Genomic DNA, 72,089 nt, shown 5'->3' with positions numbered 1-72,089 from the left:
CAGCGTTTGAACAGTATGTTGTTTCCAACCAGATAATAATGCCGAATCTGTGTGTGTGTCTTTTCATGCCATTTACTTTTGATGTCTTTCCAAATCGGATCTTTATCTTGTTCATGAGCAATGTCCTTTAAAGATGTGGTGATGAAGTTTTCAAAGGCGACTTTCTGAATGTAAAGAATACTGAAATTTTTCTCGAGGTTGCCTTCTGTGTTACTTTTCACAAGCCCAGCTGGTGCGCGTGACAGTGCGTCCGCAACAATGTTCTCCTTGCCGGGAATGTAGACTATTGTGAAGTGGAATTCTTGCAGAAACAATGCCCAACGTTTTAACCTGTCATGATTTAATTTTGAAGACATAAGAAATTGTAATGCACGATGATCACTGTATACTTTTACGTGCTTACCAGAAAGAAAGAAACGGAATTTGTTAAATGCCCAAACGATAGTTAAAGCTTCTAATTCAGTAACGGAATAATTTTTTTCAGATTTGGTTAGCACTCGGCTAGCAAAAGCAATGGTTTTCTGAACAGTAGTGTCATTTTCTGTGGCTTCTTGAAATAAATGGGCACCAAGACCGACTTTAGAAGAATCCGTGCTAAGGCAGAAATCTTGTGACAGATCTGGATTAGCTAGTATTGGAGCGTTAAGTAGTGATTCTTTCAAAGAATTGAATTCCAACTGTGCTTGTTCGTCCCAGTTCCAAATAGTATTTTTTCCAGTGAGAGAACAAAGTTTTGGTGTAACAAGAATTTGCATATTCAGAAAACGACGGTAAAAATTTACGAGACCTTGAAAACTGCGGACTTGTTTTTTTGTGGATGGAACTGGAATGGCTCTGATTGCTTCTAACTTTTCAGGATCCGGTTGAATGCCTTCAGAAGAAATATGTCCCAAAAACCTCACCTTTGACCTACCGAATTCAGACTTTTCCAAGTTGACTATAAATCCAGATTCTGCAAAAATACGTAACAAACTGTTGAGGATGCGATTATGTTGTTCCCATGAGGCTTCTGCTATCAGAATATCGTCCACATATAAGGTGATGTGACGTTTTAAGAACTCAGGTAATATGGAATTTAGCCCGCGAATAAATGCTGCCGAAGAAATGTTCAAACCAATAGGAAGTTTCCGAAACTGATAACAAACGCCGAAACAAAGGAAAGCTGTGTATTTTCTACATTCTGGATGAAGTTCGATCTGATAAAAGCTGGATCTGAGATCAATGGAAGACAACACTTTTACACCATTATAATTTTGAAGAAGTTCTTCCAACGTTTGCGGCCTGTCTGTTTCAGGAATGATGATAGTATTGATTTGTCTCGAATCTAAGACAAGCCTGATCGATCCATTTTTCTTCTCAACAACATGTAATGGATTGTTGTATGAGCTTACTGCAGGCTCAATAATGCCGTCGTCAAGCATAGATTGTACTTCTGTTCTAACACGGTCCCTATAATGTGCTGGAATTACATATGGTCTAACACAAAATTTAGTATGCTCACGAACACGAAATTGGTATTGAAATCCCTTGATTGTTCCTGTTTTATGAGTAAAAACTGTGGAATGTGCTTGTAAAATCTCAAAAAGGTCCTGCCTATCAGTGTCATTACAATTCTCAATTGTTTGAATTTTATTCTGAATTAAGTCATTAATTTCAAATATGCCGTCGATATCATCCCTGTCAGTACTTGCAGAGTGATTGTTAGTGTCTAGTTCCGTCGAAAATTCCGAACTGTTGTCTAACAGGAGGTAAAGCTGATTAATTTCTTCGTCATGGTTTGAGAGCCAATCTTCAAATTTCAAAGCTACTGACTTACCTTCTTTTTCTAAACTTATTTCAGCATCGCGAAAACTTAAGATTGCTTTGTATTCATTCAAAAAGTCTACTCCCAGTATAATTTCCGTCGACAATAATGGAACAATAAAAAGGTTCATAGAGAAGCTGTGGCTTTGACAAAAGAATTCTAAATTGGTTTGTTGGCGTACATCTACACTTTTTCCAAAGATTGCACCTTGTAATTTAATCTTACGTAACGGAAGTGTGGGGCAATCGTTCGATTTGTTACATTTGCTAAAGGCTGTTTCACTAATTACTGAAATGGGACTGCCAGAGTCAAGTACTGGCGTAAATTTTACGTCATTTACTGTAATGTGAATCACAGGATATGCAATGTTGTTATGTTTTACGTCGTGTTCCTGGAGTAAGATGTCCCTAATCTCTACCATTTTTACGTAATTACTAGCTACGGCAGCTGCGTCGTTAGTTTCATACGTACGTTTTGTGGCTGCCAGCGGTATGAGTCATTGCCTATTGTCTCTTTGTTGGCGCGCGTCGTTATTGGGATTTGGAGACCTAACGTCTACAAATTCGCCTTGTTGAGAGGGCCCTGCTCTGTTTGAATCCCGCCAGTTCTGATGCAATTCAGGTCTGTCGTTACGATCATATCGTGTGTCGTCATGTCGGTAGATTCCATAGTTTCTTTCTTGTCGGTCACGTGGTGAAGAATTTCTCCCTGAATCGTAACTGCGCGTTGGACCGTTGCGTCTAAAGTTATTCTGTCTCCCCTGATAATATTTATTTTGGTTCCCATGTTGTCTGTTTCTCTGATTGTCTCTGTGATAGTCATTACTGCGGAGAGGTGATCTTTCCCTGTAATTATTACTACTCTGCCAACAGTTGTCATATGGGTGGTGTCTGTTTTGGTCACGATTTGTGTTGTGAGAATAGCCTTGTCGCGTCCAGTTATTATCGCGGAATTGTGACGGATGTGACCTGAAATTTTTGTGTTCCTGTTTCCGCATTCCGCGATTGTCAGTGTCAATTTCCAATTCTTGTAACAGTCCCTGAAAAGCTTCAATGTCGTCTTTGCAACGTCCTGCCAAAATAATGTGTCGTAAATGTTCAGGCAATTTGATTAAGCAAATGCGGATAAGTTCTGAGGGGCTGTATGGGTTGTCAGGTACTGATTCTTGTGCAACATGTCTTCAAAATATTTCATAAGACTGGAAAATTCAGATTGTTCGAAACGTTTCATCATTATGATGCTATGTTTTACTCGGTCTTGTGTGGCTTGAGACCAATATGCTGACAGGAAGGCATGGTAAAACTCTCCTTCACTGTGGCAATCGTGAATGACCGACCGCATTCTTACAGCTGGTTCATTCTCTAAGTAGCCACACATAAATTCTAATCTGTGCTCTAATGACCAGTTGGGAGGAAAACAATGAGAGAATTGATGAAGCCACGCTTGAGGATGAATGTCGTTGCCGGAATTCTTAAATGTTTTGAATTTACGTGTAGTAATGAACAGCTTATAGTCAAAATCATCATGTCGGCGAGTCGCATGTCGGTCATTATTACGTCGTTTCGGCGGTTCCATCTCAAAATTCGGTGTGCCTTGCCAATTTCTTTCATAATTTCCGAAGTGTCCTGTGTTATTATTTTGTGGTTGTTCCGTATTTCTAAGTCCCTCTTCCCGTATTGGAGCGCGAGTGGCCTCTGAAATACGTAATTCTTGTATTACCTGAGTCAGCTGATCTTGTACTTCCCGGATTTCTCTTTGGTGTTGCGTATTAATTTGATTCTGATTTTGTTTGAATTTCCTAATTTGTTCGCGCTCTTCTGTGTCATTAAAGACTACCGGTTTTGTGTCGTTCAGATTATCATCTACCTTCGTAGATAAGTTAGTGAACTGATCCGAAAGTTCGGCTACTTTCTCCGATAGTGAACACATTTCCTCAGTGTGTTTTTCTGAACCAAGTTTCAAAGTGTCCATTTGTGTTGAAATCGTATCTACTGTGTCCTTTAAGTTTTCTTGAGTTTTTGCAAGTTGCGTAACCGAATCGGTAGATGCAACTGAGTCAATTTTAGCTTGCAAGGTGTCGTGATTTTCATGAACAATAGTTTGCAGTTCTTTTATGGCTGCTTCGTGATTCTGTAATGCATTTTCATGACGCGAAAAAATAGGTTGGAAATGCTCACAAATTTGTGTTTTTACGTCATTACAGACTTTTTGACATTTCGATTCGATGTTATGTAACTCAGTAGTTAAATCTTCACGTGTTTGTTCAAGCGTCGAGTCTAACTTTTGAAGACTTTGTTCCATTGTGTCTAACTTTTGAAGATTTTGTTCCATTGTGTCTAACTTTTGAAGCTTTTGCTGTGTTTGTATCTGATTTTGTTCCATTGTGTCTAACTTTTGAAGATTTTGTCCCATTTGTTTCTGATTTTGTTCAAGCGTTGTGTCTAACTTTTGTAGCCTTTGTCCCATTTGTTGCATTAACTGTAATAACAATGCACTGGTGTCTGGAACATGTTCCTCAGTGCTTTTCGGCAGTGAAGTTGCACCGGCAACATTTACATTTTGACAAGCAGAAGATGTGTCTTGACTTATTTGAGAAAACGGTGAGAACCCAAAACCTGAGTCTACAGTATTTGCAATATTGTGCTCTGTCATTCCCGATTCCTGAGGCGAGCTGTTGCCGACCGATCGATCGATAATGCTTCCCTGTTCACTACCTGTTTCACTGTCTACACCATTATTTGACACCCGCTCCATTTCCCTATGCACAGTTACCAAATTACTACTTTGAATATTAGTTAATTCATTACATGGTGGCGCTAACACAATGCTTTCGTCTTCGCTGTCATTTCTCAATTTACTTTGGAGCCTAGTGTTACGTTTTTCACACGCCATTATTGTCACAATATTTCCAACGACAACACAGAAAAACACAATTTGAAGAGCAAAAATAGGGGAACACATTAACATAGCACTGAAAATAATATCAAGTTAATTGCAAGCGCAGCTGTGAAATACTTGCTGCAAATCTACATGCATGCCACAACTGTTTTACTGTACAACAATGAAAAACTACAACTACAAAGGAAATTCTCTCTATAATTACGCGCTAGTAATAAACAAAAGCTACACTAATTACACAAACTACAAGAAAAAAATCAGAAGATTCCAGTGAGGTATCCTCGGCTAAGGGTCGACATATGAAACGTCCCCTTTTGAAAAATTTACACAAGACTGTGCTTAACCTGACACACAATATTTTGTTAGCGCAACGCAATCTGACTTTCAGAATTTCCTACAAAAGAATGGCCCTGACTAAGATTAAACTATACCTTTCACAAATCACTTACCTCACAAAAATCTTCGCTACTCAAGCTACTGCAATACAGCGAGCGCCACTACTGCCAGCTAAATAAAAGATTCAAAGTACTGAAGGCACTAACTACTGATAGGCATAGTTAGCAAATGAAAGATTTTGATAGAGAACAACCAATGTATTTACCTCAATAGTCATAATATATATAGCAGTTCATGACAAATTTCAAAACTCCGCCATCTCTCTCCCCACATCCACCACTGCTGGCGGCTCACCTCCAACTGCGCAACGCTACGCGCTGTTCACAGCCAGCTGCCTAACACTACAATGGCGAGTATTACAACAATGCAAAGCAGCCACAGACTGCACACAGCACAGCCAGTGATTTTCATACAGACGTGGCGTTACCAATAAAAAAACCTAAACAGCCTACTTACAGATGTTACATTTTTGAGCAGTCAGGATGTTTCTGAGATATATAGTTATTCATAGTATTCCTCCATTTAATTTTTACATTTTATATTTCTCAAGACGTCTTATGAAAAAAATGAACGTCGGCTACAAGAACTACAAGAAGAAGTCCTAGAAAACTGTTCAAATGCTAGTTCTTGTGACTCGGAGAGCAAAGAAGAGACTGACAAAGTTTCTCAAAGAAGTGAAGAAAGTGATTCGGAGCAAGAGCGTATTTTGGATGATTCGGAAGAGCCAAAATCTGCGTTAGCGGCTCCTAGTTAGTCACCTGAGGTGCGTGGGATTTTTTAAACGTGGCACAAAATGGATGAAGGATTGTCCTAGGCAAAGTGTTCGTATTCGTTCTGAGAATATTAGTACTAATTCTCCAGGCGTAAAAGACCCTACAGCACATGCAAAAACAGGGAGTGAATGTTAGTCTTTTTATAACAAACAGTATATTGAATCCTATACTTACACATACAGATTAAAAAAAATGTCTCTGAGCGCTACCGGACTTAACTTCTGAGGTCATCAGTCCCCTACAACTTAGAACTATTTAAACCTAATTACCATAAGGACATCACACACATCCAAGCTCGAGGTAGGATTCGAACCTGCGACCATAGTGACTGTAGCGCCTAGAACCGCTCGGCCATCCCGGCCGGCACAGATTTTCAGGTAATCAAATAAGGAATATCAGGGGAAAATATCCAGGAAATAAAGAGCAGTACCTCATGATTCATGCAACTTTAGAGGATTTGAAGGCATTCATGGGACTTTTGTTTATAGCGGGCCTAAACCGCTCAAGTAGACAATTTGAAAGATTTGTGGCATACAAACGGTACGGGAGTTGCAATCTTTCGGGCATTTGTCACTCCAAAGGTTTTACGTTCTACAAAATTGTTTGAGATTCGATGATAAGAACACCCGGCACGAAAGGAAAAAGAATGACAATCTGGCTGCTATACGAGATATTTTTGATAATTTTGTTGAAAATATTCAACAACACTGAGAACCTTACCATTGATGAGATGCTGTTATCTTTCCGCGGGAGATGTCCCTTACGTGTATACATGCGAAACAAACCAGCCAACTACGGCATAAAAATATATGTTCTTCTCATCGGGAAAACAACCACCAGGACCTTACTAGCTTGGTAATAAAGCACATAATATTGTAAACCATTTAGTAGAGCCAATAACGAAAACAAATGAGATCCATCTCTTGAGAGAACATACATTGATTTCTGTCCGCACAGTCCGTAAAAACAAGACAAGTGTCTCTGAGATTTTCAAAAAAGGAACAGAAGTATATGGTTCTCTATTTGGGTTCCAGAATGACGTTACATTGGTGTCTTACGTACCTAAAAAAATAAGTTGCGCTGGTTATGTCAACTTTACACCATGATAAAAACATAGACCAATCGACAGGTGACGAAAGAATATCGGAAAGGATTACCTATTGCAATGCAAATAAAGTCGGTGTCGAAGTCGCAGATGAACTGAGTGCCACTTTCGATGTTGCTCGCAGTAGCAAATGTTGGCCTATGACAATTTTTATGGGATACTCAATATGGCTGCCATAAATGCCATCACAGTGTACAGAGAAAATAACAAAGGTGACAAAACGCGCATGTAGCGCCGAAATTTCATTTTGAATTTGATAAGTGACAGTCGTCCAATTAGACAAGCAAATGTACGTCTTCCAAGGGAAATACGAAGGGAACTGCTGATCAGCTAGGAGGAACTTCATCGCCAGATTTTTTAATGTTTTTTAAGACAGGTGTGGTGACTGTACTTAGAAAAAGACAGGAAAACGAAACATTGTTGTTCGAAGTGTGAGAAGCCAATTTGTATGGAGCACCTGATTTTTATGTGCAGAGTGTGTACTGATTTGTGGGTGTTCAAATGGTTCAAATGGCTCTGACCGCTATGGGACTCAACTGCTGAGGTCATTAGTCCCCTAGAACTTAGAACTAGTTAAACCTAACTAACACACATCCATGCCCGAGGCACGATTCGAACCTGCGACCGCAGCGGTCTCGCGGTTCCAGGCTGCAGCGCCTAGAACCGCACGGCCACTTCGGCCGGCGATTTGTAGGTGTAACGTTGGTACAGAGCTAATTGATCTTAGAAGACCTTTTATTTTCTTTTTCTGTTGTATAATTAGAAGGTAATACCATTATGTTAATTAATCAAAGACATTGTAATTTTGTTCTAATTTTTATGAAAAAATGGTAAGCTTCTGAAACTTGTACTTTTCTGAGAAAATATAGACACTTCCTTACTTCACCCAAAAAAAGGTTTTAAATCTTGAACATAGTATTTTACTTACTTATCTTGTTGAACAGACACCATTATTAATAAGGAATGGAAAAAAATATTCTTAACATACGATTATCATATAAAAAATTCATCAGAGTTTCGGGTATCTCATATCAACCTCACAGCTGGTGTAACTATTTCTCACCTCATTCACGCCGGGTTAAGGTTTTCGTGAATCTTTACATGTCACGATGGATAGCCAGGATGGCGAGATAGAATAGCCACTGCACGACGCCACATACTCTTGCATACGGTAATCGGACACTCAGCATAACTTCTTGGAGGCTGAAGCGTAAGCTGAGTCCCGCTCTACCGAGGGCTGTCATCGAGTGGGTGTTATGACGAGTTTGCTAAGAATCAGGAACCAGCAGATGCTATTCACCAGATGCCCCCGCACCCGGTTCTTAAAACTGGAAGACAGGAACCCAAGCGGCACCACAGCCAACACAAGCTTCTCGCACATTCAAATGCCGAGAACAAGTCGGGTTGTGTGCGTCGCGCAGAGATAGCTTTTTCAACGAGCAGTCTTCACGCCCCCAGATGACAATCCCCCGAACCCCCGGCGACCAAAGACGCAACTATCAGCAGCGGCCAGAAGGATACTTTTTTATTTTATTTATTTATTTATTGTTCCGTGGGACCAAATTAAGGAGAAGTCTCCATGGTCATGGAACGAGTCAATACATGAAATTACAACACGATAGTAGAAACAGATAAAATGAAATATAAGAAACATATTCAGGCGACAAGTCGTAAGTTTAAATAAAGAAAATCAACAATGTAACGCTGGAATTTGCTTCATTTTTCAGCTCTTCCAGGAGCTCCTCGGCAGAATAGAAGGAGTGAGCCATGAGGAAACTCTTCAGTTTAGACTTAAAATGGTTTGGGTTACTGCTAAGATTTTTGAGTTCTTGAGTTCTTTCTGCACAAGAGTCAAGGAAGTGCATTCCACATGCAGATTTGATTTCTGCCTAGTATTAGCTGAGTGAAAGCTGCTAACTCTTGGGAATAACCTAATATTGCTAACAAGAAACGGCATTAAGGAAAATATATACTGTGAGGGCAATGTCAGAATTCCCAGACTATTGAATAGGGGTCGACAAGAGGTTTTCGAACTTACACCACATATAGCTCGAACAGCCCGTTTTTGAGCCAAAATACCCTTTTCGAATCAGAAGAATTACCCCAATAAATAATACCATACGACATAAGCGTATGAAAGTATGCGAAGTAGACTACTTTTCGTGTTGAACTGTCACTTATTTCAGATACTGTTCTAATGGTAAATAAAGCAGCATTTAGTTTCTGAACAAGATTCTGAACATGGGCTTTCCACAACAGCTTACTATCTATCCGAACGCATAGGGACTTGAACTGTTCCGTATCGCTTATAATATGCCCATTCTGTATGATAAAAATATCGGTTCTTGTTGAATTGTGAGTTAGAAACTGTAAAAACTGAGTCTTACTGTGATTTAGCATCAAATTATTTTCCACAGGCCACGAACTTATTTCATGAACTACATTATTTGATACTGTTTCAATATTACACACAAGATCCTTCATTACCAAGCTGGTGTCATCAGCAAACAGAAATATTTTTGAATCACCTGTAATACTAGAAGGCATATCATTTACATAAATAAGAAACAGCAGTGGCCCCAGCACCGACCCTTGGGGAACGCCCCACTTAAAAGTGTCCCATTGGGACTGAACATCACTACCACTCTCAATATTGCGAAGAATTACCTTCTGCTTTCTGTTCTTAAAGTAAGAGGCCAACCAATTGTAAGCTACTCCCCTTACTCCATAATGGTCCAACTTCTGCAGTAATGTTTTGTGGTGAACACAGTCAAAAGCCTTCGTTAAATCTAAGAAAACACCTAGCGTTCGCAACCTTTTATTTAAGCCGTCCAAAACCTCACAGAGAAAAGAGAATATAGCATTTTCAGTTCTTAAACCATTTCTAAAACCGAACTGTACATTTGACAGCAAATTATGTGAATTTAAATGCTCCAGTAACCTTGAATATACAAACCTCGATAACTTTAGCAAACACCGATAGCATAGAAATAGGTCTATAATTGTCAACGTTATCCCTGTCTCCCTTTTTATAAAGTGGCTTCACTACCTAGTACTTTAAAAGGTCAGGAAACCGACCACTCCTAAAGGAAAAGTTACAGATATGGCTACGTACTGGGCTAACATACATAGAACAATACTTCAGTATTCTGCCAGATACCCCGTCATATCCACGAGAGTTCTTGGTAGACGACGCCACGGCGTTTACTGCAGCCGCTGTCAAACGCACTGTCTTAACGCGACGTGGATCGCAACATACCTACGTGAATCCCTGCGTCGAGTAGGAAGCCATCTGAGAGTATTCAGATCTACCTTCTCCTTGGCACGTGAGAGGCTTCGTGCAAGGGAATAAGTCCGCGGCAGGGTGTAGCTGAGGTCCATCAGGTCGCTGTGGTTTTAGACTCTACACAAAGACTTGGGTATAAGGTTAGGAAGGTAGAAGTAAAGAAACGAGCTTCTGGATTGGTGCCTAGGTCTGATCATATTGCTGCTTAGCGAGTTTGCATGAGCATGCTGAAGACCGTAGACACAGTCATGATTTCGACGAGCGTAGAACCTAGATGAGGCATACTAAATACTAGCACAATTTGTCACTTTGACTCTTATCACGAAAAGGAGGCAATTATTTATTGTTCAAATCGAACAATCGTCACGCTGTGTATGACAGTCTTAGGTGCAAGTAAGCCATGATAGACCCACTACCCACAGTCCAGAGCTACATACAGGCAAGAGTGCAAGTCCTTCTTAGTGTACAAGCTTAACTGAACAAATTCTCACACTCCGCTGCAGAGTGAAAATCTGTCTGGAAACATCCCCCAGGCTGTGGCTAAGCCATGTCTCTGCAATATCCTTTCTTTCAGGAGTGCTAGTTCTGCAAGGTCGCAGGAGAGCTTCTGTAAAGTTTGGAAGGTAGGAGACGAGATAGTGGCAGAAGTAAAGCTGTGAGGACCGGCCGTGAGTCGTGCTTCGGTGGCTCAGATGGTAGAGCACTTGCCCGCGAAAGGCAAAGTCCCGAGTTCGAGACTCGGTCGGGCACACAATTTTAATCGGCCAGGAGGTTTCGTATCAGCGCACACTCCGCTGCAGAGTGAAAATCTCATTCTGGAATCATCTAGCATACAGTTCAACAAAATTATTGTTTGCCAAACAGGTTGACACCACTACTAAATTTGAGCCATATATAAAGTGAAATATAATTACTGAGCTCATGAATTATCCATATGCCTGTCTATTTACAGGACCATCAGACAAGGGTGCAGTCAATCCAGGATTAGCTATGGGCATCAAAACATCTACGTGTTAAAAATACACTCCTGGAAATTGAAATAAGAACACTGTGAATTCATTGTCCCAGGAAGGGGAAACTTTATTGACACATTCCTGGGGTCAGATACATCACATGATCACACTGACAGAACCACAGGCACATAGACACAGGCAACAGAGCATGCACAATGTCGGCACTAGTACAGTGTATATCCACCTTTCGCAGCAATGCAGGCTGCTATTCTCCCATGGAGACGATCGTAGAGATGCTGGATGTAGTCCTGTGGAACGGCTTGCCATGCCATTTCCACCTGGCGCCTCAGTTGGACCAGCGTTCGTGCTGGACGTGCAGACCGCGTGAGACGACGCTTCATCCAGTCCCAAACATGCTCAATGGGGGACAGATCCGGAGATCTTGCTGGCCAGGGTAGTTGACTTACACCTTCTAGAGCACGTTGGGTGGCACGGGATACATGCGGACGTGCATTGTCCTGTTGGAACAGCAAGTTCCCTTGCCGCTCTAGGAATGGTAGAACGATGGGTTCGATGACGGTTTGGATGTACCGTGCACTATTCAGTGTCCCCTCGACGATCACCAGTGGTGTACGGCCAGTGTAGGAGATCGCTCCCCACACCATGATGCCGGGTGTTGGCCCTGTGTGCCTCGGTCGTATGCAGTCCTGATTGTGGCGCTCACCTGCACGGCGCCAAACACGCATACGACCATCATTGGCACCAAGGCAGAAGCGACTCTCATCGCTGAAGACGACACGTCTCCATTCGTCCCTCCATTCACGCCTGTCGCGACACCACTGGAGGCGGGCTGCACGATGTTGGGGCGTGAGCGGAAGACGGCCTAAAGGTGTGCGGGACCATAGCCCAGCTTCATGGAGACGGTTGCGAATGGTCCTCGCCGATACCCCAGGAGCAACACTAATTTGCTGGGAAGTGGCGGTGCGGTCCCCTACGGCACTGCGTAGGATCCTACGGTCTTGGCGTGCATCCGTGCGTCGCTGCGGTCCGGTCCCAGGTCGACGGGCACGTGCACCTTCCGCCGACCACTGGCGACAACATCGTCGTACTGTGGAGACCTCACGCCCCACGTGTTGAGCAATTCGGCGGTACGTCCACCCGGCCTCCCGCATGCCCACTATACGCCCTCGCTCAAAGTCCGTCAACTGCACATACGGTTCACGTCCACGCTGTCGCGGCATGCTACCAGTGTTAAAGACTGCGATGGAGCTCCGTATGCCACGGCAAACTGGCTGACACTGACGGCGGCGGTGCACAAATGCTGCGCAGCTAGCGCCATTCGACGGCCAACACCGCGGTTCCTGGTGTGTCCGCTGTGCCGTGCGTGTGATCATTGCTTGTACAGCCCTCTCGCAGTGTCCGGAGCAAGTATGGTGGGTCTGACACACCGGTGTCAATGTGTTCTTTTTTCCATTTCCAGGAGTGTATTTCGCTGTGCTGTGTCTTTTGTGAATTCCTTTGAGAAAATGAGTTCAGAGCTAGCATTCAATACAATAACATCTATGTAAATCTGCCATCATAATTTGTCTGATAAATATCTTGTGTCAAAGTCCACATCCTCTTGTCGATCCTAATAGGTCTTTCTGCAAACGTCTTTGATTATTACTTATGCATATGTACTGTTTCTGCCAGTCTGTGTCTGGTGTTCGTGTTTTAACGTTTACTATATTAAACGTTTTTGTGACCACTCTAAGGGCTCTGCATAATTGGCTGTTGGCAAAATTCTAAAAAGGATAGACTGCTAGTCGCTATATAGCGGAAATGCAGAGTCGCAGACAGGCACGACAAAAAGACAGGCCTTCTTCCGATTCAGACAACATACACACAAACGCAGCTTACACACACATGACCGCTGTAACTGGCTGCCAAGGCCACACTGAAATCATCAGCACATGATGAGAGAATTAAACACAGCGGTAGGGTTGAGGAGGACCCTGGGGTGTGGACAGGGAGGGATATCAGGCTATTGGTGGGACAGGTAAAGTGCTGCACATGCGAACGCACGGGGATGAGGTGTAGAGAGAGGAAGGCAACTAGGTGCAGGCAGGACTTTGTATGGAGGGCAGTGGAGGACAGAAGTAAAAGGACTGTGGGTGTGCTTGTGGAAATGGTTCATATGGCTCTGAGCACTATGGGACTTGACATCTGAGGTCATCAGTCCTCTACATCCTAGAACTACTTAAATCTAACTAACCTAAGGACATCACACACATCCATGCCCGAGGCAGGATTGAAACTGCGACCATTGCAGTCACGCGGTTCCGGATTGAAGGGCCTAGAACCGCTCGGCCACAGCGGCCGGCAGGTGTGCTTGTGGAATTGCATGCTGTCGTGCTGGAGTGGGATTAGGGAAAGGGGTAGTTGGGTGAAGGACAATGATTAACGAAGGTTAAGGCCAGAATGATCACAGGAATGTACGATATATTGCAGTTTGAGTTCCGACCTCCGCATTTCAGAAAAGCTAGTGATGGTAGGAAGGATCCAGATGGGACAGGCTGTGAAGCAGTTATTAAAATGAAGAAAATGTTGTTGGTCAGTGTGCTCAGCAACTCGGTGATCCAGCTGTTTCTTGGTTACAGTTTGTCAGTGGCCGTTCATGTGGCAGACAGCTTGTGGGTTGTCATGCACATGTAGAATGCAGCACAGTGGTTGCATCTTACCTGAACCAGGTGAGAGGTTTGGCATTCTGGGTGGAGGTCAACATCAAAGAATGTGGGTTGTTAGGTTGAGGAGGACCAGGTGAAGCAAATGGAGGAGAAGGTGTTGAGGTACTGGAGGAATGTGAATAGGGTGTCCCCACACTCAATCGAGATAGCAAGGATGTCATCAATCAATCTGAACCAGGTGAAAAGTTTGGCCTTCTGGGTGGTTAGGAAGGGTTCCTATAGATGGTCGATGAAGAGGTTGGCATAGGATGGTGCCAAGCAGGTGACCATTGCAATACCCCAGATTTGTTTGTAGGTTTCAGAGGTAGCGCTGCCTTTGATGGACAGGTGCTGCTTGTGACTGAAGTAGGTGGTGGCAGGAGGATGTATGGGTCAAGTCTTGCATCTAGGTCTATCACAGGGGTATGAGCCATCAGACAAGGGATTGGGAGCAGGGGTTGTGTAGGGATGGGTGAGAATACTGTGTACGTTTTCTGTGCAGTGGAATACTACTGTGTGAGGGCTATGAAGGATAGCGTGTAGGATGTTTTTAATTTTAAGGTACAATGAGAGGTACTCGAAACCCTGGCGGAAAATGTGACTCAGTTGATCAAGTCCTGGACGATCCTGAATCATAAGGAGAATGTGCCTCTGAGGCAAGACGGTGGGCCTTTTGGAGGCACTGGGACACTGGAGAGATACGGCCCAGGAGATCTGTTTCTGTACATGGTTGGTCTGTGAAGGCCTCACTGAGGCCTTTGCTTTATTTCGAGAAATATTGCTTGCCACTAAAGATGCGATTGCCATGGGTGGGCAGGTTGTATGGAAGGGACCCAGTTATCATGTGGGTGGCATGTCTCGAAGTGTAAGTGTTTCTGGTGGTTGGTTGGTTCGATACACAAGGAGGCACTTTTGTAGCCACCTTTGAGGTGGAGGTCAACATCAAAGAAGGTGGGTTGTTAGGTTGAGGAGGACCAGGTGAAGCAAATGGAGGAGAAGGTGTTGAGGTACTGGAGGAATGTGAATAGGGTGTCCCCACACTTAATCGAGATAGCAAGGATCTCATCAATCAATCTGAACCAGGTGAAAAGTTTGGCCTTCTGGGTGGTTAGGAAGGGTTCCTATAGATGGTCGATGAAGAGGTTGGCATAGGATGGTGCCAAGCAGGTGACCATTCCAATAACCCAGATTTGTTTGTAGGTGATCCCTTCAAAGGAGGAGTAATTGTGGGTGAGGATGTTGATGGTCATGGTAACCAGGAAGGAGGTTCTAGGTTTGTAATCTGTTGAGCATTGTGATAGGTAGTGTTCAGTAGCACCTAGGCCATGGGCCTAGAGATGTTAGTGCAAAGGGAGGTGGCATCATCAGTGATGAGCAGTGTGCCATGTGGTAATAGAACAGGGAGGCGGTGGAGAAAATAGTTGGTATCCTTTATATAGGATGGTACATTTTGTGTAATAAGCTGAAGGTGCTGGTCTACAAGAACAGAGATTCTCTCAGTAGGGGCACAGTAAGTGGCCACAATGGGGCGTCCTGGGTGGTTGGTTTGGTGGAGTTTAGGAAGCATGTAGAAGGTAAGAGTGTGGGAAGTGTTAGGGGTCAGGAGAGAGAGAGAGAGAGGGAGAGACTCTACAGATAAATTCTGAGAGGAGCCTAAGAATTTGAAGAGAGACAGGAGATCCTCGTGGATTTGTGAAATGGGGCCATTGTGGCAGGGTTTGAAGATGGACGAATCTGACAGCTGGCAGAGTCCTTCTCCCAGGTAACACTTGCGGTTCAAATCAACAGTGGTGGAGCCTTTGTCAGCAGGTAGGATTATAAGGTCAGGATCAGATTTTAGGTGGTGGATTGCGGTTCTTTCTGCGGAGGTAAGGTTCGCTTGCATGCTGATGGATTATGGGGATGATGGTAAGGTTAACAAAGGGTGATTTGGGGGCAGTGGAGGTGTATCATGGTTGGACGGAGGAGTGAACTGAGTCAGGAAGCGTTCAATATGTCTTTGGTTGAGTCTGAGTGGTAGGGTTGGTGGCGAAAAAGTGTTTCCACTGTAGTGATTGGGAGACTGTTGTCTTAAAATTGTGATCTGTTGTGTAAATGGAGATGATGTTTTAACTACTGATGACGCCTTTGGCACAATTGTTTTAATAATCTCCATTGCAGGATGTAATTTTAGGTATTTTACTTCTTATGAAGGTATATTTAGATATACCGAAACCGTGGTCAAGGATTTTAATAAATCTTTATCCTGCAACTGTTTTGGCTGTCATCATTTACCGTGAAGAATTTCAACAGTTGCTGTTTCAGCCATGTTAAAATCTTGTGATATGTAGAAGGTTAATTTGAATACAGACGCAGTACTGAGTTTATTACTAAATTATTTACAAAACATGTTGCCTCCATAAGGATTTCAAAGTCTACCAGCTAGCCTGGTATTTGTAAAATATAAGTGATAGGAGAAGCTGGTCATCACAAAACGTAAATGTAATTGAACCCAGTGGTGTTGTGTCTGTTATTGTTCAACTTAGTTATAAACCCAAACAGTCTCCACCAAGGGACATCAAGATTAATGTGCTACTGAGAAGCATCAATCATCAATCACGTAAGCAGTGTTACAAGAATCTGAAAATCTGCTCGTTTCAGTCTAGATATCTCCAACAGCTTCACTGCTCTCAAAACTGTAGAAAAAAGTGTGCAGACAACCCAGCAGGGTGTTAAAACGACCAAGAAAATCATATTCTTAAGGAATAGCTGTGGGAGAGGGATGTCTGAACTAATTCAGGTAGTTAATACCAGGTAACCAGTACATTAAAGCCAGGGTCAGGACTCGGTGACGTCACCTATATTTTAGGTTTCCAGGAGAAAGATCGTGGTAAAGAAGATCATGTAGTGAATATTAGGCATGCTGGGAACAGTTTGGGCTGCAACCACAACTACGCAGTTGCTGATGACGTCAGACACATTACTGAGAATGCCCGTCTCATAGATTGTGTCACTCTTTGACCGATGTTAGAATACCTGGATGACGCATCTCGCACCCAAGCAATGTTCAACAGATTGGAGTGATCACTTATAGGTTATGATTGATGCATCACCCCTCACATTCGCACCACACGTGGCACGGTCGTCACGAAAACAAGCCAAATGGCCTATTGAGACTGCACCAAATAAATTTCCGTTGCGAAGGAAGACACACTTGATCTGCTTTGAGGTTTCAGTGAACAGTCGCCATTCCGTTGCGTTATATGCTGAAATGCGCAACTAAACAATGTACGTTATGGCAACATAAAAATCCCTCTTCACTTCGAAAGTGTTGCAGAAACTCACTTTATCTTCACTGAAAGAAGGCTAGCTTAGCTTCTTTTTCAATAAAGTTTTTTTTACACAGTTCTGAAGCATTTTGGGATAGCTACGAATCTCGCACCCAATCATTCTATTAATGACGCTCAGATCAGGTACGAACGGATTCATTTTCATTATCAAAGTCTTCGTCGTCGGGGTGATTTCGATCTTCACCACAGACGTATTTCTCTATTTCCAGGGAAGGTAATTTTTTGAATACTGACACTGAGAATTCAGCTGAATGAGACACTGGGCGTAATAGCGGATGGTGAACTAGGATGCTCTGTTATACACATGTTTTCCTTGTTGTTCGCTGAATATTCAATATACAAAAGGAACAATCATTTCTCTGTGAACTGTCGGCCGGAGAGGCCGTGCGGTTCTAAGCGCTACTGTCTGGAACCGAGCGACCGCTACGGTCGCTGGTTCGAATCTTGCCTCGAGCATGGATGTGTGTGATGTCCTTAGGTTGGTTAGGTTTAAGTAGTTCTAAGTTCTAGGCGACTGATGACCTCAGAAGTTAAGTCGCATAGTGCTCAGAGCTATTTGAACCGTTTCTCTGTGACCTCGCGAAATCATGGGTATACGAAATGGAAGTTTGTCACACGTTCCCTCCGTCCATATTCGTAACTTGTCGACGCACTGCTTGCACACCATGCGAGGGGCCCATGATTTGCCTTGATCACAAATTCTCACTTTGAAATGGGCTTGCATGAGAAGCCGTGGAAAGAAATGCGTACGAAGTATAAGATGTCAAAAAAAGAACACGAGAAACAAGAATGTCCATACAGGAAGGACCCGCATTGAATTACGAGAGGCGTTTAATAAGTAATGCAACATTTTTTTTCGACCAATTTGGGTTGGAAAATGCAGAATGTGTCGGACATCGTGGGATATTCCCGACAGTTTCATGAATGTCAGATACGTGGCTGTGCTATAAGTATCCTTCAAGGTGGCGCCCGTAGTGGAGGTATGTTCCAAGCCGAGAGGTGTTATGGAGTTTCTTTTGGCGAAAAAACTAGAGCCTCGCAGATATTCACAGACGCTTGCAGAATGTCTGCGGACACCTGGCAGTGAACAAAAGAACGGGTAGTCGTTGGGCGAAGCGTCTGTTATCATCGCAACAAGGTCGCACGAAGCTGTAACTCCTGCAATGTTGGTACGTGCGAACACTCTCATTCGAGGTGATCGACGGATCACGATCAAACACCTCCACGCTCGGCCGGACGTCTCTGTTGGTAGTGCTGATACAGTCGTCCACCAGATGGCGTACGCAAAGGTGCGTACGAAGCCACCTAACACATGACTTCCATCTGTTTGGCCCAATGAACGATGCGCTCCTGGGAAGCGGTACGTGAATGATGGGGAGGCTATTGAGACAGCAAGACAATGCCTCCGACGTCGACCACAAGAGTGGTACCATGAGGACATAAAGCCCCCCCCCCCCCCAAAAAAAAGGTGGTACTGAACTGAACTCGTGTTGAGAAATGGGGTTTTATAGCCGGAATAATGGTAAATAATATCATGTATTGGAATCGTGAATAAAGTCAATCTGCTTTCAGGAAAAAATGTGTTTATTGAACGCCCATCGTACCAGTTGGCAAACAGGCCAGTAAGATTGAAGTACAGGACTCCTGGATGAAAACTACCTGTAGTTACACAGCCACAAAAAATGGCTCTGAGCACTATGGGACTCAACTGCTGAGGTCATTAGTCCCCTAGAACTTAGAACTAGTTAAACCTAACTAACCTAAGGACATCACAAACATCCATGCCCGAGGCAGGATTCGAACCTGCGACCGTAGCGGTCTTGCGGTTCCAGACTGCAGCGCCTTTAACCGCACGGCCACTTCGGCCGGCCCCACAGCCACAATACAGAGAAATGATGACTTTAGTTTTTATCAATAATTAACACAAGGTTAGTTATGAAAGATACTGAACACAGAAAACTTTTATTAGCTGTGCGATATTGCCGTGAGGTATGTCGACTATGTCTTCAGTGAGTGCGTATCTGTAACGCAATGAAATATAACGGTCGAATCCTCCTATTAAATGCAAGGTAGGCTGAAGGCTGCTCACGACGTACAAAATTAATAAGGTTTTCGTTACTCGCTCCGCAGATCGCAGAGCATTCCGCCTAACGCTCTCGGAACAGCTCCAGCTCCAGGGAGGACACCATGAGAGCGAGTGTTAACTGTAGTTGACGCCACGCTTCCTGACAAAGTGCGCAGAGGAAAACAGGACGTCTGAAAAATGCGTGGAATGACCCCAAGGACTTTCCTGCCGTAGGTGTATCGATATCACAGAAGATTTCTTTGTCTTGGCTCACTTCGTCTGGTGAAATGATAAGATCACGGTGATAGAAGTTTATAGTCATACATGCTGTCACCTTTCGAGCTTAGCAGGTTCCTCTTTCGTGAATTACGAATGCTTATTCGTAAAAGCTTACCTGGACGACGTGTCCGCAATTTGAGATAGTGACTTCGAGTTAGAGAACATTCAAAAGGTCGCCTGAAAATCGTGGCGCAAAAATAAACAAATAAGGATCAATTGTACTGCCACTTTGTGATGATCACTAGTCCGAACAGTTACCTGCATTGTAGTGTCACCGCCAGACACCACACTGGCTAGGTGGTAGCCTTTAAATCGGCCGCGGTCCGTTAGTATACGTCGGACCCGCGCGTCGCCACTGTCAGTGATTGCAGACCGAGGGCCGCCACACGGCAGGTCTAGTCTAGAGACTCCCTAGCACTTGCCGCAGTTGTACAGCCGACTTTGCTAGGGATGGTTCACTGTCTACATACGCTCTCATTTGCAGAGACGATAGTTTAGCATAGCCTTCAGCTACATCATTTGCTACGACCTAGCAAGGTGCCATATTCTTCAAGAATATATTCTGAACAGATAATATTGTGAATCATGTACAGTCAAGAGCGGCGTTCATCATTAATGGATTAAAGTTAAGTATCAAACTAATTGTCCGCTTTCTGAATTCTAATTCGTTGTCATGTTCCAGACCTCACGTCAGTATAGTCCTTCCCTCCTCACGCCAGCCTGCGTGAGCTAAAACGGGTGCATTTCGGCCTCCACTAGTAACACGGTGTTGGCTCTTCTGCCAACACAGCATGGATGAAAAAGTCGAGAATCTTACACATTTAGGACAAATTATACACCGACACACGCGCAATACTAATGAGCAACTGGACAGAGAGAAAAATGTTAACGCGTATTACAATCAGCCAAAACGATGTAAGAGAAAGGGAAGGAGTTCAAGGGTCGTTTTACATCAGTGTTTCTGTTTGCTCAAAACTGTTACATGTAACGGTCATATATCCCGTCCCGTGCTTGCGGTGCTAAATAGAAAGATATTGCCCACAGCAGCGTGGTACGTATAGAGGGGCTACACCTTTGGAATATCTTACCAGCTAGAGAGACACTGTAATGCCATGTCCTTCGGAGGTCTTTCAAAATGCTTACAGCCCGCGACGATTCCATTATAAAGACACTGTTTCAATTTATGAAGCACCAAAGCCTCTTGCGTCCAATAGAAGTGTAGCAATAAATATGGTTATTTGATTACGTAGCCAGTTAATTTTAGGGAAAAAGTTAAATAGTAGTGTAAATTTTGCGGAGTTGCACGACATATTTATTATTGTTGTTGTGGTCTTCAGTCCTGAGACTGGTTTGATGCAGCTCTCCATGCTACTCTATCCTGTGCAAGCTTCTTCATCTCCCAGTACCTACTGCAACCTACATCCTTCTGAATCTGCTTAGTGTATTCATCTCTTGGTCTCCCTCTACGATTTTTACCCTCCACGCTGCCCTCCAATGCTAAATTTGTGATCCCTTGATGCCTCAGAACATGTCCTACCAACCGATCCCTTCTTCTCGTCAAGTTGTGCCACAAACTTCTCTTCTCCCCAATTCTATTCAATACCTCCACATTAGTTATGTGATCTACCCATCTAATATTCAGCATTCTTCTGTAGCATCACATTTCGAAACCTTCTATTCTCCTCTTGTCTAAACTATTTATCGTCCATGTTTCACTTCCATACATGGCTACACTCCCTAGAAATACTTTCAGAAACGACTTCCTGACACAAATCTATACTCGATGTTAACAAATTTCTCTTCTTCAGAAACGCCTTCCTTGCCATTGCCAGTCTACATTTTATATCCTCTCTACTTCGACCATCATCAGTTATTTTGCTCCCCAAATAGCAAAACTCCTTTACTACTTTAAGTGTCTCATTTCCTAATTCCCTCAGCATCACCCGACTTAATTCGACTACATTCCATTATCCTCGTTTTGCTTTTGTTGATATTCATCTTATATCCTCCCTTCAAGACACTATCCATTCCGTTCAACTGCTCTTCTAAGTCCTTTACTGTCTCTGACAGAATTGCAATGTCATCGGCGAACCTCAAAGTTTTTATTTCTTCTCCATTGATTTTAATTCCTACTTCGCATTTTTTTTTTGTTTCCTTCTTTGCTTGCTCAGTATACAGATTGAATAACGTCGGGGAGAGGCTACAACCCTGTCTCACTCCCTTCCCAACCACTGCTTCCCTTTCATGCCTCTCGACTCTTATATTTATTAGGACTTAATAAATAGCTCCCCAGAGCACCCCAGAATTAGAAAATATGCTACAGTAACTGGTCGAACGTCTGGACAAATATACACCCTAAACAGCTGCCTACAATAAATTAGTACGACATACCATCCACCTCGGTCGACACAAAAAAGATGTTTAAAATACATTTCTTAGACATCCCACTTCGCATGCCTATCAAACGCCAAGTAACGGCTTCTGTGGCACAACGCATTACAGTGCCACCAGGTGTAGGAAAACCATTGGCTTGTAGTGACCAGGAGGGATGCGACAATTCATCCCGACAGTGACAAAACCTGTCCTGTACGACGGTAGTTGTCTTGGAACCTGGCATCGCCACTAGGAAACAAATATTGTACCACAGGGCGGACCTAATGAGCCAAAACGGTCATATAATTCTTAGCAGTGAAGTGACTTTTCAGTGTAACCATGGAGCCTATGGAACACCACGATGAGTCTGCCCAAATCACCACTGACCCGCCGCGATGTTTCACTCTCGGCAGCAAGCACTCTACGTCTCGAGAACTTAAATAAGAGTCTCTACCCGTTCTTTCCACCAACCTGTCGTCTTCTAATGTTGTGTCCCCATCGTAGAAGACAGCTTGTCGGTCGTGGGATCTTATTCGGCGGAGGTTGCTATGCTGTCATCTCGAACCTGTGATTGTGGTTTTTATGGGATGTCACTTGTCCAGGTTAGTCTCTCTATCTACAGAGCGTAAGATCTGTAGTACTAACAATAATAGTAGGCGACACTTCTCATTAATTTGAATATACAAAACACTTGACATACACTATGTGATGAAAAATATCCGGACATCTGGCTGAAAATGACTTACAATTTCGTGGTGACCCCCATTGGTAATGGTGGAATTCAGTATGGTCTTGGCCCAACCGTAGCCGTGGTGACAGCTTCCACTCTCGCAGGCATACATTCAGTCAGGTGCTGGAAGGTTTCTTGGGAAATGGCTGCCCATTCTTCACGGAGTGCTGCACTGAGGAGAGGTATCAATGTTGGTCGGTGAGGCCTAGCACGAAGTTGGCGTTCCAAAACATCCCAAAGGTGTTCTATAGGATTCAGGTCAGGACAATGTGCAGGCCAGTCCATTACAGGGATGTTATTGTCGTGTAACCAGTCCGCCACAGGCCGTGCATTATGAACAGGTGCTCGATTGTGTTGAAAGATGCAGTCGCCACCCCCGGATTGCTCTTCAACAGTGAGGAGCAAGAGGGTGCTTAAAACATCAATGTAGGCCTGTACTATGGTAACACCACGCAAAACAACAAGGGGTGTAAGCCCCCTCCATGAAAACACGACCACACCATAACACCACCACCTCCGAATTTAACTATTACCACTACACACGCTGGCTGATGAAGTTCGTCGAGCATTCGCCATACCCAGACCCTGCCATCGGATCGCCACATTGTGTACCGTGATTCGTCACTCCACACAACGTTTTTCCACTGTTCAGTCGTCCAATGTTTACGCTCCTTACACCAAGCGATGCGTTGTTTGGCATTTACCGGCATGATGTGTGACTTATGAGGAGCCAATCGACCATGAAATCCAAGTTTTATTACCTCCCGCTTAACTGTCATAGTACTTGCAGTGGATTCTGATGCAGTTTGGAATTCCTGTGTGATGGTCTGAATAGATGTTTGCCTATTACACATTATGAGCCTCTTCAACTGTCGGCGGTCTGTGTCAGTCGAGGTCGGCCTGTGCGCTTTTGTGCTGTACGTGTCCCTCACGTTTCCATTATCACATCGGAAACAGTGGGCCTAGGGATGTTTAGGAGTGTGGAAATCTCGCGTACAGACGTATGACGCAAGTGACACCCAGTCACCTGACCACGTTCGAAATCCGTGAGTTACGCGGAGCGCTCCATTCTTCTCTCTCACGATGTCTAAAGACTACTGAGGTCGCTGATATCGAGTACTTGGTAGTAGGGTGCACCACAATGCACCTAATGTGAAAAACGTATGTTTTTGAGGGTGTCCGGATACTTTCGATCACGTAGTGTAGCTTTTTTAATTGAACGGTAACTTTTCTATCCAACTTCCGAGATAGAGTACGACATGTCCGTCCCTCCAGAACGCCCGTGACAGAGTGAGTAGCGGAGGCAAAGTACTTCGTCTCCCAGGTGCGCCCAAGCGATCCGAACGTCTTCGGTTTTTATATGATTACTCTCTTGTTTCTCAAAACTAGTGAAATTTAATAAACAAGAACAGTAGAAAATGGTTCAAATGGCTCTGAGCACTATGGGACTTAACATCTGTGGTCATCAGTCCCCTAGAACTTAGATCTACTTAAACGTAACTAACCTAAGGACATCACACACATCCATGCCCGAGGCAGGATTCGAACCTGCGACCGTAGCAGTCGCGCGGTTCCGGACTGAGCGCCTAGAACCGCTAGACCACCGCGGCCGGCAAGAACAGTAGACTTGTAGGGTAACCGTGAGAGATTGTCATACTAGCAACTGAGTTCAATACAGTGAAAAGTATATAAATAATTAATAAGAGAAGGTAGGCTTTTGGCCCGCAGCACCCGAATGTGCCTAGCAATCAGAAGCAAGTTCAGTGCAATTGGCCGACACACCCACGGACTGGTACACACTGTACCATCTGCTGCTTGTACCTCACTCTACTTTTCTCCCGTATGTTACTTCGCGTGTATCAAGCTGCATCAAGGCGAGCTTCTAGCAAAATACACCAGAGCCAGAAATATCACAGTCGCCTCAAGACAAGTTTGGAGATTAATCACCCAACTTAGGTGACGTTTTTAAGAAAATTCTTTGGCTGAGACTGATATTTTTGTACCCCGCCTTGATGGCGGCCCGTGGATCTGCTCCTGTGATCTGCAAACCAGGCCGAATGAAGGAAGCGAGTAGGAGCAGGAGAGGTAAAGCACTTCGGTACGGCGTTTAAAATTAACGATGTTTACTGTAGGCAAAAACAAGTTACTAAATGGTTACATAACTTTGCGATGATGAACACGTAGGTGCGAAGCCGTATTCCCGTCGTAGTAGTACAAAGTCTCAGCAGCACGCGAACACTCACCGGAGTGGAAGCGATGTTTCCAGGCCGTCTGCACTTGATGAAATGGGCCTAAAGCAGAGGATCTCCCCAGCATTTCTAAACAACAGGTCCCTAAGATGAGTTTCAGTCAAGAGGAGTTCTATTTTCAGGAAGTATTATTTTGTTTTCAGGACATTTTAGCCTCAAAGGAGAGACTAAGCTGACGAAAGGTTTGGAATAATCGAGAGGACTAAGTCTTCGAAATTGGGCTTTATTGGTTTATTTGGGGGAGGGGACTTTCGTAATTGGGCTTTATTGAAAAGTATTTATTTCATGAGCTCTTGGCCTCGAACAGATTTTTAAGCTTTAACAGAATTTAATCGTATAGTTTTGCATAATAAACCAATCCTTTTAATTTCTAAGAGGGTCAGCGTCAGTAAGACGTTTACGTTCATTCAGAAAGTCGTTAATTTCATTTTGAGGCACAGCTTGGCACGAAGATTGTCTGTTTTGCCTCCGTTTAGGATGCCAAACCATTACAATAACAAAGACATCGTGCAACTTAACACGTGGAGTGGGTTTGTGAAGGCCTACAGAGCTAGATAATAACCTAGGCGCAGAAAGCCACTTTGGCGATCGAAAGGCTTCGCTAAGGACAGCATGGAGGTCCTTCAAAAGAAAACCTGGATGGTCGTTAAGCTGCTGCCGATCTCGCTATCACTCTTATTCCGATGCGTCGTCTGATGGTAACACGTTATCAACAGGCGAGATACTTCAAAAAGTTTCTGCCATTTTGTTTTCTCTTTTATCTTCTACGAACGAGCGGATTTCGGTGATCTTCGACTCAGTTCGTTGTCGTACGACTGATAGTACTATCTGAGGAGGAACGACCTATAAAACAGTACCCAAGGTGGGGTTCTTATCCTCTGCTCCGATACTTCGCGATACGTGCTGCTGAGTCCTTCAAAGACCGCTGCTGCTAAGTATCAGAAGTTTTGGAGAATTTGGGTAAGTAATTTTTTTGCCCTTTAGTATTTCATTATGTTGATGCTTCAGGATCAAGTCAGTTTTCGATTTTAAACGTTTTGCAGGAACAAATTACGTACCGTAATAGGTTCGTCGCAAGAAGCTCCTCCTGATACACTTGTCATCCGTTTCGATGGTTCTCTTTCATTCTTTTGCATGTAAATGAAAAACAAAAAAGCAAAAATTACCTGGCATGTGTCAGCTGGAACAACATCCATTCGGATGAACAATCTTCCAGCCAGTACGAAATGTCTCAGATACTAAATTAATTAGCCAAGCTACTGTCAAATGAGAAAAACTGTATCTATTTTTGTCCTGCTAAGTGAATTACTACAACCACACGGAACCTTGAATGGTGAAAATGCTTTTCTGAGGCACTCCTCCATGGAGTGACGTTCTTATCTTTTTCTGATGTTATCTCGTTCCTGACGTTATAGCGTAGCGTCTTAGATCACATGCTTAAAAAATGTAAAATTAATGCTCATAGTTTTCTTTTACTTTCGCGTGCATAGTCAGTGAATCAGACACAACTTGCATACCTTCGAAAGCCATCTGTTCTGTCCAATGTTTCATATTAAAACTGTTCAGAAAAACTGTTTCTCGCACTCTTCTCCTATTCTCATATTTTCTTTCAGAACGTTTTCAAAATTTGCCTTAGCCTCCCTATCTCTAAAAAGAAAGTTAATTTCAGAAAGAATGATAGAAATTTATAAAAAAAGTATTACATATGGGCTGTGGCGCAGTTTGTTTCCCGACGGCGGACAACGTCTGTTGATGAGGTGGGGTGAGCTCACACACATATTGACCTGAGTTAGCCTCTTGGGCTAGTTTATTATTGCAATGATATTGTCGCTATGAGCAAGATGTTATATTTAAGATATTCCGGATATTCGTTTTACTGACGTCGATCAAACGAATGACTCACTGTGGTACGTGTTATCATTTTTACGCAGAAACTTTACGGCGCTCATCATCACATAGTCTCATCACAAAATGGCGGACGCGTGACCTCAAAATATTATTGTCTAACTCATCACGTAATTTGTATAGTCCCTTTTCGATCTTTTTATTTTCATTCGTTGTGTATTAGGTGGGAAATATGCACTTTGCTTATTTTCATTTGCTTTCTGAATGGGAAAAAGATTAGCATTCTCTCAGTCGTATGGAATTTAAATTACTGTAAGTATATTGTTATACATTTGGTGTTCCTCTTTCGGATGCAACGACGAACAAATTTTGTGTTTCGAAACACGCTAAGGCGGTACATATAGTTACCAGTGCAAGAAGCACGATTCTTTTAAATCCTGTCCGATACTCTGGAATGTTTGCCCTTGGGCTCATTTATACTGCACGCTAATCTTGGAGGAAATTGTTGCCATTGAAAGCTGAATGGTAAGTTAGCTGAATTGATTGGAAGTAATGGTACGATTGCTTACAAGCGTTTTCCGTTTCCAGTTAATATTTCCTCTTCTAGGACATCTTTCTCTAACTTAGTTCACCATTGTATCAATGGATGAAAACATTTTTTGCCCATTAAAGCCCATTAAAAATATTCTATGTTAGCTGAACTGTTTGTTGTGTGCATTCCAGTCAACAATGACAAAAGTTTTCTCTAAATGGTTCAAATGGCTCTGAGCACTATGGGACTTAACATCTATGGTCATCAGTCCCCTAGAACTTAGAACTACTTAAACCGAACTAACCTAAGGACATCACACAACTCCCAGCCATCACGAGGCAGAGAAAATCCCTGACCCCGCCGGGAATCGAACCCGGGAAGCCGGGCGTGGGAAGCGAGAACGCTACCGCACGACCACGAGATGCGGGCTTTTTTCTAAATGGATAAATGCTTTAAACACAGGTTTAACCTTTCTTTTAAGATACGCCGTAGGGCCAGTACTGTCTTGGGTGTTCGTATATTTCTCCGGGATTCAAAGTTATCTTCCCTAAACTCGACTTCTACCACTTTTCCAGTATTCTGTAAATATATTTACGACGATAAGTGAAATATCCAGAGGAGGGAACGAAACGAGTTGAGAACGGATGCAATGTTTTTCAATGACTGCTATGTTTTTTAAATGATTACAATATCAGGTTAAATTTACAAATAACTTCGCAGTATGGGCCCACTTATCAGCACGACTTTGCACCCCGTCTGGCCTGGGGCATGCACTGATCCGGTTGGGAAGAGAATCATAAAGCAGTTGTATACACACTAGAGGCAAGATTGGCGACAACTGTTGAAACAGGTCTTTGATATCCTGGACCACTGTCTTAGGAAAGAGCTAGCGTCCGAAGAAAGTGAGCTGCGAAACAGTCTGCGAGTACCATGGGATCAGTGCAGAGGTTACCAACAACAAGGATGCCAGGAACCACCGTCGGTGGTGGAAGACCGCAAATGCAGCGGAGTTTAGTCAATGTATCGGACGATGGGATGTGGGACAGGATATTTCGGATGTTTTGATTCCAATACTCCTGGTTTCTTTTCTTTATTAAAAACTGCACTTTAACCGGGAGTCTCTCGAACGCAATTAAAATTATCCATTGAAGGGTGGCGCTTGTGTCGTTGAAGAGCCCTGCATTGTTCCCTGGCTACCACGGCAGCAGCCGTCGTTGGGATGAGCCGGAGGAGTCTGGCTCTGTTGAGTGTATCAGCACCGAAACATTTAGACACGAAACACAAGCTCGGAATGGTTCAAGGATGTAGAAGTGGACTGTGCCCTTCCAAAGGAAACATCCCGGTATTTGGCGGAAGCGCTATTGGGAAATCACGGAAAATGTAAATCTGGACGGTCCGACGCAGATTCGAAGCGACGTCCTCCGAAACGCGGGCGCAGTGTGCTAACCACTGCGCCACCTCGTCGGTTTGTCGTCCGAGATGGACCCACACATGTTCTATTGTGGACAGATCTGTCGATCTCTCTGACCACAGAATTAACACCCCGCAGACAGTTGATAAAGACATGTGCCGCCTGTGGTCGAGCACTGTGCTCTTGAAAAACGTCACCGCCGTACTATCACTACAGAGGAGACACATGAGTCACTACCAACTGTAGCCTGAAGTCATACGCGGTGTCTCACGCCAGGACTTGCGCAACTGAGCGTCCCAAAAGCAATGGAAGAATGGGATCCTGCTCAGGTCGCCGCCACACCCGCCAACGATGGTCATTCGGGGTAGTGAAGAAACACGATTCAACGCTGAACACAATTCATCAGCAATCCATGCTTCCCTGTCGCGGCGCCACACCAAACACAGCCGTCTGTGTCGTGGTGTTAACTACAGCCTACACATGGGGAGGTCATTGTGCGTTGGAGGGAGTCCATTACTTGTTCGCAGATGACAAGCGCAAATGTGGGTGGGTGGACAATACGGTGAACCCTCATTGTGGTGGCCACACGTGGTCTGCCAGAACCTTGAGGACGAGTATACCTGTCGTCACATTTCCATACTGTCCAACATCGGGCCATTGTCACATCGTAAAGCCCCATAAATCTGGATGTTGCATGATTCGACTAGCCAGGCAAAGGGGGACCCAAAATGATGCTTCTTTGAAACTCTGTCAGGTGCTGATAAGGCTGTCTCACACGCATACGAGGAATCTCCGTGTCCTTGACAGCGAACTCGCAACATCTGACGCTGTTCACACCCCCCCGCCCCCACCTACCTACGCTACCAGTCCCGGTAACAAACACTAAACAGGACCAAGATTAATGCACTCTGGTGGGCGTTCTACCTGTCGCAGGAATTGCAACTCCGATCACTTACATCGCCGCCAGTGATATGTGCTTATGCAAAGTTACAGTGGCATCGTATACTTCTTTCCTCGCGGTGCTTCTTCTTTTTTTTTTTTTTTTTTTTTGTCAGGCTGTGTAATTCATGTTAGAATTCTGCTAGCATTACTAACTAAAGTGATAGTTCAATTATAGCTCACATCTGTCAGCAATTTCCTTCTTTGTAATTGGATTTATTACATTTTTTAAACTCTGTGTGTATTTCTGCTGCCTCATACAACTTCAGCTGGAGGATCTGTGTGATGGGTGGATCTCCCGAGGAGTTTAGTAATGTCTAGGTGATGTCGTCTACTCCTGGGGTGTTTTTCGACTGATATCTTTCACTGCAATACAGATTCTTCTCGCAGTATCATTCTCGTAGCTCACCTTCATCTCCTTCCTCATTTTTGCCTGTAATGTTGCCTTTCTTTCCCTTCTACATATTAGTTCCTTATTTAAGCTTACCTTCATTACTTAGTAGCGGTTAACTGTCAGAGCTCGTGATATTCATACAGCTGAATCTCTTTTGTAGAAAGGGGCTCTTTAATTTTCCTATAGGCGACATTTGTCTATGATCCAGTTATGCATATTTCACAATCCTTGCTTTTCTCGTTTATCCATTGCTGCATTGCCATTTTGCATTTCCTGTCAGTCTCAATTCTAAACTTCTTTAGTTGCTGTTCCCTGCTTTAGTTTCCGCATCTTCACATTTTTTCCTTTCGGCAATTATTTTCAATATTTCATGCGTTATCCACGGGTTTGTGCTGTGATTTGTGGGTTTTGCCAATTTCATTCCCAGCTGCCTTCAGTGTTTCATCTCTCAGAACTATTGTGCTCATGACCACCGTTTCAGCCAATAGTTGCCTAACGCTGCCTTTGAAACCTCAACCTCCTCTGTTACTTTCAGCTTAGCCAGATACCGTCTCCTTAATTACCTGCAGTTTTACAGTTTGTTCAGTTTTAATACGCAGTTCATAACCATTTAGTTATGGTCAGAGTGCGCAGATGTATATGTAATATTTTGTAGATGTAATACTTTAGACCATTATGCAGATATAAATCAGAATTAAAAAAAAAATTAATTATATTATGTACTGGGTGATCAAAAAGTCAGTATAAATTTGAAAACTTAATAAACCACGGAATAATGTAGATAGAGAGGTGTAAATTGACACACATGCTTGGAATGACATGGGGTTTTATTAGAACAAAAAAAAAAGCACCTCATAATGCTAGACACGTGAAAGATCCACTTTCGTCATGCTTGGCCTCCCAGGTCCCCAGACCTCAGTCTGTGCAGTTATTGACTTTGGGGTTACCTGAAGTCGCAGTGTATCGTGATCGACCGACGTCTCTAGGGATGCTGAAGGACAACATCCGACGCCAGTGTCTCACCATAACTCCGGACATGCTTTACAGTGCTGTTCACAACATTATTCCTCGACTACAGCTATTGTTGAGGAATGATGGTGGACATATTGAGCATTTCCTGTAAAGAACATCATGTTTGCTTTGTCTTTCTTTGTTATGCTAATTATTGCTATTCTGATCAGATGAAGCGCCATCTGTCGGACATTTTTTGAATGTTTGTAGTTTTTTTTGGTTCTAATAAAACGCCATGTCATTCCAAGCATGTGTGTCAATTTGTACCTCTCTATCTACATTGTTCCGTGATTTAGTCAGTTTTCAAATTTATACTGAGTTTTTGATCACCCGGTATATTCCACTGTTATTGGGGAATTTGTAGACCATGCATCCCATGAAAATCACTGTATTTCTCTGACACTCTCATTTGTTCACAGAACAAGACAAAGATGTTCGGAAAGCTAGCCGTACTGTCTCTGTGCGTACCGGCTTGCACGACAGCGGAGATGGCGTGCGAGTGGTACCCTTCGGCGGACTACCAGGACGTGGGACAGCAGTGCTCCGGTATGGCGGTGACTGAGGTGCCGCGGTTGCTGCCCAGCGGCCTCCAGCTGCTGCTCCTCACCAACACGGCAGTCTCGTCTCTGGACAGCTCCAGCTTCCGGGGCCGCGTCCCGCCCAAGGTGACGACCCTGAAGGTGACCGGGGGCGCGCTGACCAGCGTCGGCGCGCACGCCTTCTGCGCCCTGCCGGCGCTCACCCTCCTCGACTTGTCACGCAACCAGTGAGTACTTTCGCCCGTGAGCACTTCCGTCACTGCACCGTTTGCTTGACTTTCCTGAATCCACTCCCAGTACTCCTCAAACGTGGTAAAAGCCTTCGGTTTCCAACCTGCCATATTTATTGAAATAGTTTTAAAAATTTTCTTTCTAACCTTACTTAACCTGAAAGTAACGAAGAGTTTAGGTCGTGACAGTTTTGTTCAGTAGCTAAACGTAATGCTGTTGAACACGTCCACGAACTCAGACGGCCATAGACACGGGTTCCCAGGTAGATGCCGTGTATCTTGACTTCCGCAAGGCGTTCGATACGGTTCCCCACAGTCGTTTAATGAACAAAGTAAGAGCATATGGACTATCAGACCAATTGTGTGATTGGATTGAAGAGTTCCTAGATAACAGAACGCAGCGTTCCTAGATAACAGAACGCAGCATGTCATTCTCAATGGAGAGAAGTCTTCCGAAGTAAGAGTGATTTCAGGTGTGCCGCAGGGGAGCGTCGCAGAACCGTTACTATTCACAATATACATAAATGACCTTCTGCAAAACATCGGAAGTTCACTGAGGCTTTTTGCAGATGATGCTGTGGTATATCGAGAGGTTGTAACAATGGAAAATTGTAACGAAATGAAGGAGGATCTGCAGCGAATTGACGCATGGTGCAGAGAATGGCAATTGAATCTCAATGTAGACAAGTGTAATGTGCTGCGAATACATAGAAAGATAGATCCCTTATCATTTAGCTACAAAATAGCAGGTCAGCAACTGGAAGCAGTTAAGTCCATAAATTATCTGTGAGTACGCATTAGGAGTGATTTAAAATGGAATGATCATATAAAGTTAATCGTCGTTAAAGCAGATGCTAGACTGAGATTCATTGGAAGAATCCTAAGGAAATGCAATCCGAAAAGAAAGGAAGTAGGTTACAGTACGCTTGTTCGCCCACTGCTTGAATACTGCTCAGCAGTGTGGGATCTATACCAGATAGGGTTGATAGAAGAGATAGAGAAGATCCAACGGAGAGCAGCGCGCTTCGTTACAGGATCATTTAGTAATCTCGAAATCTTTACGGAGATGATAGATAAACTCCAGTGGAAGACTCTGCAGGAGAGACGCTCAGTAGCTCGGTACGGGATTTTGTTGAAGTTTCGAGAACATACCTTCACCGAAGAGTCAAGCAGTATATTGCTCCCTCCTACGTATATCTCGCGAAGAGACCATGAGGATAAAATCAGAGAGATTAGAGCCCACACAGAAGCATACCGACAATCCTTCTTTCCACGAACAATACGAGACTGGAATAGAAGGGAGAACCGATAGAGGTACTCAAGGTACCCTCCGCTACACACCGTCAGGTGGCTTGCGGAGTGTGGATGTAGATGTAGATGTAATGAGGTGAGAAAGTAAAAAAAAGCACTCCGTCTTCAGGCCACAAGTGGCCCATCGGGACCATCCGACCGCCGTGTCATCCTCACGGATGAGGATGCGGATAGGAGGGGCGTGTGGTCAGCACACCGCTCTCCCGGTCGTTATGATGGTTTTCTTTGACCGGAGCCGCCACTATTCGGTCGAGTAGCTCCTCAGTTGGCATCACGAGGCTGAGTGCACCACGAAAAATGGCAACAGCACATGGCGACAGCACATGGCGACCCGGATGGTCACCCATCCAAGTGCCGACCACTCGCGACAGCGCTTAACTTCGGTGATATGACGGGAACCGGTGTATCCACTGCGGCAAGGCCGTTGCCTGAGAAAGTAATTACATTAAATACCCGACATTAGTGATACAAATAATTGTGCACAACGATACTGTAATACGTGCAGCCAAGGTTTTACAGATATTCACTACTGCAGTATCTGTAGCCGACAGAACCGATGTCACCAAAATTGTTGCTAGTGCGTTGACGCACTTAGGTCCTTGCAGAGTAACGGCTGATTTAAAAATGAGGGAACTAATTTATTCTGCTTATTTCCGATCACTACTGACTTGGAGTAGAAATATTCTGAAAATTCGACCAGTACTGATTTTTAAGAAAACTTCTCTTAAGTTCGCTGAACTTTGATACTTTTCCACAGCATTTATCCATATCTTCTATCTTTTTACTCGAAATATATTTGTAAAGCGGTTGCAGCACAAAGACTTTAAACAGTCTTTACAAAAAACTTATAGCATTGACAACAATTTGGATGGAAATCAAACACATGGATTGGATTCGATAACTGACGACAAAATGTGCAATACTTCGCTTGAAATACAGTCACGATCAGCTTCTTCATCACACTTTGATTCGTTACTCAAATTGTAAAACAAAATCACTGTTCACTTATGGTGACAAATGCTACATTTCAGTAAATGAATCGAGTTTAAGAAGAAATTGAAAAATTTTAAGTTGTCCAGCTTCTTCTAGATGATTAAGTATTACACTCAAATGGATTACAAAGATCGTATGAAATGCCTTAATATTCTTCTAAATTTTAGATGTAACTAATCCGTACAATAATTTTTAGGACACAATATGTCACTTTTTAAGTTATGCTATAGTGTAGTGCATAAACGAGGTAAAAGCCCTTGTACTGTCCAGACTTTCCTCTCAGTGCAATTTACTCGCGAATGCATGCCAGTCTAACACTCAAAAGCTGTTGCATGTTGTATTTGCTATAAACTGCATTAATAATTAACTTTTAGTAAAAGCAATAAACGTTTGGGCTTACTTACACTAAAACAAACATAGAAAAGTTGGCAAGAAACATATTACTTTGAAGAATCTGCTACTTCCATAGATATAGAATAGCCTGATATTTATGTCGATATGAAGACTTTAACATTTATCATAGCAGAATAATTTCCTACATGCTCATGAGAATTTAGGTATTCACACAACATACTTTGTAACTTCTCATGCAGGTAACAGAAGTCCTCTGTCCTTGAATGTCAATAAAAAGACAAATTCAAGAAACAGTGCGTTATGGAATAGATTTTTATTTTTATAGAAACAAAGAACATACGGAAATTACATGGTGAGGTTAAGTGACAGTTCACGTCTAACAGATTCTTAGTGATAACGAAAAATATCATTAAGCAGTAAATGTGTGGGGAGGAGACCATGAATTCAATCTTACCTTGTTTGCGTAATATTTTTGCTGCTTACTTTTGCTGAATTAGTGAGTGAGTTCGTTATTTACTGTATCTGCATTGTCTCTGGAGTTAATTTTACAAGAAGGCAAAGACAAAACCACTCAAAACGGACTAACATTCCGATAGTCAACCCAGGACAGTACGAAAGACTTTTGTGTTTACGCATCCCGAAGTGAGCTTCCTCTTCCTTTTGTAAATTTATTCACCGTTTAACACTGTCGTCCATTTAGAGTCGATAGGATTTCACACGTAGTCATGACACCTGAGAAGTTAAGTTGAGAACCTATATTACAGGGATGCAAATACCAAGGGAGGTAACTTAGCTTATAGTGGAAAGAAACTCCGAGTTGCCACATACTGATATGTACAACCACCAAATTGATGCAAGAAGTCAGACTCGAAAACTACAGACCATCTTCGCTATCTTAATGAAATTGTTTTCTTTCCCAGATCGGACATTAAACTAAATTAGTCCAGTAAGTACGAAACTAAAGAAGTTACCTCTCCTCTCTACTTGTGTATTGAAATCAACAGAAATTTGATTTGAAAATCTAAAGAGTTACCAAATATAAAATCAATTTATATACCAAGAGGTGCTATTTTGTGTAGTAATGACATTCCTGAAAAATGCGATTTTTTACAATATTCAAGTTGTCTGTAAAACTGAATACACCTGGCAGCATGTAGTAATGCATTGTAGAGGGTGAATCACGAGGTTTTCCCCCTGTTGCTGGAGGTTGTGCTTAGGTTATTTGGAACAAAAAATGTAAATACAGTACTGCGATCAGATCCATAGTTAAGGAGCTACAACAGAGTTCCGAAACTTGCCACGGTGTACGGATCGCTACGCTTGTGTTCGCAGGACACACGATCAGTCAGGTAGACAAGTGCAGCGAGTGGTACGTTTTCATAACAACCACATTGTTGATACTGCAGTCATTGTTTACTGTTATTGTCTCCTGTGTACAGTAAACTTTGCGATCCCGTGCAAGTTTTCATCACAGGAGTGTGGAGAGACTGCGTACATTTTGGGCTTCTGTGATGGTAATACGAAAGCTGCTGTAGCCGAATATCGCCATCGGTATACTGCATATAATCGTAGGATTCCGAGTACCAAAACATTTAGTGGAACATATCGAACATTGCCAGAAGTTGGTACTCTTCCCAGTATTCGTATTTAGTCTGAAAGACATCGTGACGTTCAAGAAGAGGAAAACATTCTTAATTCGGTAGAGCGTAGTCCTCGTTCAAGTACAAGACGCCAAATAGCTACGCGACTGAACGTTTCACAATCTGAGCTATGTAGGATTCTTCATGAGAATTGACTGTATCCTTTTCATGTGCAGAAAGTTCACCATTTAGAGCCACATGATTGTGCCAAACGTTTGCACTTTCGTAACTGGTTAAATGGAAATCGGCAGGTCTGTCGCTTCCTAATGTTCAGTGATGATGGTTCAAATGGTTCAAATGGCTCTGAGTACTATGCGACTTAACTTCTGAGGTCATCAGTCGCCTAGAACTTAGAACTAATTAAACCTAACTAACATAAGGACATCACACACATCCATGCCCGAGGCAGGATTCGAACCTGCGACCGTAGCGGCCACGCGGTTCTAGACTGTAGCGCCTTTAACCGCTTGGCCACACTGGCCGGCTTCAGTGATGAAGCAACATTTACAAGAGATGGCATCGACAACATGCATAACATGCATGTGTGGGCAGACGAAAATCCCCGTGCCTCGGTAGAATCTCAGTTTCAACGCAGATACAGTGTCAATGTCTGGTGTGGTGTTGTTTGTGACCAGTTACTTGGACCGTTTATTCTCCCGGCAATTTTAAAAGGTCAGATGCACGGTAACTTTTTACAAGAAGACTTATCGCAACTTCTTGAAGATGTTCTTCTGGAAACAAGATGCGACATGTACGTTCAACATGACGGGACGCTTGCACACTTCCACCATGTAGTAACAGCCTATCTTAATCAGCAATTCCTACACCGATGGATAGGTCGCGGGGGCCCTGTCAACTGGCCTGCCAGATCCCCAGATCTGGGGGTGGATGGCAGACCTCGTCTACGAAGTGAAGGTGGAAACACGAGAAGAATTGATATAACCCATTTTCGATGCCGCAGCGTCAATAAGGAACGAGCATGTGAAATTACGAAATGCTGCTCGCGCGGCTCACTCCAGTGCGAGACTTTCCTTCAGATCCAGGGAGGAAATTTTCAACATTTGCTTTTAATCCACTCTGAATGCAAGATACTGCTACAAATTGTTTAAATTAATTATTATGTGCATTTTTATAGTAAAATCCTACAATAAAAGCTTCTTCTGTCATTTTCCTGAGTTTTTCAGTTACTGCAGCTCCTTAATTACGGATCTGATCCCATTACTTGATTTAAATTTTTTGTTCCAAATAACCTAAGGAATACCCTCCAGAAATCTGGGGAAAACCTCGTGACTCACCCTGTATACTATATCGGTGAAATATACACCTGAAGCCCACTATCAGTCAGAGATGACGTAGAGTAAGATTTCTTGTGGCACTTTTGATGTTTTCTCGTTAAATCTTGCCACCCAGAAACTAGCTGCTACTCGTATACACCGCATGCAAGACGTGTAGATGATGGTTCAGAACCAATGATTTTGGGACTGTTGTACGTTCGCAATCACGAGCAGTGAAGGAAGTCTTACCATTTTGTGAATCACTTACATTATTCAACATCTAATGAAATAAATGTACACATTATATACATGCACATAGCTGTCAGTTTGCGTGTATGTGGGTATGTTCGTGTGTGAATGGGAAAACCGAATGTAATGTCGTTTCCTTACATTCAATTCAAACAAATAATTAGTGATTCAAATAATTAATTAGTGATGTAAACACGTTCATTACCAAAACTCTTTTGCATCTAATGTGCAAAGTTTAATGCCAGATCTAAAAAAAATCAGTTGGTTTTTGAGCAAAGTATCTGGAGGTGGCATTTTGGACATCATACACATTTTCACATTATTTTGCCTCTTAGCAAATGTTGTAGCGATCGGGATAAATGGAAACCCGATAGCGCAATATCGGGCTAGTATGGTGGGTGAAGTAATAGCTACCAGGTAATTTGGTCGTGGGTTCGTCTTGCGCAGTGAGGTCTTGCTTTACGGTGTTGCAGAATAACGTCTTCTTTTTTTTTATAGCCACGTCAGTTCAGAGTAGAAACTCAAGTTTTTGAAGATTATCTCCATCGCCTTCGTCAGGAGCAACTGACTGTCAAAATGCCGCTGTGGTGTCCTTACGTAGCCCATAGGCCCATAGACAGCTTCTGATTGGTCGGTAATTACGTAATACTATCGCACGTGGTGCGAATGTCTGCGCTGGCGGCGTCACAGCCCCAGTAGTATCGTAAACATTGCGACGAATATCTCTGCCTCCTCTTTGCATCGCGAGCTGGCTTCCATGCACCACTAAGATTACATCCGCTGTCACGGTTGAAGTTCTTTTCGCACATTGTCATTCCTGCCACCTTTATAATTACTGAATCCCTGTATGTAGGAGCCTGGGACAAAGCTTTTGTTTCGTCGAACCGTATCTTGTAAATACTACCATAATTACTGATGTAAAATAGTTTGGGATTAACATGTGTGACTGAGAAACCATAAAAAAATGACACCACGACATTTACTGTAAGCATCTTAACCTCCCGTTGCTATTTTCTATAATTTTAACCAATTTTCTCTGAACTCCCACACCTCCGTTCTAAGACTGAAAGCGTTATTTTAATCTTTTAATCATTATTTCTGAGGATCTTTTTTATTTCAAAATATACTGATAAATGCACAGTATGGTATTTTAAGAAATACGCCCGTATCCCAACTAAAAAAATCCCGCGAAGCAACAGAGTAATTGTGATGGCACTATTATAAACCTGTGCTTCAATACAACTTCCTCTCGCACAACCATAGGAGAGGAATGCACTTTCGTTTAAAAACGCAATCCAAGAACTGCTGCCTGACTGTGTAGGACTCGGTGCCCAACATTCTGCCGTCCAGCCGCCCCTGCTTCCCTTGTGACCTGTCTCAAAGCGGTTTCGGGCGCCGCTTCGCACCGTAGCCTTCGTGCTGCTGGTAATCAGCCCAGCTACTAGTGGTACAATCACCCTTCACGGGTGTGCCGCCGGATGACGTTGTGCAAATCCCACAATATTTCCTCGGAGCAACTGTCCAACATCATCAGGTGGTCGCATATCGACGCCGCTGAAGATTGCGCAGGCGCGGGAACCACGCATGCGCAAAAATTTGCAGATAGATGGCGCCAGACTCAAACGCCCTCTGCCGGGAAACGCAGAGCGGCCGTTCTGCGCGTGCGCTAACGCTGTGTTTACTAACATGCTGCCAAAGTTATGACGAGTCTATTATCGTAAGCTCTTTGCTTTTTCGTCGTGATTTAACAGCAGCCAATGCAAGGTTCCAGGCTGTACTCAACTGAATTCCCGCATCCCTGTTGATAAGGTTATCAGCTGTACGGATATGTATTGCTTCCTTAATGACGCAGTCCCAGAAAGAGGAAGCTGGGGATAAAACTTCCGTCTTTTCGTAAATCATGTGATGTCCCGTGTTCAGACAGTGTTCTGCAATTGCCGACTTCTCCGGTTGGCGTAGGCGTGTATGACGCTGGTGTTCATCGCAGCGTTCTTGTACTGTGCGACATGTCTGACCTATATATGCCGCCCCACACTGACAAGGAATCTTGTACACACCACGTTTCCTAAGACCGAGATCATCCTTAACCGAACCTAACAGGTTCCTCAATTTTTCAGATGGACGGAAAATACACTTGATGTCATATCTTTCGAGGACTCTTCCGATTCTTGACGACATGGCACCAAAGTTCGGCAAGAAGGCCAAGGTGGTGGGTTTCTTCGTATCTTCATTCTGCTCCATAGATTGAACTCGCTTGGGCCTGAATGCATTACGTATCTGTTTCTCAGAATAACCGTTTTGACGGAAGACTGTCTTCAAATGTTGCATCTCACTCGGCAGGCTTTCAGAGTCAGATACCACACGCGCTCTATGATCTAGCGTACGTAATGCACTACCACATTGTGCTCGATGATGGCACCTTGTGGCCTGCAAATATAGATCTGTATCCGTTGGCTTGTGGTATACGCTGTGTCCCAAGGTTCCATCTGCTTTCCTTCGTACCAAAACATCAAGAAAAGGTAAAGTGCCATCTTTTTCCACTTCCGTAGTGAAGTTAATATTAGGATGGAGCGAACTGAAATGTTGAAGAAGCGTAGGTAGAGCATCCAGTCCGTGTGGTCACACCACAAACGCATCGTCAAAATACCGCAGAAAACAAGAGGGTTTGAGAGTGGCTGACTGTACTGCTTTATCTTCAAAGTCCTCCATAAAATAATTGGCCACCACAGGAGAAAATGGGCTCCCCATGGCGACACCGTCCACTTGTTCAAAATATTGGTCTTGAAATAAGAAGTATGTTGAAGTAAACACATGGAGAGGATCAGATTTCCTGTAAAACATGTCTGAGTGGCGGTTTTCGTCAGACCAAGCGTATGCCTGTAACTTACGGTACTGCGGTTGGCGTAATTTTGGGCTTAACGCCAAAACCCAACATCATCCCTCGATATGCTATGACTTTCGTTCGAGCTACAAAATGAAAGCTTTCATCACATCCACAATTGAAATGCTTTCAAACGACGTATGTAAATGACAATAGTAATGATTTCTTATTTGGTAATAATAATAATTATTGTAATATTACAGGTACGTTATTAATGTAATAATTTTAAAGCCATTCCAAAGAAGTCTCACCCTCTTCTCGATTCGCGCTCCTCTAACCTCGTGTTCACTTGAATCGTCTGTAGAATGAGAATATATAGGGGTATGTTACAGCTGACAGTAAGTAAGATAATACTAGTTTCTGTTCATACCAGGGAGTAGGTAAATAAGAAGAGTTGAAACCAATGTACAGTATTTCTTACAGTAATGAGGTCATGAGATTTGACAACAGGAAACTATAATAACAACAGTGTGGAATCTAGCTTATCTTTATCTGTAGCAGTCCTTGCTTTTCTGTCTTGCTATTAGATGTGGCCGACATTCTCGCAAACTGTATCGCAGTTGCAGCAGAGCTTCGAGCAGTGCAGGTCTATTTTTCAGTAGTTTCAGGAGTAGGCAAGACACCCACTTCTGTATTTTCATGCGATATAGGTCAGAGTAACGTTGGGCGCTGGTGACTGAAGCATAGTGGTTCCAACCAGCCGCCAGGCGATCCTTTAACATCGTCAAAACCCAGTACTCGGGATTCTCATTTTTACCCAGTCAGTGCTGTATCTTGTTGTATACTCGGAGAATATGCTGACAAGCAGTATCCTCAGTTTCTTGCAGGGAAGCGATGTTGGTAGTTGTTCTGTTGCCAGTCTGATGCATCTTCTGTATCTGAGGCGGCTCAGAGACTTTTTCGGTTACATGACCATGCAACTTGATGAGGAATCCTTCAGCACTCTCTACTATGGTCTCCCTTTCCACATTAGAATCCTTAAATGTTTGTGTCGTGGGTTGGCAGGAGAGCCAACACCGTGATTATTAGAGGAAGCCGAAAGGCACGCGTTTTAGCTCACGCAGGCTGGCGTGAGGTCTGTAACATGACAAGGAAATTAGAATTTAGAAAAACGATCGTAGCTGGTGGAATACTTAACTTTAATCCATAAATGGTGAACGTCGCTCTTGACTGTACATTATTCACAATATCAATAGTAACTGAACATGGCGCCTTGCTAGGTCGTAGCAAATGACGTAGCTGAAGGCTATGCTAACTATCGTCTCGGCAAATGAGAGCGTATTTTGTCAGTGAAGCATCGCTAGCAAAGTCGGTTGTACAACTGGGGCGAGTGCTAGGAAGTCTCTCTAGACCTGCCGTGTGGCGGCGCTCGGCCTGCAATCACTGCTAGGTCGTAGCAAGTCAGTGAACCATCGCTAGCAAAGTCGGCTGAACAACTGGGGCGAGTGTTACTGGAGTCTCTCTAGACTAGACCTGCCGTGTGGCGGTCTGCAATCACTGATAGTGGCGACACGCGGGTCCGACGTATACTAACGGACCGCGGCCGATTTAAAGGCTACCACCTAGCAAGTGTGGTATCTGGCGGTGACATCACAGTTTGCATGTCACCGCCTCTGACTGCATGCGAGAATAGGGTATTCTCGCGAACAGGGTGACGAATTCCCTGAGGAGAGTGAACCTGATGTGGGATTTTCCTTCTCCTTGGCTTCACCATTACTACAAGACTGATTGAGGCCTGTTAGAATGATGAGAAGGTCCTCGTTTCCCCCCAAAACTATGACGATTGAATGTGGTGGAGGCGGGTGGAGGTGGGGGTGTGAGCGGCTGAATATATGGCGGTGTTGATAATAAGGCTGTTAGCAGTTTCCGCTGCTTGCTTGGAAGCTATTCCTGATTTGGCCAATTTGTACATTAACACGTGTTCTTCGAATCAGAGAGGAATTTTTCCAGAGTGACACTGGGTACCATCGTTTCGTTAAAGATTATTTCTATATAGCCTCGTCCGGAGGATCTTCTCGCTCACTCGTTCTCCTTGGTGCTGGTGCTCAAGACAACTAACAAACACTACAACAGATCTTGAACTGTATGTTGACTGGATGAAAGGGATGTAGCTGTCTCAGATATCCGAAAATGACTGCTCACTGTGTTAAACAGTTCGTCGGGATAGGCATCCTCCATCGGGAGTGGGAGATCAATGCCATCTCACAAACATCTCACTACTCCACCACCGCAGGCATCAACTACCAACCATTCCAATAAGATCGTGACAGTACTGGAGGATGAAATTCGGCAACGGAAGCGCAACAAAACGCTGCGACGAACGTCCTGAGTTGACCTGTTTCCTCAGCTTTGAAATCGCTCGAAGTTCAACACGCACCACCCGCCGTACAGTTGGTCTGACGAAAAACGTCTCGCAGACCTTTTTTGTATGAAATTTAACGCTCCTTATTTTCATAAATAGTCAGCTTTGGCGAAAATTGCGGCGTTTTCTAGTTATAAGCGAAAAGTAAAAAAAAAGAAAATTTAAAAACTCCAAATCTTCTTTACATTTTTGACCAATTTCTGGGCCGAACTTTAGTGGGACTTTCAAAATTCAAATTCATCACCTACGAAAGAACATATAGAAAGCTTGCCAAAAAGACCTCTACGAAACTTGCCGCTATTTCACCTTTCTGGGCAACATTTGTGTGGACTATAGTGCATAGGATAGGAAGTATTAGAAAAACGCACTTTATTTAAAAACATACTAAAAACCATGCTCTAACGAGTCCACACGACCATCACTCGACCGTCTGGCTGGCGGTGTGTTGGTCTCCGTGTTCTGGGCGTTCACGCAGCAATCACTTTCTTAAACAAAAGTGTTTCCTCTGGAAAGATCGGAGGGGAGAAATTACTTTAAAGCGTAGTTTTTTCTTTGTGTTATGAGTGAATTTTTTTACGAGTCTACTCTAGGAGCCTTACACTCGCATCACACATTGTTAGTGCAGGGTACATTTTTGTTGCACTGCGGAATTGTTTTACTCAGGTTGTAGGCGTATTTGTCAATATACTGAGTTACTAATTTATCGGTGTATTTTGTTAAAAGTAATGCACTACTGAAATGGTTAAAAGTTTAAAGTCAGTTTTTTTTTCTTTTACATACACCTATTGAACGTGGGCATGGGTATTTTAAGAAAATCGGTACGATTGTGGTACGAGTGCTTACAGTAAATGTCTTGGTGCCATTTTCTTGTAGTATTTCATTCACACTCTGTAACGTCAAAGAGCCTTACCTCAGTAATTACGCTATAAGTTTTCGTTCGAAGACCGTACACTTAAAAACTGGTCTGGCTATCAGACAAACTCGCCGTGAGCTTTTAGGCAATCATCCCACTGATACACCAGCTTGAGGATACCCGTTTGGTAAAACACAGTGTCGTGCTACGTGAAGAAGTCCGTAACTGCCTGCTTCATATCCTTTTCCATGAGGAATCATCGATCCTTCAAAGAGGAGGGATGAGGACTATAGGGCCGGTGTTCGAGTGTCCCCAACTTGAGTTGGCATACCTTCTGCATAACAATATTTGCGATAGGGGGCGTGCCTTACCATGTCTTTTTGGCCCATGGGAGCGCTGCCTTATTATCTGTTCCAGGACGGCATGCGTTGAGGATGGAGACGGGTCTCATGAGTGACCATGGTATCCTAGAATAAAGGATCCTCTGTTTCCGAAACCAGCACTGATGCACTGCTCACCTGTACCTTGCCATCCAAGGTCACCTGGCCTCGCTCCACTGGTTTTCTCTGTCGTAGGTGATCCCAAATGAGTGTACAGCAGGCCTATTGATACTGTTGAACAACTGAAGCAGAGAATTGTACACCTTGCCAAAATTTGTCTAACGTTACTGAGGTCTTTGAAAGAATTCATACGTTACTGTAGAGACGGCTGCACTGCTGCATCCAAATGGTAGAGAAACACGTGGAGGGCCTCCTTAAACACCTAAGAGTGCAGAGTAACTTGTTACGTGTAATGTGCCTAGGATGTATTGCATTTCTTGTTATGGTAGGCCATGGGCTAATTTTGAACTCGATTGGATGGGCATTTAATGAACAAGTCCACGTTTCAAATACACGGGAATTCTGTTTTGGAGAGTTGAGGTTCAAACATGTGTCCGCTCATTGTGTTTCAAGTTTCTTATAGTTTCCCTCAATTACATGAGGCATGTGCTGAGATGGTTTCTTAAACATAGTCCCGGTCAATTTCCTGCTCCATCCCTTCCATGCCGCGTCCGTGTTCAGTCTCTAGATACCCCGATGTTGATGGCGTATTCAGCACTAATCGTTACTTATTTAGCATGAAAATCAAAGCGCAAACCGGCAAGCCAAAGAGATGAATTACACGATCAAATTACAGGCGTAGAAAAAAGCCCTGGGAAAATACCATTGAGAAAACGGGATAGTTCCGTATTATATGTTCTAAGACGTAGTTTAATTAGACCGCAGAAGTGACAGTTGCACTTAAGAACCGTAGGCAGAGACGTAAACGAAACTTGAAATACTGCCTGCAAGACACTTGGTGTAACAAATATGAGAGCTCGGGGCGGAACGGGATACTTGATCTTTAACAATTTCTTTAAAATAAGGGAACACAAGCAAACACTTCTTAAAGTGATAAAAAAACTCCTTGTAGTGTAACCTAATTTACCTTATTTTAAAATCACTTAAAACAATACGTTTTGCATTTTTTACAATTTTTCAAAGAAAGTTTTGCATATTTCCCGTTCCGCCCCACCCACGGGGCAGAATGGGGTAAGGGTACTTTTTGTTAAGTTATTGCATAAACGTTGAATTTGAATGACGAATATCGTATTAAACTATGTTAAAATGGTGTGTAACAGGCAATTCAGACTAAGGAATGTGTAATTTAAACAATTAAAAAGTCATTCTTCAAAATAAGAAAATATTTTAATGTCATTCTGAAAAATGTAAAGTGCTTAATAACCATCAAACCACTAACCACTAGCCCTTTCGACAATAGTCACAAATCAGTATTTCCTCTTCATCTTCACTGTCTATGCCAGCACATGAATTGTGTGCCCACTCTGGCATGCGTCACAGCCCTCATTAGAAACGGAGTAGAAGTCCCCACAGTAGAGACACGCAGCATCCTTTCTCTCTCTCTCTGATTCTCTCTTCTCCATCATCTTCTTCATTTTTCTTAAGGTCTCTGATGTCCTCTGCTTTGGTTTTTTTGGGTGTACAGTTTGATATTTTTGCCTAAAGTTGCATTGCACCTGACGTCTCTGTCCTGACATTGTTCATATTTGTGCACCCTCCGCCTTCCTGTAGGCCTACTTTACGTGCGACAGCATTCTGCAGTTCCTTCTTATAAGGATAATCTGTAAATACGACGGTTTTTCCTTTTCGTGTTGTAGTCCGCCGAGTATTTTGACAGATCAGTGGGATTGGAATGACAGCTTCGGGGAATATCTGGAAAGCTGAGTTGTTCGGCGAACATAGCTGGTTGGGAGAGTCTGGCATCCATGAACATCGAGGCTGGGTTTGCTTTCTACTTGCATCAAAATATGACGGGGCAGAACGGGACACCATCCCATTCTGCCCCGTCCCGTTCCGCCCCAAGAGTACTTTTGAGTTTAACAACTTTCATAGAGTGTAATAACTGACGTATTTAAACGTATTAAATATCTAAAGTATAACAAATGCCATGCAAGTTAAGGGAATGTGTCATTTTAGGGTATACAATTAACAGTTAACAGCTTACGTAGCGTTGAAATTCACCAAAAATTAGGACAACTCAAGCGGTAACGTGAAGGACAACAATTCACTTAGATCTCGCACTTCAAATTAAATCTGAATGGCTGCCCTCACTTCCCTTCCATTCGGAGAAATAGTTACATGCCCATACAATAGGTTGCAACACTGTCCAGTCTACAAAAGAGCAATTTCCCATTATGCCCCGCTATCCCGTTCTGCCCCAGTTCCCCTACTCAGAGGAGAGAGAAAGAGGTCAGAAATAACATAGAAGCTGCTGTTAATCCTCTATCTTCACCTCCTATTTGAACCTGTTCAATTATTCTTAGCAGATACATCGTTATGCAGGATTCAACTATGTCGATTTTGTTTTATTCGTCTTCCAAATGCTTTGAAACGTATCACCGCAAGGATCAACTAATTTTTCTCATGTTTCTTGTTTCAGGTTGAAATTGCTGGACAGTCTGAGCGTCAGTTGCAACAAATTTTTAAGAACTGTAGTCCTGGTGGATAATCCCAACCTCCAGCAGTTTCCGCGAATGGTCAGCTCTTCAGTGGAAGAACTGTACCTGGACAACTGTAACCTTGCGAGCATCGACGTTGGGATCGTCGAAGGGATGCCATCCCTCAAGGTTCTCTCTCTGATTGGTAATCGACGTCTCCACTGCCCGTCCGTGAAAACTCAGTTTAACGTGGTTCGGCCCGATCTCCGGGTCGACTGCGAAGATTCTGCTTCGGATCTCCCTTCCTCTATCTTTCTTGATGACCATAAAGCCACTCCAGAAGAATCGCTCAACGAATCAGATACCACTGGCGGTGAAGAAAGCACTTCAGAAACATCACACAATGAATCCAATGAACCAGATTCCGCAGTCGAGAACAAGGAAAACTATGACACTGCAAATGCTGCGTCCAGTATTCTACCATCATTTGCAACCATTGCTGTTATAGCTATCGTCATAATTATTTGAGTTTTATGATGCTTCACTATTGTTCCGGAAACAAAAATAATTCGAATCCCGCGGTTCCGACCCAGGTGCTCTGGAGGTTTCTCTAGATCATCAGGCTAATGCTGGACTGGATGTCCCCTGCTAACTATTCCCCACCCCACTCCAAAATTAATGTAGTACTTGACTAAAAACAGTAAATTTCTAGAACAGCCCGCAGAACTCTAAGGAGGAGGGAATGAAAGTAGAGAAAGAAAGCTATTGCACAATTAAATCATGGTTCTTCAGGATCTTTAAACTAGTTACAACTCGAAATTGTCATGATATTAGTAATTTTTGAAACCAGTTTAAGTACTAATCCGGTAAACTATACCAAGCTACTTTTTTAAATTTTCGTTTATTCTCATACAACAGTATTCGAACCTTTTCAGGTTCCGACATGTATCTCACATGTTATCATCCAAAGACGAGCCTGAAAAGCTTTATACATTGCTACCTTCATATTCAGTGCATAGTCACGGATTCTAGAAAACCTGTAAAGAATAAGCTTATTCGTGTAGGACCCGACGGAACTAACGTTTTAGAATTTAATCAGTTATGAAAATTTCTCTTTCTTATCGAGTGTATACGGAACAGACATTTTGGAAATATACCCATCACTCCTCGATGCCAATCAGAGAGAACGAGAACCATACTCTTACGAAAAATACAAAACAAGCAGATAACCAAAAAAAGAAAGAAAGAAATTAGCAGCAGCCTGTCTTTCGAGGACTCGGCAGAGATATGTCGCGAAGTATCGAAACAAAGTGACACTCATGGAGTCAAGGCAGCAGGCCTAAGTGTATGAAGTAGGTTGATAAAATGATACCAACGCATCGACACCTTTTTCGGCAGGCGTAAGTATCTTTTTTTTCATTTCTACGTACTAACATAGATCTGTTATTAATAAACGTTTAAAGGCAATTCTGAGTCAAGTCATCATACATTGTGAATTAAATAAAGCCATTTGTAGCAAACAATTTGCTTTGTACGCTTGGGCGCGTACCCGTACATACCCAGATGCGCTACAGGCTGTTTTCTCGACTTCACAATCTACTAACCTTGTCCTATCAGACTGCTAGTGAAAAGTCTGGACATTGAAGTAAAAACCGACAAGTATTTCACAGTTCGCTTCGTGTAGCTGGCCCTGTTAATTGCAACAGCAGTGCACGCCAAACTCTTGGTTTTTCTACAGACGAATAACCCTGTTCGATCATCCGCGGACGTCCGTAGCAGCACTCGCCGTCGGCCTAGCCATACACTGAAAATAGCAGCACAAAAAGCCGTGCGCATTACGAAAGACGTTCATTTTAGTGAGGGCATTTTTGCCTCTTATAAACACAAAACATCCGGAGAAGAAAGAAAACGTGCATGCTACGTTTTACTCTTAAAGATGTTTGATATGAGACAGTTTGATAAAATACAAAATCATGAGGTTGTGTTAGTAATAGATGAAAATGAAGAAATCAGATGTTTATTTAAAATTCTCGCTAAAAACATGAAGAATATAGTTCGCTTCTACAGTTGGTAAGACTTCCATGTCGCATCTAATTTCGCTCTCGCATCGTGGGCCGCTAGCATAGGCGCGACCACTGTACGCAGGAGGCGGTACTCAGCGTGGGCCCACACGAGTGCTTCTTGACCGAGCAAGCTGCCGAGTCAAGTATCAAGTGACTGCCTGCCGGCCGGTATACACCGATCAGCCGAGACATTATGACCACTGCCCACCGCGACGCTGCGGTCACGTGACGCGGTAACAAAAGAGTGTAAGCGGAGCAGACACGGACGGCGGATCACCCTAGCCAACATATGGGCTTCAAAAGGGGAAACCACTGAGATATCGACTTTGACTAAGTACAGAATATTATTACACAAAGTCTGTGAACGAGTATCTCGAAAACGGCGATGCTGGTCGAATGTTCACGTGCTACTGTCGTGAGCATCCACGGAAAGAGGTAGAAGGACAGCGAAACTACCAATAGGCGCTAAATAGCTGCATGTCGACGACTCTTCACAGAACGTGGGGTTCTGAGACTTGTGTGCTCTGTAAAGTAGGATAGATGTTGATCGGTGGCATTTCTGCCGAAAGAGCGTGTTGCTGGTGCACGCACAAGTGTTTCGGAGCACACAGTTCATCGTACAATATTGAACATGGAGCCAGAATGAGATTTTCACTCTGCAGCGATGTGTGCGCTGATATGGAACTTCCTGGCAGATTAAAACTGTGTGCCGGACCGAGACTCGAACTCGGGACCTTTGCCTTTCGCGGGCAAGTGCTCTACCATCTGAGCTACCGAAGCACGACTCACGCCCGGTACTCACAGCTTTACTTCTGCCAGTACCTCGTCTCCTACCTTCCAAACTTTACAGAAGCTCTCCTGCCAACCATGCAGAACTAGCACTCCTGAAAGAAAGGATATTGCGGAGACACGGCTTAGCCACGGCCTGGGGGATGTTTCCAGAATGAGATTTTCACTCTGCAGCGGAGTGTGCACTGATATGAAACTTCCTGGCAAATTAAAACTATGCCGGACTGAGACTCGAACTCGACACCTTTGCCTTTCGCGGGCAAGTGCTCTACCAACACGACTCACGCCCCGTCCTCACAGCTTTACTTCTACCAGTATATCAGCGCACACTCCGCTACAGAGTGAAAATCTCATTCTGAAAACATCCTCCAGGCTGTGGCTAAGCCATGTCTCCGCAATATCCTTTATTTGAGGAGTGCTAGTTGTGCATGGTTCGCAGGAGAGCTTCTGTAAAGTTTGGAAGGTAGGAGACGAGATACTGGCAGAAGTAAAGCTGTGAGGACGGGGCCTGAGTCGTGCTTGGGTAGCTCAGTTGGTAGAGCACTTGCCCGCGAAAGGTAAAGGTTCCGAGTTCGAGCCTCGGTCCGGCACACAGTTTTAATCTGCCAGGAAGTTTCATTGAACATGGAGCTCCGCAACATGTCACCCCTACGTGTTCCCATGTTGACCCAACGAAATCGTCAGTTGTGGTTGCAATAGGCCCGGGACCATCGGAGTTCCAACGTCGATCAATGGAAGCGTGTCGTCTTTTCGGGTGAACGACACTTCTGCTACACTAGGTCGATGCTCGTCGCCACAAACGCCGCCATCGAGGTGAATGGCAGCTCCAGACGTGCAGCGCGCCACGGACGCAGGCTGGTGGGAGCAGTATCGTGCTATAGGAGACATTCTCCTGCGCTTGCATGGGTCCTGTGGTAGTAATCTAAGACTAGCTGACAGCTGCGAACCACCTGCATTGCTTCATGGCTCATGCCTCCTCGACGGCGCTTTCATCTTTCAGCAGTATAATTGCCTGTGTCTCGGAGCCAGAACCGTTCTGCAGTCGTTTGACGAGCGTTAGAGTGAACTCACACTGATTTCTCGGCAACCAAATTCGCCTGGTGTAAATCCGTGAATCCTATGAAACCCATCTGGGTCGCTATCGGGCACCATCACCGCATACGCAAATCACCGGCCCGTTATTTACGCGAATCACATGGCCTGTGCGTAGACATCCCATATCTCCACAAAACTACCAAGAAACGTCGGATCCCTGATACGCAGAGTCAATGGTGTATTTCGTTATACAGATAAACAAAGAAACTATCAAGCAGGTGGTCATAATGTTTTCGCTCGTTTGTGTCGGGTGAAACTGTGGTGCACTATCCAGAGAACACGTTACGAATACTTTGAATTAATTACCAAATCTACATCCCTCCACTTTAACATCTCATACTCAGAGAAACTAATGTCGTCGGCGTCTCTCTGCTGACGCCTGACTTAACCTCTCATGTGTTGCCATTGTTTACACTGCCTGGCACTCGTAGATGACAAAAAAATTTCCTGCAGTTGCTGCTGGACCGGGTGACACACAGTGTCACGACGTGTAGGTAATTCCACGACGCATCTTATCATAGTCGGTACTTAGTGCCCAAATGTTTCCGTGACAAGATGAAGGAAGAAACAAATTTTGTAATGAAGGCTGAAACATGCGTAACCCACAATCTGGTCATTTTCCGCATATGAGTCTTACAAAAAGTAGTCAGCTTTTCTTAAACAGGTAATAGGAAACAAACAGAAAAATAGTGGAATTATGTGAATGCACTTAAAAATTGTCAAGGACTGGACGGGGTTTCGATCTAAACGTACATCACAGTCTATCACTGGGGTACTCGTGATCTTGATCGCCTTCGATGGACCCTCATTTTCGTTGTCTGCTGTTGTATTTCAGTTTCTTAGCATCTGAATTTGTGCCCTTACACTTGTCAATCACTTGTCTCTGTAAGACTGTCAAAAATTTATCACAAGGACGTTTATTTCTTGTTCAGTTAATACTACTTCTTTCTTTCAGTATCGAGAATCAATACATGATGTGGACTCACCGCTGAGCGACATACACCTCAGAATAATGGGACTCTGGTGTTACCCGAAACACGAGGAACACGAATTCTTTTTGTTTCCTCGCCGCCGATGATGTACGATGAAATGAGAAGATGACGCAAAAACTGGAAAATGACACAAGGAACTCAAGATCAATAACTTAATGAACTGAGAAACAAATACAGTACATATGACAAATAAAGTGTCTATAAATGTTGAAAATCTCAGAATTTATTTTGCAACCAATTTAAAAAAACACACTACGTATTTACGTTTTAATATAGGACAACTGCTACTGTTGATGTAAGAAAATTTGTAAGGAAATAACAAATTTTCGAACAAAGAAACACACTAAGTCACGTTGATTTGCAGAAGACGTTCTATCAGTCATAAACTGCATGACTGAGCGAAAGCCTATTAAATTCAAGACAAATGACGCAACATCATGTGAGCGCGCGTCAGTATTTTAGGTCTAGAAAAATGAGTGACGCTTTTCATCTCAAAACGATTCTCATACACACGAATTATTAGCATACAAATAAATACACTAAGCAAATGTGTATAACATGTTCATACAAATAAAAAAAGTCTGGGCAACAAAAAATGAAAAGGAACCCTTACGTTACAAGGTAATGTTGTAAAGCCGTTATTTATTTAACAGACATTGATAAAAACTAAAAGAAATCTTTCATTAGCCTTAAAAAATCTCTGTGAATAAACCCTCACGTGTTATACAGAAAGTCACGCATTTCGTTTTCTGCCAACTATAGAAACTACATTTTACGACCGTTGTGCAACAAGATAAGAACATCTTTTTCATTTGAGACCATACAAACCGGTTCCCAAAAGATGACGTGCCTAAAGAAAAGTATCCAGTTATTACTTGCTATCATTTCTATTAAGCAGCAAATCCCACACACTGATTTGGGAACTACAACAACAACCATATGGCAAGCTAAGTAAATACCTTATAAAGTCTTACAATGTGTATTTGAAGCAGTTTCTTTCCTATTTCCAATGTTTTTTATTCCAATCTGTGATCACAATATCAATTCTATTTTCATCGTTCAGGACGTAATTTACATGTGAGTTATCATGTTAATAAATCTTTAACAACTGGTGTTTGTAGTAAAGTTCATTAAGAGTAATTTAATTAAGTTTATTTTTACTTTTAACATAGTAACTCTGTTGTAACTATTTTAACCACAAGATAGAACAATCATTAACCGTGTAACCACTAGACCAGAATGTTTGAGTATACTTCTCGCTAAAGGTGGTGGGTAGATTTACAGTATCAGTGTTCAAGGAAGGCTGCACAACAATTCCGCGGACTCGGCCTGTATCTTGCTCAGGTGGCTAATAAATGAGGCAAAAAGCATTTGTGCATGTATATAGACATAGACATTTTTCCTTTCAGATGCAGTGACAGAGAGGGTAACTAACACTTATACGAAATGTCCTTTGCCATGTACTGTATATTGACTTAAGATGTACATATGAAGCTGTAGATGGCACAAACGAGGCTCATGACAATGGTAAAAAATTACGTTAATTTTAAGAATAAACGAAATCTTGCATCAAAAAGGTCACACCTGAAACAATGGTAGAAATATAAAAAGACATCGACTGTTTGATAGATCAGATTAGCTCTATGTGCAGTCTCTTCATGACAAAACAGAGCAATATATAAAGCAAAATAAAAAGAAAACAAAAGGATTTACAAACAGGACCAAAGTGTTAGGAACCAAGCAGGACAATAAAATTTACACATTTTTTCTATTTCAAGGAATAATCAGAGTACCGTGGATGTAAGATGGGATTCAGTGATTAATGTTTTGAACCATAACAGAATGCCACTGGACAGATACAAGCTATGAGTAATGAGGTAGAGTGCTGAAGTAGATGTTTATAAAGAAAAAGGAAAACAGTTCTATAGTAATCGAATCGAAGGAGAGATTTGCGAATGTGCAGGATTGATGAATTCATTAATATAAATCTAGACAAGATTTATGTTCATATTTAAATAAAAAATTAACAGTGAATAGTTCTTAAAAGTAAAATATGGGGTGGGGGAATACATTGTGTATAAAATTCTATAGCATAATGTCAAAAAATATCCTAAGAATTGGGTCCCTGAAATTAATGTAAATGTGGGAAGGCTGACGTTTAATAATGGAATAGGATTGTAGTCAACAACATGAAGGTAAGGAAATCAATGAAGAACCATTATTTAAAGCAGAACAAGAGGAAATCATTGAAAAGTACCATAATAAACCAAAAGCCAATAACAAAGAAGGAGAAGATTTTGTTTTACGCTAGATACATGTAAAATGTATCTGAATAAGTTCAGGCGTTCCAAACTGTTTTGGCATGTCAAAGGACCATTGGAGGTAATAAATATTTCAGACCTTAAATTCATTTTTCTTAGTTTATGAAAATCTAGAGAGAAGTTTGGATTTTGAAATTATATTGATCTAAAAACATGCAGAGCTACAATTGACAGCTGTAAAAACTTAATTTTATTAGCGACGCTGTTAACAGAAATTGTGTTTAGGACATCGGTAATGACAAACAATAAATGAATAATAAACATGAAAGTAGATATGCAGATATGATATAATATTAAAAATTGAACTAACATTTACATTATTGAAAGTTTTAAGATCACATATGTGAGTGTTTATTCAAACATACACACTCAAGTTATCAATTCTTTTAAATTGACTACAGGGTACTACGGTTAATGCTGTTTATGTTCTCATCAAAAAATAAATTGTAGAAAATCCATCCCTTTGATATTAAACTTATCAGCAGCGTATTCATAGATCTTCACACATGTAACATATTACCTACAATGTATGGTGACTTGGATTCTAGCTCAACACCTAGTCCATCAACAGTATGGAGAAACTAACATTTCTTACAATTATATAAGAAAGGAAAAATCTCATACCAGTCAAGAGCAGCATACTCTTAACTTTTTATGTAGAATAAATATTTTGAAATAATATAATTTCAACATGTTTATATTCATAGTAGCATTGAAGTATAAGTATACCTGTAAAATGTAGTTGGGGCTTGCACATATATCCGCACTTTGTTGTATGAAGAGGTAATTAGAATATGCTATAAATCTTTTCTGATAACGTCGCTATACCACGACACGAGAAATGCCTGTGTCACTGCCTTCCACACTATGAGTGCCCTCTATGACCTAGAAGTTCATTTAACCCAAAAAAGCTTTTTCAAGTCTATACTTTACACTTATTTACGAGCTAGAACCTATCTGGAAAGTTACCTATTCGAAATCGTAAAAGTCTTCATAATGTGTTTCAGAATCTTTCTTTTCCATAGTCATGTGGAGTGTCCATTGTTACACTTCTAATGTAATTTGTGGAGTACCCATTGCTCCACAAATTATATTATAAGTGTAACAGAGCCAAACACTCGGCGATGTAAGGAATCAGAAAAAGAAATGTCGGGTACGGCCTTACTGCCATACATTCCCAAAGGGACGGACAGAACCGGCCGTATATTGCGCTAACATCGCGTAAAGACGATTTTCAAACCGACAAGGAAGATCAAAGAGAGTCTTAGATCTGCAAAGGAGAAAAGGGACCCACTTGCAATGTCGATAATATACCGTAGACCATGCACATGCGGAAAAGTCTATGTCGGAATGACTGTACGATCAATCAACACCAGGACCAAACAACATAACCGACATTGCAGGTTGGGGCAGGTGGAGTAATCGGCCGTGGGAGCAGAGCACGCACTGATTGAGACCGACCACGTAATAAAATTCGCCGACACGGAAGTTCTGGCTGTAGAGAAGCATAGTCAAACGCGCTTGTTCAGAGAAGCTGTAGGAATACAAAATCACGAGAACAGTTTCAACAAGAAAGACGAAAGCCTTAAGGTAAACGGATCCTGGCTTCCCGCACTGCAGCGAACGTCCGTCGCAGGTAGCAAGAGGAGAACCGCACCGGAAATGACCGCGGAGAAGCCTTCGGATGTTGGCGCGCTAGGTACATATAGTCTGCTGCCACGAGCTCGGCTCCAGTTCATCACCGGGAATGGAGAGTGAAGCTTTGACAATGTCAGTCACTCGTGCTGGCGAAACGTCAGTAAAATCATTAGACGAACGTCGGCCGAAGAACCCGAGACAGAAGCCAATAGGCAGTTTGTCAACAAGTGGCCACGAAAGCCTTAACAATTTTGTAACGACTACTTTGCTGTGACACTGAGCTACACAAACGTTCACAGAATCTGGAAACTATTACATTTTCAGATACTTGGCTTACGCAGTTCAGGATGAACACCTGAGAAGATGTGAGACGCATATTGCTAATGTCAGAATTATTTCGAACACAAGTTGATGCGATCGTTATTTCTCGATGTGTCTCTCTAAATATGGATCTCTGTTCAGTAACAGCGAGATAGTTACTGGATCAGCCGGCCGAAGTGGCCGTGCGGTTAAAGGCGCTGCAGTCTGGAACCGCAAGACCGCTACGGTCGCAGGTTCGAATCCTGCCTCGGGCATGGATGTTTGTGATGTCCTTAGGTTAGTTAGGTTTAACTAGTTCTAAGTTCTAGGGGACTAATGACCTCAGCAGTTGAGTCCCATAGTGCTCAGAGCCATAGTTACTGGATCGTTTATTATTCTCCTTACTTTCACTTCTATTGTCGAATGTTGCAACAAGGGAAATAACTGTTTGTGTGCTTCCATACAGTACCTAGTTGTTATCAATTACGTCTTATCGTTCTGATTAGATAGATATATCGAGGGTAATGCAGCGTCAATCTGTGATATCGATCTTGGAAAATTTTTCACTTTCGTGAAACAAAGTGTGGTGCGTACCTCTTGCAACATTTTCTTTCTAGTAGAATCGAGTATCTCCTTCAGACACTCGTTGCATACCGACATCTTTTCTCCAGAAACCACTATGAACTGGATGGCAGACATCACTGAGGATGGTACCACATGTTAAAACTACTTCCCATCTCATCTCTTGTGGAGCGGGGGAAGAATGATTGCTGAAGCGCCGCTGTGAGCAGTCTGATGTTATCCCTATGGTCCTTACGGGGGTGATACGTAGTTGGCTGAAAACTATTTCTAGATTCTTCACTTAACACTCCTTCGAACTAGATTTTCACGAGATAATGTTGGCTTCCGTCATCAACAGTCTGTTGTTTCCATGACTCACTCTCTCGGCAGTCAAACAAGTCTGCGAGCACTGTTGGTGCCTTTCTACCTGTGTGTCCAATGTCATTTGTTAGTCGTATCTACTATGTGTCTCTCCCACTTAATCAGTATTCTAAGACGGGTAGCGCAAATGATCTGCTAACATTCTCGTTTGATGACTGACTGCATTTAAACAGTATCCCTCCAAAGAGCCAAAACCTGTTGCGGACTTTACCTCCGGTTGATCCCATGTGATCATCCCATTTCACATCCTTACGAGCTGTGACCCCTAGGTATTTCTATGAGTTGACTGATTGCAACTGTAATTCATTTACGCAAAGGTCTCACGATATTACTGTCCTGTGGTTTTTGAAAAGCACATTTTTACATTTATGAACGTTTAAATTAAGTTGCCATCATTGTACACGTTTCCCTGGCTACGCCTGACGTTACAAGTAAATGTAATGTATCTGTATTGTTCATTAGCGCAAGCAACTTATACTGCTGCTGTGAGGAAGTAATCATTGAATTTGATGGCCAGTACTTTGAAAGTGTCACAATTTCTGCCAGAACTATTTTCTGGAGACTTGATTTCATTTGAATCAGTATGTTTGAATAGTTTTTGCCTTATTTTCTGAATGTTTTACTTTGTTCAGCCAAGTCATGAGATTTACATTTTGTTTTACAAACGTATTGTTAATGGAACTTCCAATCTTGACTATAACTTCTCCTTTAATCATAGTAATTAACCGTCCCTTACCACTGCTTCTATTTGATCTTGCTTTTTTGTTTATTTATTTACTTCCTTCATCCAAGGTCAATTTCAAAATGATACAGGAGTTGTCATTATAAAAGAAAGATGACTAATCGCTCAAAATATACGTACATACAGAATACTTAGTATGGTTTATGGTGACAGAACAGGTGGTCGGCCGTGGCCTTGATGAAGGAACCATCCCTGCAATTGCCTGAAGTGATTCAGGGAAACTACGGAAAACCCAAATCAGTATGGTTGGATAGAGCATCTCCACCCTATAGAATACGAGGTCAATGTACTGCTGTACCGCCTCATTTGGTTGGTCCTTAATGTACCACAGTCTTTGATTTACACACAGTTTGTGTCAAATGACTTGAAATATGGAACAAGGTTTTGTTCTTCCCTGTCTCACACACTAAGGATAGTCAGTCACGACTCCTGGACCGTTGACACACAGCTATGCTCGTTGCACTAACTGCAGCCTCTTGGGAGTCAATGCCCTTGAACATTCGAGTATGTTTCACGGATATCTTCATGTTCTCCCCCCAGTCAACCTGAGAAACTTAGTCAGCGTCGTCTCATGATGAGTGACGTGTTTAGCTCAAGAGAGGGAGAAGACATTTCTGTAACGAACTTTACATCTTGATTTGTGATTTTCTTGTGAAAGCAGTAAACTGTGATTACTTATAGAAATGTGACGCGGTATTGTGTATACCCCTGTCATTACTTGCCATTGCTCTAAGCCCTATATTTATAGAAATGTGACGCGGTATTGTGTATACCCCTATCATTACTTGCCACTGCTCTAAGCCTTAAAAATAATTTCAAGTGTGTAGTATATATTGCTTATGATCATTGTTTTGGTTGCCTTCTGAAACAGTTGTTTCCAATAACAATTTACATGTCCTTCGGCATTTTATTATACTATAATATTCTCCGATAGGAAATGCTGTTTCCAGTTTATTGTTTGTTTTTCCTTTGTAAATGTGACCCCAAACTGGCTCCTGTTCCGTTATTTTGTGTTACATTATTAGTGAAATATTTATTAATGTTTTGCACGATATGTGTCACACACTGGTAGATTAGAGTTGTGACAGCAGATGCCCTCTTTTGTGGGAGGTTTAAATAAAGCTTCACCAGTGTCTCACGGCCTTACTGTCTTGGTGGATAGTAAACCTGTTCCATTTGACAACGATGTCATGCCAAAGACATCACAGGAGTGCACATTGAAGGTGTGGTGGTAGGACTTGATGTTCCATACCACCCTCCAGCGGTGGAAGATCAGGTCGCAGGCAAATATTAACCAAGTACGAACGACATTACAGATCAACATTGGTGGTGATGGTCTATACCCATTGAGTGGACAAGCCAACACTAACGCTTGTTTAGTAGCTGTAACAGTGCTATCGTTAGCCATGTTCAGAATTGGAGTCCTTAAGGATGTTGAGAGAAACTGGGTGTCAGTGCCAGTGCGGAAGAGGCGTTGTGCCAATGTTTCGTAAGCCAGCGACCGTGTCTCGTAGGGCGTCTACTTTGGCATAGAGACGCCTTGCCTTCTCTCTTGAGGGGACAGGCATGCAGGCCCCACCGAAGCACCTTATTCTGCAGTCACTGGAGGGTCTGCATCAATGAGGCACTAGTCGTAGCCCACGCAGTGGACCCGTAGGTGATGGAAGCATGGACATCCAACCAGTACAGCCGGCGCTTGGTGTCGAGGTGCAGTTCCCTGCTGGTGAATATTGGGTACACCGCTTTTATCAGCTTGAGTCCTTTTTGGGTTACATATTCAGCATGGCGATATAAGAGCAGTTTTTTATCCATCTGGACACCTAGGTAATTGATATCAGGGGACAACAGCACCTGGACGCCTGCAATAGTGATGTTATGGCGGAAGATGGGGCGCCGTTTAGTGGACTGCCGTGGTTTTGGTGGCATGGAGGGCAATCTTGGTGGGCGTCGGCCCACCGACATTAGCTTATTGATAATAGTACTCCTCCAGGCCCATCTATGACAACATATTCATTAATATGGAACACAAAATCTTTTCTACATCAGTAGCCAGCCCGCTCTAAGGCTAAATGAATTTAGCGCCAAACTAAACCATAGTTTATATGGTCCTGCAAGAAATCTTGTAACGTGTCATTGGATTTGTTAATTTTGAATGCGTCAAAGGATAACGTTCTGACTGTCTTCTCGAGCCCAAGGTGGTAAACAGACATTCCACATAGCTATTAATTCTGGTCCTATCTCAAAGTAATCAAAAATGATACTGCGAAATTTCAAGAATACATAAATTGATAGTAATGACTAGTTTGGGATTTAACCTAAAATGATAACACAATCTCTCCCTTTTCCATACTACATTTAATTTACTAAAGCTCTCAAGAATCAAGTTACAATCAATAAGCAAGTTTAATTACTGCTTCTCTCAATAAATCAATTAATATTTTAACACTTTGTATGTAATTAATGAAACTATATCTCTATATGTGAAAATGTTATCAACTGAAACAAGTAAATCTTTAGCAGTGAAAATTACACCTGCGACATAGCTGTACACTGAACTAAGTTGGGGGAGGATGACTTTACCTTATCTATTCTCATGTACTCATTGGAGGTTAGGTTAGAAACTAGCTCTTGAATTTCTCTATTGAAAGCGTATACATGTTGGAGTATAGAACTCGCGAAAAATTGGACTCACCATTTAATTTCGCCAAAAGCGCTTCACTCATTACCAAATGGCAACTGCTGCGACATTGTCTCCGTGCTGGATGCGAAATCACTAATTCCCTACTCTGGCCTTGACTGAAAGTAATCAGTCTCAAACGCTATGCGTCCTGTGGAACGTTCAAATTTCCCTGGTCGAAATTAATGGCAATTGCGCACTCGCTTTGGGTTGAAGCGATATGCGCAAAATTCAGCCAGAAAAGATTCCCCCAGGAATATTTAACTATCGCTTTACGTTTGTCGCCACGATACGTGAAGCGTATCACCCTCGCTTCGCAAACGTAGAGTCAAAGTCGCGCCTTTACCACACGCAGGTGTGTGGCCGGCCGCTAGACTTGAGCGCCCACTCTCCGTGTCTCTGTGTCTTAATTGAGTTCTCAAAGTGCTTTTATATGACGTCATCACCCTCACCTTGATTCTACTACGTCACACGTCTGGCTTCAGCCGACCGCTCCCACGTTAAAGGTAAATTCTTATTTTTCTTGACCGGGTCTCCACTCGTTAATGTACTCTGGCCACTTACTTGCGTCTAGGCCGGGTTTATTCTGATAGGTACTATACTGATTTTCCCTTATTTCTTTCTGCAGTGCACCGGGGCTTACTTAATTAACTTTAAAGAAAGAAAGCCTAGGTGCATTGCAGAAAGAAATAAGCGAAAATCAGTATAGTACCTATCAGAATAAACACGGCCTAGACGCAAGTAAGTGGCCAGAGTACATTAACGAGTGGAGACCCGGGCAAGAAAAATAATAATTTACCTTTAACGTGGGAGCGGTCGGCTGAAGCCAGACGCGTGACGTAGTAGAACCAAGGTGGGAGTGATGACGTCATGTAAAAGCACTTTGAGAACTCAATTAAGACACAGAGACAGAGAGACTGTAGTTCGAATGTCATTAGCCACCTGCCCTGTCCAAGCTGCGTTCACTTTGTTATATTACTCATGCCCCTGTCGTTAAAAGGGTAAATCGTTTGTTATTCTGCACATGGGATGGTGCTAATTATTTCCTGTTGTCAACAATACCGTTATTTGCTCGGGATTTTATTCGGTATCGTCATTATACAGCTTATGTAAGGCCCGAAAATGTGAACATCTAACAATCTGCTGGGTGTTGTGTGATGTCCTTAGGTTAGTTAGGTTTAAGTAGTTCTAAGTTCTAGGGGACTGATGACCATAGCTGTTAAGTCCCATAGTGCTCAGAACCATTTTCTAACAATCTGGGTACGAATGCAATCTCCGAAGTACAATGTTTCTTGTTTCTTATAACACACGTTCGCTGGTACGTAAGTTTGTGGTGTTTATTTTTATTTGCAAACGGCGTTGGAACGAAAGGTTTATCTTATATTTTATTCCTGTAAACAAGAATAATTGTGTATTTTTAACTGATTTGCGTTTTTAAACAGCAGTATGTACAAAACGCTGTTAGTGGCCACAGCAATCATCACACAGTTCAGACGGCAAGTGAGTTTGCAACTGCCTTTCACGATGTTTTTATTCATTGTGTTTGATGTTTGCCAAATATTAGCCAACACTGTATGAAGAAGACCAGTAGAGTCTGTAATCTAAACTATTTATGTATGGAGGGTTCTGGACATAATTATGGCATACACCGCAGTCTGCTGTATAACAACTGTAAACAACGGCCTCTGTGTGAACTGAAACATTGACCTGGTCAGTATTGTAGGGGCTATTTGTGTAGGCAAGCGATAATGATGGTATGACTGGCATCTTACCGCTATGTTACTGTATCATCTACTCTGCTACAAAGATTATACAAAAGAATCATAATATTTTCAACATTTCGCTGCCCTGTCAGCAACTGTATCAATATTAATATTAAATTAACAACAGCCTCAGTTGCACTGTTTACCTAGATTTACCTAGGTTTCAGTTGGGATAACCCAGCCTTCTTAAGAATAAAAGGAACAACGATTTGTCCATAATGGACAACGTCAAAAACTAGAAACTATAATATAGTAATACATCGTCATATTGCAATAACTTATCTGGGAAACAGCCTCGGCCCCACTTCACGACCGCGGTACGGCAGCAACGGATGTCGTACTGGAACTGTCTATAGCCTCGAGAGCGCATGCACGATAGTGTATAATTTTTTTTTTTTTTACGAATAACTAGGTGTGGCTAGCGAAATAGCTGTTTACGTTGTCGTGGAAGGAACAAAGATATATCGATTGACTTTACGTTTGTAATAATTTGTTGGACGTCAAAAGTGAAGGGAGCAATGCGTTTACTATTTTAAGCCGACATAGCATATTCGGGCTAATCATGGAACTTGACCGCATGAGGATAACTACAGGTTTGAACTAGCAGATAATCCGAGCTATTCAACAAACGGGAGTGCTAAAAACGTGTTGACAAGGGTATAATGATTACTCCCTAAAATTATGGCGGATGGAATAACAGCTGAAAACCTTCAAAAAAGTTTTTATTTAGCAGCTGCAGCTGCTCGTTAAGAAGGTTATTTTTGTCATATAGTAAGTGTTTAAAACTTTGTATTTCTTCCAAAATATCCAACGTCGCACCCTTCACTTCACAATTCATCCAAGGCAAGGAGGGAAGGATAGGACAGGGCCCCCATGGTCCTCCAAATTTTTGCATGCAAGGCCCTCCCATTGCAATGCATAGCCAGCATGTTGCTTTCCTGGGAGCTAGAGTCAACTGCAGTTCAGATGTTTACCGCGATATTCCACAGTTCATGACGTCAACACCGCCTGCACCCCCACATCCCGACTCTAATGCATGACCGATGGTGTGCAAGTTTAAATTTATATACGTGTGGGTTGTCAGCATAGAGCGCCTACCAACCGATATGCCCCCACGTGAGCCCATGCTATATTTTGCGGACGCTGTTATATCACACTGAGAACACAGACATGCGTCATTTTTACATATATAGAATCAGTGTCTCCTTATCATTTCGGGGACACAGACCTCCCCCCCGTTCCGCGTCTCCACGTATCACGCCTCACTGCCCATCAACGGAGCTTCCAACTGCCACTGTTCGTGTGTAACTAGAAATTAATTTAAAGTTCTCAGACTATATTATGATGTCACAAACGTGTCACATCTGCAAAACTTAGGTGTCTCATGCACACCAGGGTAATGTATGTAAGCGCTCAGGTATTCGTTACGACAAATTATTGATACACCAAAAGGTTGGACGCTGTAACACGCCAGTATAACTTCAAAAACACGTGTAATATTTATTAACAAATGACAGTATCACCAATGACAAGGTAACTATTAAATACAATTTACCGAACTTCCTCCACCAAAGAAAACGAAATAAGTATTCCAAAATTCGAATCGAGAACAACTGCCAACATGAGTAACTTAAATATCCTCGGTGTAGCGGAGCAGCCTAAAGCAATCAATAAACGCAACCGGTCCAGATAACACATCAATAAAGTTCCTTTCAGAGCGTATTGACGCAATAGCCTCATACTTAGCAACCACGTATAACCTCTCACTGCACCAAAACACTAGATAGCTGCACAGTTCACACCAATATTCCAGACAGGAAACAGGAATAATCCGTCGAATTACACAACCGTATCAATAACGACATTTTCAATAGCATTTTGGAGTGTAAGCTACGTTTGAACGTTGTGAATTACCTCGAAAGTAACGGTCTATTGACACACAGTCAGCACAGATTTAGAAAATGTTGTACTTGTGAAACACAGCTAGCTCTTTATTCGCATGAAGCAGTGAATGCTATCGACAGGTGATCTCAAATTGATTTTGTATTACTAGATTTCCAGAAGACATTTGACACCGTTCCTACAAGAAACTTGTAATAAAACTGCGTATGTATTGAGTATCGCTTCAGCTGTGCGACTGGATTGGTGATTTCCTCTCAGAATGGTCACAGTACGTAATAATCGACGGAAAATCATCGTGTAAAACGTAAGTGATATCTGGCGTTTCCCAAGAAAGTGCTGTAGGCCGTCAGCTCTTCCCAGTCTATATTACTCTACCACATACAGGTAAATGATGCAGAGTACAGTGAACATATTGCGAATGCTCTTGCTGTCGACACTGCAGTAATCGTATTAGACGATCTACAAAAGCATAACGCACACACAAGCTGAATCTGTGTGGCTGAGGGGATACGCCACTCTACCTCCCTCTCCCCCCCCCCCCCCCTCACATCCACATGTTTTATGAGCTGCTAGGGAGCAAGCAGTGTTTAGCGCTCTCCCGCAGACGTAATCAGTTACCCAGCTATAGCAGCTCATGTGTAGCTGCAGCAGTATCATTAGTATTAGTCCGATTGTCAGTGATTTCGCACTACAGACGATCTGTTTGTTAGCCGGCCGGTGTGGCCGTGCGGTTCTAGGCGCTTCAGTCTGGAACCGCGTGACCGCTACGGTCGCAGGTTCGAATCCTGCCTCGGGCATGGGTGTGTGTGATGTCCTTAGGTTAGTTAGGTTTAATTAGTTCTAAGTTGTAGGCGACTGATGACCTCAGAAGTTAAGTCGCATTGTGCTCAGAACCATTTGAACCAATCTATTTGTTGCAAAAGTAATAGCATTACAGATGCTGCATGATGATCGAAGTAGCATGACTGCATCTGGTGCTTCTATGTTGCATCTGACAGAGCTCTACCATAAGCTGGTTGTAGGTTCTGCAATATGACTAATGGTTAGTCACCACAGGCACAGTATGCACTCGGCTGGCACGCCATTGGAGATGGTTTTGGTTCTAAACACTCAGTTACTCCAGCAGAGTGGTGTGTTTTTGTGAAGGACTTTGAGAAAGTGAAATGGGTTACAGACATTTTGCCAAAACATGATGTATCTAACACTGAGGACGACAGGTGGGCCTCATTCCTGCGTTCCGACGGAAAATGTCTGTCTACAGAAATGAAGCAGTGACTGCTGAATTTAATGTGAAATTGTTGGAACATTGGTGGCGTTGATAGTCGTTCGTATATGGTAGAACTCAAGATTCATTATATTGAAGGGGTACATGGAAGGAGCCTCCACGAAGATTGCATAGATTTACGAACAAGATTAGACTTGCAGTCGGGCGTACCCTGGGCGTCAGGTTTCTCTGACGGCCGATCCATTCACACCAGAAACATCATCCTGGTCCTTTTCAGGACCACAGTTGACCATCATATCGATGAATATAGAAGGTATATCATCACCAAAAGAAGAACTATTACAAGAGCTGTGCTGACAAACCAAGTGCGATGTCCTCTGCATACAGGAGACCCACAGAAGCTGTGAAATGCGCAGACCAAAAATAAACGGAATCCGACTGGCTACGGAAAGACCCCACCAAAAATACGGAAGTGCTATATTTGTCCAACCAGATATACAGATAACATCATCAGCTTTGCCGGCCGGTGTGGCCGTGCGGTTCTAGGCGTTTCAGTCTGGAACCGCGTGACCGCTACAGTCGCAGGTTCGAATCCTGCTCGGGCATGGATTTGTGTGATGTCCTTAGGTTAGTTAGGTTTAAGTAGTTCTAAGTTCTAGAGGACTGATGACCACAGGTATTAAGTCCCATAGTGCTCAGAGCCATTTGAGCCATCATCAGATTTTACTGAAGCAAATGATATTGAAATCTTAACTTTGGAAATACAAGGCTGTACAGTCACATCCGTATACAAACCATCGGACGTTGATCTCAAAATCAATCTACCTGATAACTTTTATAGTCAACACACACAAATAGTGACTGGTGACTTCAACTGTCACACCACCACGTGGGGCTATGAGCATGATGATGAGAATGGTACAGCATTACAAGAACGGGCGGAAGGCAATCATCTGAGCTTTATACATGACCCTAAGCAATCTGCATCTTTCAACAGTGGCAGATGGACACGCGGATACAACCCCGATCTGATATTTTGCAGCGAGAACATCTCACAACAGTGCATAAAAACTGCCTGCAACCCTATTCCAAATACAAAGCAGAGACCGATCATGTGCAAAATTTACTCAGCAGTTAGACCACAGACAGTTCCGTTCAGAAGGAGGTCTAAGTTCGGGAAAGCCAACTGGCCGAAGTTTACAGAAACGCTGGACGCTGCAGTTCCCAATATTGAACCTTCACCTGACTCGTATGAAACTTTTGTGAGGACTGTAAAGAGGTGCTCCAGAATTGGGTTGTCGAACATCGTACATACCTGGTCTAACTTCAGAACTCAGTGCTCAATTTACAGAATATAAGGTACTATTCGAAGCTGATCCATTCGGCGAGACAACGCTATCGGCTGGGAATAAACTTATTGCATCTCTGAAAGAATCCAAAAGGAATTCTTGGGTTAAAACGACGGAAGAACTTGATCTCATCATAAACAGTCGTTAAGCATGGAGATTATTGAGACGCCTCAATAATGACCCGACCAGATCCACAGCACACTGCAACATTACTGCAGATCAGATAGCACACCAACTGCTCATGAATGGGAAAGGAAGCCATAGAATGAAAGTGCCGAAAGTACAGCAAGAGGCCCAAGAACAAACGACGGATCTGACTCTCCCATTCGAGATATCCGAATTAAACAAGGCTATTAAGGAGAGCAAACCTGGTAAAGCATCCTGTCTAGATGACATCCGTATCGATCAAATCAAGAATTTCGGCCCAGAAACAAGAAAGTAGATCTTGGAGCTTTTCAACAACTGCATGAACCAGTACCAAATACCAAAGATCTAGCGAAAGAGCAGGGTGATAGCTCTTCTGAAACCTGGAAAGGAAGCAAATCATCCCAAGAATTTCAGACCAGTTAGCCTTTTGAGTCACCTTTATAAACTGTGCGAACGTATGATTCTGAATAGAATCCTACCAGTAATAGACCCTCTTCTGATACACGAACAAGCAGGATTTCGACCAAACAGAAGCTGCACAGATTTTCTCTGCCTCGTGATGACTGGGTGTTGTGTGATGTCCTTAGGTTAGTTAGGTTTAAGTAGTTCTAAGTTCTAGGGGACTGACGACCTCAGATGTTAAGTCCCATAGTGCTCAGAGCCATTTGAGCCATTTGAGAAGCTGCACAGGGCAGCTTTTGAATCTCACTCAGTTTATAAAGGATGGCTTTGAAACCCGTCAAGTAACGGGCGTGGTCTTCGTGGATCTCACAGCAGCGTATCATACTGTCCATCATCGGTTACTCCATGCAAAATTATACAATATGATCAAGAACGCCCAGGTCGTTAGACTACTCGACACTCTCCTCCAAAACCGCAGGTTTTTTGTTGAATTTCAAGGACAATGCAGTCGCTGGAGAGCGCAAAAAATGGTCTACCCCAGGGAAGCGTCTTGGCTCCACTTCTCTTCAACATTTATACCAACGACCAGCCATTGACCACAGGCACAAGGAGATTCTTATATGCAGAAGACCTAGCCCTTGCTACGCAGAGCTCATGCTTTTAAAGAGTGGAAAGAAACTTGACAACAGCACGTAGAACACTGTCAAGCTACTACAGTCGGAACCAACTCAGACCAAACTCTTGGAAGACACAAGTGTGTGCCTTTCATTTAAGGAACAGGGAACCTAATCGTGAGCTACATATTGCATGGTCAGGCATCCAACTCCAGCATCATCACGCACCTAAATACTTGATAGTCACTCTCGATAGAACTCTGACAGTCAAAACTCACTGCAAGAACACAAAAATGAAAATCTCCGCTCTAAACAACCTAATTCGCAAACTAGTGGGGACACAGTGGGAATGACATCCACAAACTATTCGTTCTGCAATGGCACTGTGCTTTTCTACTGCTGAATATGCTTCCCCAGTCTGGTACAGGTCATCTCATGCCATCTCTTTGCTCTCAACGAAACCCGCACGTTGATCACAGGTTGCTTAAGACTTGCCCCAACTGATGAGCTCTACTGCCTGGCTGGAATAGCGCCACCATGGATACGCAGAACAGTGGCTGCCAACAAGGAGAGACTGAAAGTGGAACAGGACAGTGCCCATCCACTGCACGGACATAATCCACCACAGCAACGGCTGATATCGCCAAAGAGCTTCCTGAGAACATCCGAGAGGCTCACCATTTCATCAGAGAAGGCAAGGCTGGAGTTAGGGAAGAAGTCGACGCCTCACCTGCAGACGCCAGAAGCTGAAGAACTACCACCTGGACACAACGAGAGCTGGCTGTGGTGGAAATCTTTAAACCGATTACGATCAGGAGTTGGACGATTCAGAGACAACCTGAAGAGCTGGGGCTTCATAACAGAAGATACGTCCCGTGATTAAGGACAAGAACAAACCACAAGCCACATGCTCCAGTGCCTTTTGTGCCGTACATCCTGCACGAAAATTGATCTGATGCATGCCACTCCAAGCGCCTTGGAGGTTGCAAAGTACTGGGCACATGAAATATAAATATATTGATGTGTATGTCTACTGTAAATTTCTTTGTTACTGACTGGTTTGATGCGGCCCGCCACGAATTCCTTTCCTGTGCTAACCTCTTCATCTCAGAGTAGCACTTGCAACCTACGTCCTCAATTATTTGCTTGACGTTTTCCAATCTCTGTCTTCCTCTACAGTTTTTGCCCTCTACAGCTCCCTCTAGTACCATGGAAGTCATTCCCTCATGTCTTAGCAGATGTCCTATCATCCTGTTCCTTCTCCTTATCAGTGTTTTCCACATATTCCTTTCCTCTCCGATTCTGCATAGAACCTCCTCATTCCTTACTTTATCAGTCCACCTAATTTTCAACATTCGTCTATAGCACCACATCTCAAATGCTTCGATTCGATTCTGTTCCGGTTTTCCCACAGTTCCTGTTTCACTACCATACAATGCTGTACTCCAGACGTACATCCTCAGAAATTTCTTCCTCAAATTAAGGCCGGTATTTGATATTAGTAGACTTCTCTTGGCCAGAAATGCCTTTTTTGCCATAGCGAATCTGCTTTTGATGTCCTCCTTGCTCCGTCCGTCATTGGTTATTTTACTGCCTAGGTAGCAGAATTCCATAACTTCATTGACTTCGTGACCATCAATCCTGATGTTACGTTTCTCGCTGTTTTCATTTCTACTACTTCTCATTACCTTCGTCTTTCTCCGATTTACTCTCAAACCATACTGTGTACTCATTAGACTGTTCATTCCGTTCAGCAGATCATTTAATTCTTCTTCACTTTCACTCAGGATAGCAATGTCATCAGCGAATCGTATCATTGATATCCTTTCACCTTGTATTTTAATTCCACTCCTGAACCTTTCTTTTATTTCCATTATTGCTTCCTCGATTTACAGTTGAAGAGTAGGGGCGAAAGGCTACAGCCTTGTCTTACACCCTTCTTAATACGAGCACTTCGTTCTTGATCGTCCACTCTTATTATTCTCTCTTGGTTGTTGTACATATTGTATATGACCCGTCTCTCCCTATAGCTTACCCCTACTTTTTTTCAGAATCTCGAACAGCTTGCACCATTTTATACTGTCGAACGCTTTTTCCAGGTCGACAAATCCTATGAAAGTATCTTGATTTTTCTTTAGCCTTGCTTCCATTATTAGCCGTAAAGTCAGAATTGCCTCTCTCGTCCCTTTACTTTTCCTAAAGCCAAACTGATCGTCACCTAGGGCGTTCTCAATTTTCTTTCCCATTCTTCTGTTTATTATTCTTGTAAGCAGCTTCGATGCATGAGCTGTTAAGCTGATTGTGCGATAATTCTCGCACTTGTCAGCTCTTGCCGTCTTCGGAATTGTGTGGATGATGCTTTTCCGAAAGTCAGATGGTATGTCGCCAGACTCATATATTCTACACACCAACGTGAATAGTCGTTTCGTTGCCACTTCCCCCCAATGATTTTAGAAATTCTAATGGAATGTTATCTATCCCTTCTGCCTTATTTGACCGTAAGTCCTCCAAAGCTCTTTTAAATTCCGATTCTAATACTGGATCCCCTATCTCTTCTAAATCGACTCCTGTTTCTTCTTCTATCACATCAGACAAATCTTCACCCTCATAGAGACTTTCAATGTATTCTTTCCACCTATCTGCTCTCTCCTCTGCATTTAACAGTGGAATTCCCGTTGCACTCTTAATGTTACCACCGTTGCTTTTTTTTAATGTCACCAAAGGTTGATTGACTTTCCTGTATGCTGAGTCTGTCCTTCCGACAATCATATCTTTTTCGATGTCTTCACATTTTTCCTGCAGCCATTTCGTCTTAGCTTCCCTGCACTTCCTGTTTATTTCATTCCTCAGCGACTTGGTATTTCTGTAATCCTGATTTTCCTGGAACATGTTTGTACTTCCTCCTTTCATCAATCAACTGAAGTATTTCTTCTGTTACCCATGGTTTCTTCGCAGCTACCTTCTTTGTACCTATGTTTTCCTTCCCAACTTCTGTGATGGCCCTTTTTAGAGATGTCCATTCCTCTTCAACTGTACTGCCTACTGCGCTATTCCTTATTCCTGTATCTATAGCTTTAGAGAACTTCAAACGTATCTCGTCATTCCTTAGTACTTCCGTATCCCACTTCTTTGCGTATTGATTCTTCCTGACTAATGTCTTGAACTTCAGCCTACTCTTCATCACTACTATATTGTGATCTGAGTCTATATCTGCTCCTGGGTACGCCTTACAACCCAGTATCTGATTTCGGAATCTCTCTCTGACCATGATGTAATCTAATTGAAATCTTCCCGTGTCTCCCGGCCTTTTCCAAGTATACCTCCTCCTCTTGTGATTCTTGAACAGGGTATTCGCTATTACTAGCTGAAACTTGTTACAGAACTCAATTAGTCTTTCTCCTCTTTCATTCCTTGTCCCAAGCCCATATTCTCCCTTAACCTTTTCTTCTACTGCTTCCCCTACAACTGCATTCCAGTCGCCCATGACTATTAGATTTTCGTCCCCATTTACATACTGCATTACCCTTTCAATATCCTCATACACTTTCTCTATCTGTTCATCTTCAGCTTGCGACGTCGGCCTGTATACCTGAACTATCGTTGTCGGTGTAGGTCTGCTGTCGATTCTGATTAGAACAACCCGGTCACTGAACTGTTCACAGTAACACACCCTCTGCCCTACCTTCCTATTCATAACGAATCCTACACCTGTTATACCATTTTCTGCTGCTGTTGATATTACCCGATACTCATCTGACCAGAAATCCTTATCTTCTTTCCACTTCACTTCACTGACCCCTACTATATCTAGATTGAGCCTTTGCATTTCCCTTTTCAGATTTTATAGTTTCCCCACCACGTTCAAGCTTCTGACATTCCACGCCCCGACTTGTAGAACGTTATCCTTTCGTTGATTATTCAATCTTTTTCTCATGGTAACCTCCCCCTTGGCAGTCCCCTCCCGGAGATCCGAATGGGGGACTATTCCGGAATCTTTTGCCAATGGAGAGATCATCATGACACTTCTCCAATTACAGGCCACATGTCCTGTGGATACACGTTGTCTTTAATGCAGTGGTTTCCATTGCCTTCTGCATCCTCATGTCGTTGATGATTGCTGATTCTTCCGCCTTTAGGGGCAATTTCCCACCCCTAGGACAAGAGAGTGCCCTGAACCTCTATCCGCTCCTCCGCCCTCTTTGACAAGGCCGTTGGCAGAATGAGGCTGACTTCTTATTCCGGAAGTTTTCGGCCGCCATTGCTGATTATTTATCAAAATTTAGGCAGTGGCGGTGATCGAACCCGGGACCGAAGACGTTTTGATTATGAATCAAAGACGCTACCCATATACTAACCCCTACAAATAAAACAATGTTTCCAATTCACTT

General features: G+C 42.9%; 1 protein-coding gene across 1 annotated transcript; it reads left to right on the top strand.

Annotated features, from left to right (window-relative positions):
• The first annotated feature begins 25,821 nt into the window (after positions 1–25,821).
• On the top strand, positions 25,822–48,155 carry LOC126198856 (leucine-rich repeat neuronal protein 2-like). The gene is made up of 3 exons (XM_049935445.1): positions 25,822–25,905; positions 31,497–31,843; positions 46,743–48,155. Exons 2-3 carry the CDS (start codon positions 31,509–31,511, stop codon positions 47,266–47,268), a joined length of 861 nt encoding a protein of 286 aa, XP_049791402.1. The 5' UTR covers positions 25,822–25,905; positions 31,497–31,508; the 3' UTR covers positions 47,269–48,155.
• Positions 48,156–72,089: the final 23,934 nt, after the last annotated feature.

This window comes from Schistocerca nitens, chromosome 8 (genome assembly GCF_023898315.1).
Source record: "Schistocerca nitens isolate TAMUIC-IGC-003100 chromosome 8, iqSchNite1.1, whole genome shotgun sequence".
In the NCBI taxonomy this organism is placed as follows: Eukaryota; Metazoa; Arthropoda; class Insecta; order Orthoptera; family Acrididae; genus Schistocerca; species Schistocerca nitens.
This window is presented reverse-complemented; position numbering and strand designations above follow the sequence as displayed.

Bases quoted from the DNA above. Each gene is read 5' to 3' on its own strand.
- LOC126198856 (XM_049935445.1), top strand. From the start codon at position 31,509: ATGTTCGGAAAGCTAGCCGTACTGTCTCTGTGCGTACCGGCTTGCACG. The intron at 31,844-46,742 runs GTGAGTACTTTC...TTCTTGTTTCAG, and splicing joins CTCGACTTGTCACGCAACCA to GTTGAAATTGCTGGACAGTC.